Source organism: Mytilus galloprovincialis, chromosome 11 (assembly GCF_965363235.1).
Source record: "Mytilus galloprovincialis chromosome 11, xbMytGall1.hap1.1, whole genome shotgun sequence".
NCBI classification, from domain to species: Eukaryota; Metazoa; Mollusca; class Bivalvia; order Mytilida; family Mytilidae; genus Mytilus; species Mytilus galloprovincialis.
In genome coordinates this window covers 11,803,032-11,875,120 of record NC_134848.1, presented here as the reverse complement: position 1 = coordinate 11,875,120, position 72,089 = coordinate 11,803,032, and the positions used below count along the sequence as shown (strand labels likewise).

Sequence of the window (72,089 nt, the reverse complement as noted above, 5' to 3'; positions counted from 1 at the left end):
CTGTTTTGTGATGTTCATGACGTCATATGTAACAAGCCTAAAAGTACCAGAATTGTCAAGAAAATATCTGAGCTTATCGCCTTCATAGCTAACCGTGTACAAACCTGTAGTCGGAAGTTTCTGTGGAAATCCATCTTTAAGATGAAGTTTATTAAAAATATTATAAATCATGATACAACTTCATCCTTAAAACAATAATATAATATCAAGATGAATCTCCTTTATCTAGATAAGTTCGGAACATCTTTATCCTCTACCTAAAGGACTTAGTAAACATATTCTTCTAACTTATTATCAAATATCAGTTGATCTTTATCGTCTTCTTGAAAGACTAAGCCGGAATATTCTTCTTAAAGGGTTTATTGAACTGTTTACTGGTCATAAATTTCTTTTTCCTGGTCAGTTTTACAGTACAAAAGAATGTGACTTATTTTCGGGTAATGGTATCTCTTTCATCTTTTAAACGCGATTGTTCAAATTGTTTCAAACGCAGAGAATGAACCCGGAAACTGTAATCGGATCTAAAGGAACAAAATCCTTCAAAATCTATCCTCTCTCAGGATGAGCTGGTACAAATAAGTATGTTAATTTTTAAGTTGAAAGGAAACTGTCATGTTGGTTTAGTTTAAACATATTTAGTTATAGTGGATTGGGAAGCAAGTTTTGCAACTTATATAAATCCCTTTCCACTTTGCGGGTGCGCGTGCTGCCTTGTAGTGTCAGTTGTCTGCTCTTTTTCTAAATCTACAAGGGTGTCTTTAACGTGAAAGAGATATGGCTCTCTCTCTCTCTCTCTCTCTCTTAACACGGTTCAGTCATTTATCGTCCCATTCCAACAAACTTTCGTCGTTTCCTCTAGACCATACTCGCAAATGGTGTCAATGGAGAGCCGAAAATTCAGTCCCTGAAATTTTCATGCCGGAACGGGAATCGAACCAGAAACCTTTGTGTCAGTAGTCCGATGCATTAACCACTACATCACGGCTCTTTTTGTTGGTTTTTGAATTGGATAAAAGGGGGGTACTCAGTGAGGCTGAAACCCAACAATATACTAGAAATTGTCAAACAGAATGCAATTTTACCTCGAATCAACAGTAACTTAATAATTTGCAAAGGTATTTTTAAACACAGTATATCCAATTCAATATCTATACCATATTCGGCTCAGTAAAGGCAATCTGCAAAACTTAAAACCAATTACGTTTTTATGTAATCAGAGTTTTGAAATACCTTTGACTGATCACGATTGAAATCAACATGATTGAATGAATTCAGAATATTTATCTCAATAACTTTCAAAGGCTATTTAAAATTTCGGCGATAAACAAGCTTCAAAACTAAAGCAACGTTCTAAATTGTTCAGAGCCAGAGTTTGAAAATAGACTTATTACTATTCATGACAAAGATCTATGAATTCAATATTTTTCAAAGCTATTTTTAAACATAGCGTATTCAAGTTAGTATACCTTTAGCGATAGACAAACCTCAGAATTAATAACAACGTTCTAAATTGTCCAGAGTTTAAAAATACCGTTCGAGTATTGAAGAAATCTCAACAAAGATGTTGAAGACCCATTTTGCTCTTTGTCGGGTTGTTTTCTCTTTGACACATTCCCCATTTCCCTTTTCAATTTTATGAGAAAAAAATGTATGAATTTAGAACAGTAACCTCACGGGTCATAAGAGTGGTGGGTTGCATTGCGCATAGGGTACCAGTACATACTAGCAGTGTAAGAGTCAGCTTCACGATACGTTTTTATCGATGGGAAATTTTGGGTGGATCGAATAATTTGATATTCAATTAGTGTATGAGGTATCTTGTCTCCTTTTACAATTACATTTAATTCAAAGATAAAACTCAGTTATTAATGTATACACAAAAGATGAAGATATAATTACAAGATTATGATTAACAAGTACGGATTTGTTTCAAATTCCGAGATAAAAGTGACGGACGCGTCTGGTCGGCTTCCATTAGTTATCTCGACTGTGATCATTCTGGGTCGTAAGTGCGTTTAAAACCCCTGAAAGTGTTTTGTCACTTTGATACAGGGGCATGTTTGTGTGTCTCCACCTTTGTTACACTCAAACATCTCTTTAACACAGAAGTTTATGTAGATAATACGACAAAATTTGACAGAATCAATTAACTATGACCATATTCCGAATGGGATTATAAAATTCAAACGATATTATCTAAGAATTAAAATGTGTGCTTTACTGTACATACGTTGGGCCGTTAGTCTTCTCGTTAGACTTGTCACAGTTTACATTGTCATTTCGGGGCCTTTTATATAGCTGACTATGCGGTATGGACTTTGCTCATTGTTAAATTGTTTAATTCAGGTTTCTGGTGGAGAGTTGTCTTCTTGGCAATCATACCACATCTTTTTTTATTTTGTATATGATCCAATTGTATGAAATAGGTACATGAAGTTGCGAACGAGGCTAAATATGCTGTCAACCTAGCCTGGGATTCGTCATTACTCGGCCGATTCCGTACCAAGAAAGAAAGTAGCGGAAGCACCCGAGGTTTGCCAATTGTTTAGCCTGGAAAACATTTGAAGGTCGGAAAGTGATCCCTTGCTAAACAAGTGTATGAATATAAACGTCTAATGATCTTGAGTTATGTCCCTTTACAAATGGAAAAATCATGCTAATTTTTCTTTCACGTTCTCTAACTTAAGTTTGCCTGTCGACCAAATTTTATGAAATTTCTACACATTACTTAGATCAAGTACAAATTCGGATAGCGTCACTTTTACCGTTCTTCACCTAGGTCCCTTTATAACTTTATATGATATGCAAGCAATGGCATCTTAAGTGTCCCATGGACACATTCACAATTTATTTTTGTATAAAATCGTACAAAAAAGAAGTACGGTTCGCTATGTTCGATTTTTCTTCTTCTATTCTATGTAATTACGCTCGTTTTTAGCTCACCTGGCCCGAAGGGCCAAGTGAGCTTTTCTCATCACTTGGCGTCCGTCGTCCGTCGTCGTCCGGCGTTCATCGTCCGTCGTCCGTCGTCTGTAAACTTTTACAAAAATCTTCTCCTCTGAAACTACTGGGCCAAATTAAACCAAACTTGGCCATAATAATCACTGGGGTATCTAGTTTTAAAAATGTGTCCGGTAACTCGGCCAACTAACAAAGATGGCCACCATGGCTAAAAATAGAACATAGGGGTAAAATGCAGTTTTTGGCTTATAACTCAAAAACCAAAGCATTTAGAGCAAATCTGATCGGGTTAAAATTGTTTATCAGGTCAAGATCTATCAGCCCTGAAATTTTCAGATGAATCGGACAACCTGTTGTTAGGTTGCTGCCCCTGAATTGGTAATTTGAAGGAAATTTTGCTGTTTTTGGTTATTACCTTGAATACTATAATAGATTGAGATAAACTGTAAACAGCAATAATGTTCAGCAAAGTAAGACCTAAATATAAGTCAACACGACCAAAATGGTCAATTGACCCCCTAAGGAGTTATTGCCCTTCATAGTCAATTTTTAACAATTTTCATAAAATTTGTAGATTTTCACAAACATTTTCCACTGAAACTGCTGAGCCAAGTTCATTATAGATAGAGATAATTGTAAGCAGCAAGAATGTAAGTAAAGTAAAATCTAAAAACACATCACCATTACCAAAACACAATTTTGTCATGAATCCATCTGTGTCCTTTGTTGACCAAGGTGAGCGACACAGGCTCTTTAGAGCCTCTAGTTTTAAAAACGTGCAGTTTCAGTGATAAATTAATTATGCCGGACAGATTTTAAAAGACATATGCAAGGACTCATGTCAAGTATCAAGCATATGTACTACAGGCGTATAATAACCTTTGTATATATGTAAAAGTAGATAAACCTATTGACCTGTGAAAATAAATTCTGAATCATTATTCCCACATAATCATTACATATAAATTTATTGTATACCCGACAACATTAAACTTGAAAATGAAGTATACTTTAAAAAAATCACACATTTCTTACTCGCCAGTCTACAAAGGAATGCGCATGAAAAGTATAGTTTTCAATCTTTATCCCCAACGGAGATTTGAATACATCTTCATCACCATTCAAAGTGTCGAATTTTTGACAATATAAATTAACAAATTATACATTCGGAAGATAAATCCTGTTCGGACCTGTTCGAAAATAATAGACATGCAAGAAACAATGTTGTGTTTGAAGAGCTGATAGGCCGAGAACACAATAGAGACACCCCGCATGGCTCTTTGTTCGTGTATTTGACACCTGACCCGATGGGAATTTCTTCAAATATCTTTTTATTGTTAAGGGAAGGTGGGAAAATTATATACAATTGGAGATTTAAATTTATAAATTAAGAGACATTCATATAATGATCTTGCAGTTTTCGGTTATACATTATCGTCTGAGATAAAGAATGAAATAGACAAAAAAATGTCACCAAGGACATGCTAAAATTGAACCTCATGCTATCAATGCACGAATGCATGGTCTCAAGATCATACAGACGTTTCTGTGTCCCTTTTCCGACCTTTGCTTTGCATCGCTACTCGAGCAACGAGTACGGATCCAAGGCTAAATGTAATCAGCATATTTTGCAAGAATGCATGCATGGTCTCAAGATCATTCCGACGTTTCTGTGTCCCTTTTTGACCTTTGCTTTGCATCGCTTGTCGAGCAACGAGTAAGGATCCCAGGCTATATGTAAACATCATATTTTACACGAATGCATGGTCTCAAGATCACGCAGACGTATCTTAGTTCCCTTTCTGACCTTTGCTTTGCATCGCTATAGTCGAGCAGTGAGATAGGATCCCATGCTATATATAAACAGCATATTTTGCACGAATGATTCGTCTCACGATCAGACAGACGTTTCTGTGTCCCTTTTCTGACCTTTGCTTTGCATCGCTAGTCGATCAGTGAGATATAGGATCCCAGGCTATATGTTATTAGTATATTTTGCACAAATACTTGGTCTCAAGATCAGACGGACTTTTTCTGTGTCCCATTTCCGACCTTTTCTTTGCATCGGTAAGTCGAGCAGTGAGATAGGATCCCAGGCTGGGTTAACAGCATATTTTGCCTCGTTCTCAACTACCTATATCAAGCAATTTGATTCGGCTGCATGAATCCCATATTTCGAAACTCATTTTCACATAGCTGTTTTTAATTCTTTAAACCCCCTTATGATTATGTACAATTTTGTGATAAAATCTTGCCTGGAATCATATAATTTTATTCAATGACTATTCGGCTTTGACCTTAGTTTGATGTTTTTCTGGCAAAGGCAAAAACCCAAGTTTATCTCAATCTGCAAACTATAGGAATGTACATATAATGTTAGGGTAAGGGTGGAGATAGGTACCAAATGCAACTGCACGTGTATTAAGTTAAAAGTATCAAAAACCAAACCGTTGTTCCTTTCATAATCATCATTATTATACCTAAATTATATACCCTCTCACAAGAATGTGTATTTTTCACTATTGACCATTCACCATCTTTTCTATACATCAGTATACACAATTATTGTGTCAAAATATTATAAAAAAAAAAAAAAAAAACAAAGTGAAATTCTTTAAATAACGTAAATAGTTGTATACAAAGAAAACTTGAAAGGTTTAAATAACTAGAATTCTATGCTCTTTCTTGTGAAACATTGAGATTTTATCCCAGAGTTGCATTTGAAAACATAAACATGTAGAAAATAATCTGGCTGCTAAGCAAATGGTAAATACAGTTGTGTTTCCCAAATCCCTACCTACTCTTCAATTTAAAAGAGTGCTCGATTTGATACAGTTATGTCAATAAGTTTATAAAAAAAGAAGTGGCTTTATCAGTGTTGTTCTCTATTTCAAGAAACTTTCAATGGTATTTCTAAACGTGGTCTACTGGTATGACGAATTTGAAAGTTAGGAATCGGTTAAATCCTGTTTTACAGTAGGAAATATATTTTTTTTCCTTTTATAGTTTATGTTTGAATGACAAGACATGTGCTCTGTCGGTATATCATGCACGACTGCAACCCATTGACTAAAAAACCTCACCAAAGATACCATGCAGGTGAGGCTAATCATTGTATACGCCTGTCGCGCGTTTCATCTAGCACTCGTCTAGCAAAGACTCATTACTGACGCCGCTTGTGTAAAGTAAAGGTTGAAATCGAAGTCAACAACATTGTAGATAGTGTTTTGAGAACTTGTTTTTGTCTACTCGTGGTCTTTCTATTTCTTTTAGCGTTGTTTTCCGTTGATCTCGCCTAAACATAGGTTCCCTTGAAGTCATTCCATTTCCTACTTGAAGAACGGAGATTTGGTTAAATGGGGGTACACGTCTTTGGTTTTTGAATACGATTTTATGTGTGCTTCATTAAGGTGAAAAGGTAAACTTTAATTTATATTATGAGTAAGGGCGTAAATTTTACACTTTCCCTGAAAATGGAAAACTGTGACCGATTCTTTAAATTATTAAATATTAATTATTTAAATCCAAAATAGCTAAACTTTCCAGGGGCATGATGTATACTAGTTTTCCTCTCCACAAATCTCTCGTTATAATTATAAATAGTTTATCCGGCTGGTTTTTTATTAATTTTTAAAAAATTAAAAATTCACCTGTATTTTTGGTGTACATAGTTACTGCACGGATAAATAATATTATAGGGAGTCTCCCAATTTGCTACAAAAATATCAGTAAATATTACAAAATTATCATTGGATACGGTCACGAAGGTCATAGATGTATACTTGATTCATTTTGACCCGCTACGACGACTTCTGCTTCAGCATTAATTGTTTGATTGGATTATGAAAGATCAATAAAAGGTCATGACCCTTTACGTCACATTCCGCGAAAGTGTAGCACATGGTATCAATGAAAGACACGATCACATCAGGGACTACATCACAGCAAGGTGAGAAAATACTAATTTTCAGCAAGATGTCATTTCATTGCAATAATACAAAAGGCAAGTAAACAATTTTCTTTTATATTCAAATTTATGTTTATTATTTTAAAGAAATTTATTCACGCAAAATATATTCATTGATAAAATTGTCACCATATTGTATCCAGAAACATATCGCATTGGTTCAGTACCCACGTGGCATGTGTGGTTGACAAAGTGTACAATCGAGGAAGGTCAGTGTGTATTGCTTAAGGGCACATGTTCATTTTAATACATTCTTTCCTGGATGATTTCATTAATTTATATTTCTAAAAAATGCTTCCCAAGTACACGTGTGCAATACATTTGCCGGAAACCCTTATGTGTTCATTTGTGTACATAGCCGACGAGATAATTTATTGACGAGAGATTATTATCAATAATTACACATCACACACGTATCTTATGTTGATTAACTGGTGGTAGATGATTACGTAATCATGTCTATTACTGCTAGATAATTAAGTTAGCAATGATTATGTCTGGTCTATCAGAATATATTATATCATGATTATGTAAAACTTCGAAAGTTTCAACATTTCTTCATTACTTTTAACTTATATCTTACAAACTTTGATTAACTTTTTTTTAGAGGGGGGGGGGGTAGGCGCAAGGAAGAAAACATTTATCAAAATGTATTGCTGAATACGAATTAAATCTATCCGATCCTATAGGACATTTAAAGTCTAATGATAGGCAGGTATTTAATGATAGATTCTCGAGACACATACTAAAATTCCTTATTTAGTTTTGTAGGTAATGATTTCGGATAATTTTTCCTAAATTCCTTCAGTTAAAGTCTTCTGGGACAAATGATATTTGATCGTCAAATGGAAAACATTTCTTGTTTTTGATTTGTTCGATTGAATTAAGCAAGGATCTTTTCATGATGGGTAGAGCAAAAATTAATGTTTATGAAGTTGGACAAAACTGGCGTTTTTCGAATGGATAAAGAGTCCATCACTTTATCTTGTCCAGCTGTCCTCTGGTGGACGTAGCTACCTTCACTTGGTGACCATTCAAATATTTCAACGAGCAGATGTTTACTCTTGATATATGGAACGCGCACCTGCTCATAAATTAAGAACGTGAATCGACCCTGAGAATTTAACCACTATGAAATCTTATAAGACGGATTTTCTTCAATTTTGCATGATTAAACTTTTTTGCTCAAATTTTCTGTCCTGGGTGATATGGCTACGCTATTATAACTCGAGCATGGGAGTGAAATATTGAAAAAGGGCCTTTATTTGATTTATACTATAGAAAAAACTGTTTGCCTTTCTGATAAACATTGTGTACACCCCATTTATCATGTTACACCAATACATGTGCATTAAGGGGCACACAAAAATAATGGAAAGGCCGGAGATTGATTGATAGTATTCTTAAGCGTCAAATGACAAACATCACAATAATGCTCGCCGGGGCATTACATTTGGAAGAAATACGGAATTTGGAGGAAATACGGAATTTTAAAATTCAAACATAAAAATAGGATTGAATTTATTGAAATCAAATATTTTAATATACATTTTCGCTTTTTTTTTCAGTATTTCTTTTAGACCTGTAAGATCGGTAGATACAAATTTTTGCTTTAAAGTGGTCAAAAATAAAAATGAAAGAGCTTCATTTAAACTAGTTTTAAAACTCTTGGAAGATTTCATACGTCTTACGCTTAATGAACGAAATACAATAAAATTCACTTTGTGCTGGGAGCATTTAACGTAACAGAAATCAAGTTTAATGAAATTTTAACTGTTATAATTAGATCATAAAAATGGCTGTATGTTTCGTTGCCATGGATACAGGATAAACATTCAGTTTTCATTTCCCACAAGGCGGGTTTTCTTTATTATCCGGAAGCATTGAAACATTCTGCAGGGCTTCCTCAATTGTTTAAAATCTCGGGAACAGGTCTCTATTGTTTGGCGAGAACTGATTATCAGACAAGATTAAACCATTTAATCCAGTTTATTGCAAAGAAAACAACGTGAAAGGATTACAAGTTTCTCCGCCTTTATATTTCCCGAGGCCATGTAGATACCCCGCGAACTCAAAGGTGACAGGTAAAGATTTAATTAGAGTAATAATAATAATGATAGTACAGTGATTGTATTGACAAAGGGAAGACATTTACTCCGATTTGAGGATATAAATATTGAAATGTATTTGGATTGTGTATACACACTGCACACCTTCAAACGAAGTAAGTTGGCATTACAAACTTTTTAGTTTTGTTTCCTAATCGTTTATTTCCTTGTATGAAAAACTTTCATTGCATGATTGTTAACTTTTCTCTCTTTCTTAGTTCGTTTTGTCTCCAAAGTTTCGGATTTGCATGCCAACATTTTAAGTATTTATTCTAAAATATTAGGCAATTTTGTTTTAATTCACGTAAACGTATTTAACAGTATACATTCAATTTTATTTGTGACAGTTTTGCATTTTTTAACGTAATTGTTTCCGTATAAGTTTTAAAATTTTGAAAGAATTTCAGTTTAAAAGAAAGCGCAACAAGTTAACTTTTTTATCAGTTTTGTTTAAGAATAATCAGTTTTAAAAAGTTAAATCATTGATTTGAAACGTTTTAATAGTGTCCTACATTTGTATTCGCCGGAAACAAGACCTTTAAATTCTCATTGTGTGAGAAAATTTTGAAGGAGGGTATTTTAACGTTTTCCGGATGTTTGGACGAAAAAGATGAAGAGACATTTAAAGTTTTGTAGTCACCATGAGGGATTACTAAAAATAGATCAACCATAGCACGTGGTGACAGCTTTCAGTGATGGTTTCAAACAGGTAAGTAAAGATGATAAGTAAAAATCTATTTTTAGATTTTGAATGGGGAGGTGTCGTCTGATGAATAGAAAGATGGACGTCTTTATTTGGAGAAAAATGGACATGAACAAGTAGGTAAATTTTTAAGATATGTCGTCTGTTGACCCTGAGAAAAAAACGAGGAAATCAACATATGGGTTTCTTGTTTTTTTTTTTTAATGAATGCTGAATAAACATTTTGACAACTATGCGGAAATAACTTTTTTTTTCAGATAAATTGTCCTTGCAAAAAATTATCGCCAATAAACTGTTGGGTAGTAGTACAATTTTTAAGGTTTTGCATTTGAATATTTCATCAAGGTTTGTCAATGATTCTTAAAGTTTAATTTTAAAAATCTTAAACAATTAAAATTATTTATCTATTAACGAAAAATCAAATTGCCCTTGGAAATGTAATTATATTGCACAAGTACATTTATTTGTGTTGGAAATGTAATTATATTGCACAAGTACATTTATTTGTGTAAATGTGTCATATTATAATTTACACTATGACCTCATGTACAATTGCAACGAAATTGGTGAAATGTTTATAAACAAAATATACATTTTATGTGGTTTCGTTAACTTTTTTTCACCTTTAAACTTTTTCCATGTAAGGAAAATTAAACTGAAAATCAACAATTACATTCACTTAAAATCATTGGCGCATTAATAACAAATAAAAATGCAAATCCACGTGTATGTCTTTCCTGAAATGACACAGATGTTCGTTTCACGTAAATCAATATGCAAATCATTAATTGATCTTGTTTGACATGCATGAATTGCTATGGTTGGCGGCGGGGGTGGAGTATTCTAACCAGTTGTACAAGGTAAATAGTGTGTAAAATATTTGTAAAATGTGTAAATTTAAAAGGGTTGATGTTTTGTCGTTAGGGAGTGTTAACTTTTTTGTTTCTTTTATTTGTAATAGATTTAATAAATGCATTTGCATTTCGTCATTTTTATTTACCAGCGGAACTAGGATATGCATACTTTTAATTAATCCTAGAATACAACGGATGACTTAGCACTTGCTCTCTCTCTCTCTATATATATATAGATCTAAGAGATATAATACAGAGGGAGGTATGACGAATGGTCGAGTGGGTATAAAAACATGATTTGTCTGTGAGAGTGAAAACACGTGAAAGAAAGAGCTAATATTTACCGGGGAAAGGAACGACCATATGATGTTGGTTTAAAGAGAGCCACATGCAGTCGGAAATCACGATCACGCTTCCTTATCACTTGTTCGTCACAGTTGATAATTGTATACTGGACGGAGAACTGATAAGGGCTTGTGGTCAAGCTACCAACATATGAACTACAGGAATACAGAACTGAAGAAGACGAAAAAAATGACGGGCTTGTGGTCAAGATGGCAACAAAAAAACGTCACGAGAGAACTGACGTATATTTTTTTTTAAATTTTATTGTTTTTGATGTATTTGTATATTTGTAAGTTATTAAACCATTCATATATAGGTATGCCGAACTGTTCTATCCAAATACGGGTTTGTGGTCAAGATGGTAACATATGACCGACACAAGTCCAGAACTTAAATAGGAAGAAAAGATGACTTAGGGTCCAGATGTCATATATAAGAACACCACATAAGTGTCCAAAGGAGGGTATAATAATCTAGGCTTGTGGTCAAGATAGCATAAAACTCATAACGCAAGAGTCCTGATGATGGTTACCGGATAACGGCTTGTGGACAAGAAATATAGCAACACAAAGATAGAGTCCAGATGACGGAGAAAGGACAAATGACTGCGGTCAAGATAGCAACAAAAAAGACAGTGAAGAATATAGACCAGCTGATAGATCATAGTCGTCTTTACAGGACATTCGTCACAACTCGACCGATTCCGTACCTTCATCTTACATCGGAGAGTAGCGGATTCACCCGAGGATTGCCGATTGCTTTACAGAAGTAATACCACCATTGATTTACCCTAATAGTGATTGTCTTTGTTTATAATTAGCAAATTTAAGAGAAGGGAGATATTTTATCTTGGTTTCAAAGTAAGTAATACTTGGCATGAGTAAAGTTTTATCCTGTACAGTATAAATTTCACACAAACCTTTCAATGCATATAAGATAATAAACATTACCAGAAGTTAATCATTCATTTTTTTTCGTGTTAACAAGCTTTGGTAATCATGTCACCCGAAGTTTCAAAAACATTTTATGGACACCGCTAATAAAGAAAACTTTCAAGATATATATTCACTAGACTCGGAAGTTTCTCTCTGTATTTAATTAAATGCACAGTTCATTTCCTACAAATGTCAAATTCAAATTTTTTATCCATTTTCGCATATATTCCACCTACATAGATATAGGATTCTGGAATATGTGGTATGAGTGCCATGGAGACAACTCTCCATCCAAGTCACAATTTATAAAAGTAAACCTTAAAAGGTCAAGGTACGGTCTTCAACCCGTAGCCTTGGATTACACCGAACAGCAAGCTATAAAGGGCCCCAACTACTAAACATCAAATTTCTGACATGGCACATTTAAAGTTTTTTATGGTACCAAACCTTCACCCTCATCTGAAACAATAGTGTAATATCACAACATAGAAAGACACTACAAAATATTCCATATATATCCACTTTCAACAACGATGTTTCTCGGGAGCCACTTTACGATGTCAGAATAAAATTTACAGTACGATCAGATGTAAAACAATGCTATCGGAATGTATGATGAAATCTTTACAATTAACAAAAAAACGTTATGAATATTTATATTTGCCCAGGTTACACTGTTTCGCAACTGGCGCAAATACAAATTTTTAATCCTGGTACATCTGTGATGAGTTTATTTACCACCTAACACAGATCAAGTTCAAATTCGGGCGCCGTCACTTTCATCGTTCTTAAGTTGTTAATATAAGAAAGAAGATATGGTATGAATGTCAATGAGACAACTCTTCCCAAGAGACAAAATGATACAGACATTAACAACTATCGGTCACCGTATGACAACAATGAGAAAAGCACATACCGCATTGTCAGCTATAAAAGTCCTGAAATGACAAATGTAAAACAATTTTAAAGAGATAACTACATGTAATAGCCTAATTAATTATTTATGTACAATAATTGAACGAAAAACAAATCTGTTACACATAAACAAACGACAACCACTACATTACAGCCCCCTGACTTGGGGCAGGCACATACATTCAGAAAGTGGCGGGGTTAAACATGTTAGCGGTAGGGATCCTAACCCCCCTAACCTTAATCAGTGGTGTAACAGTACATCATAAGAACGAACTATAAAAATCAGTTGCGGGGAAAAGGCTTTACTCATCAGATGGATACAAATACATATACTACAAATACAAGTGGACGTGGCCGGGTACTTGTATATCCCAACATCAAAAGACACTAGGTACAGACCTGAGAATACTCGCAGTTACTGATAGCTAGTTCAAAGTCACTGACAACTAAAAAAAATCGTGCATCTGTAAGACCTTCTTTTCCATACTCTTGTTTTACTTGGCCTGCCTCAACAAAATATTATGAAACTTCTACACAATTCTTTACTACCAACGTTCTTGCGTTAATTTAAACGGAAACATTGGCGAGTTTGCCGTATCTGCACTCTTGACAATCAATTTTCTAAAACTTACACTCTTTGCATACTACCACCGAATACTGATCAAGTTCAATTACACATGTTTGATTTAGTACATCGGCTCTTGAATATTTACAAGGGGTGTATCTGTGTCCCATGGGAATGTCTCCATTATTTATTTTGTCATCCGTTTATCCACGGCAGTGACTGGTCTATTTTTCAAGGAGTACTAGAACACACCCGCGACATCACTGGTCTGTGAGTGAATCAAAGTACTAAATATATAAAAAGAAAATGTGGTATGATTGCAAATGAGACAAAAGTCATCGTTATATAAATGATGTATAATGAAAGACTATACATATTTTGATTCCATGAACATATAAAAAGAAGATGTGGTATGATTGCCAATGAGACAACTATCCACAAGAGACCAAAATGACACAAACATTAACAACAATAGGTCACCGTACGGCCTTCAGCAATGAACAAAGCGCATACCGCAAAGTCGGCTATAGAAGGCCTTGATTTTAAGTATTCGTTATTTTATATAGATATCACTGAAATTGTACTACTAGGTTCCATTCTATAAAGGAAAAGCTGTGATTTAATGTTGGGGTTATTGCTCAAAAGGTGTTTTCAAAAAGGTTGGGTGGAATGGGGGTGGGGGTCCAATCTTTTTAAAGGATTCAGAATTTTGATTTTATTTTTTTTTCAAATTTCTAATTTTTGAAATTTCAGGGATGATTCCAGGTGTTTTCAAATGGGTCCCTTGACTACATCAAATTGGGAATTTTTACCACAATTGGGAATTTTTTATGCATACAATCAAAAACGAAATAATATCATTTTCCTGGCCTATAAAAACGGAAAATGTATTTTAAGTTTCACCTGTACACTGATTGAAGAAGTTATTGGATTCAGACCAGGGAAGTTGCAAACAAAAAATTCTCTGAAACCGATATTATCAAGATGCTTGATTTCTTGATTGACAACATATTTGTAACGTTCGGAGGACGTGTTTTTTCAACAGACTGTCGGCATCCCAATGGGAACAAACTGTGCCCCTCTACTTGCCGACTTGTTTCTTTATTATTATGAGGCTGACTTCATGCAGGAACTTCTTAGGAAAACAGATAAGAAGTTAGCAATATCCTTTAACTCTACTTTCCGCTATATAGATGACGTTCTTTCACTAAACAATTCAAAATTTGGTGACTATGTGGAACGCATCTATCCCATCGAATTGGAGATAAAGGATACTACAGATACAGTTAAGTCGGCTTCATATCTTGACTTACATCTAGAAATTGACAATGAGGGTCGGTTGAAAACAATACTTTACGACAAAAGACATGATTTCAGCTTTCCAATTGTGAACTTTCCATTTCTAAGTAGCAACATTCCAGCAGCACCTGCATACGGGGTATATATCTCCCAATTGATACGATATTCCCGTGCTTGCATTTCCTATCATGATTTTCTTGATAGAGGGTTACTGCTCACAAGGAAGATATAAAACCAAGAGTTCCAAATGGTGAAGTTGAAATCATCCCTTCGTAAATTTTACGGACGCCATCACGAGTTGGTTGACCGTTATGGAATAACCGTTTCACAAATGATATCGGATATGTTCCTTACGTCGTAACTACAATCCCCTTCCTTTTCATGAATGTGACCTACCGAATTAGACTATTTACCGGATTTGTAATCACATAAGCAACTAGACGGGTGCCACATGTGGAGCAGGATCTGCTTACCCTTCCGGAGCACCTGAGATCACCCCTGGTTTTTGGTGGGGTTCGTGTTTATTCTTTAGTTTTCTATGTTGTGTCATTTTTGCTATTGTTTTTCTGTTTGTCTTTTTTCATTTTTAGCCATAGCGTTGTCAGTTTGTTTTAGATTTATGAGTTTGACTGTCCCTTTGGTATCTTTCGTCCCTCTTGTAATACATGAATACCATTATGCACTATCATCTTAACTTTGGTAAACAAGGCATATATACCAGCTAACATAAACCTATGGCAAGCAGTTTAGCTATTTATTCGAATTTCAAATTATCTCAAATTATTTCATAATATATGAGATATCTTATATAACATATAAGATTTTTATAAGATATCTAATTTGATATATGAGATATCTTATATATTTAATAAGATATCTTATAAAGTTTAAAAACTATAAGATATCTTATTAAATATATAATATATCTTATATACTTATAAGATATCTTATATACTTTATAAGATTTCTTCTAAAGTTTATAAGATATCTCATTAAGTATATGAAATATCTTATCAAAATTTTTTATACAAGATATCTTATATAGTTTATTGGATATCATCTTAAGAAAATTATATAAGATATATTATATGAATTATCTTATAATTTCTATACGATGTCTCTAATAATATATCTAATATGATATATAAGATATCTTATATAATCTTTTTTATAAGATATCTTATATAAATATATATCTTATATAATAAAGAAGATATCTAATATCGCTAATAATAAGATATCTTATATAGTATATAAGATATCTTATAATATACTTTATATAAGATATCTTATATATAGTTCATAATATATATCATATAGTTTATAAGATATATGATAAAGAAAACTATATGAGATATCTTATAAACTATAAAAGATATCTCATAAACTTTATAACATATCTCATGAACTATGTAAGATATCTTATAAACTTTATAAGATATCTTACAAACTATATAAGATATCTTACAAACTATATAAGATATCTAATGAACTATTATATAAGATATCTTGTAAAGTTTATGAGATATCTTGAAGTTAGATTGAATAGCAAAATGGCATGCCGTATTAACCACTGAAAAAAACCGCTGGGGCTCATTTCATGAATGGTCTATCATCAACATTATTTTCAAAAACGCGCAAACTTTTGTCTTTTGAGGAAATAGAGCAAAATATAAAATAATTTCTTTTACAAAACAAGTTTTAATCAGGTTACATAACCGGCTCTGCTGGGCGATCTGCTTTTATAAGATCGGCACCCATTAAAATTTATTCATCAATGTTGTATCAAAATTTGAATTTGTTCTTTGCCGAGGTCTGCTTTGACACCAATTTTGACAAAAAGCATTTTTGCAATGCTGTGCGCTCCACTTTTGCGAATTCAAATACTCCCATAACATTTTATTCAATTGAATCCGGCTGCTAAAATTGTTTACCTCAAGTTCAATGTTGACATAATTAAATTGTTGTAAATAAAATGCGATCATAGTCAGCATTCTTATCTGGATTTTACTACGTTTTGACGACAAACTATGACAAATTATAGTTGCCGTAATCGGTGACTGAAACTTTTCCGGAAATACCGATTTTTATTTTATTTTCCTGAATTGGGAATTTATATTCACAAACATTTTTTGGGGCCGCTGGCAGATTTAAGGGCCGCTAAGCGGCCCTAAACTATATAGTGGAATCATCCCTGGAAATGTTTCAAGAAGAAATCATTAAGTGCACATTATTGCGCAATAGATATGAAGATGATCTTTGACCACATTTATTTTTTGTCAGAAACGTATGTTATGTCAAAATTTGATCACGATCCTAATTCGGACAGTAACAAGCTTGCATATTGTGTCTATATTTGCCCCAATTATTCAGGGTTCACCTCTGGTCGTATCAGGCTGCGCTCAGCGAAGCATTTTATTAAATTAGATTTTACTGACTTTTGAACAAGATTTGCAGCTAAAAATGCAAAAATGATAGTACTTTCAGAATATTAAAGTTTTCTTCCTTATTCTCAAAACGATAATAAATGTGTCCGCATAGAATGACACTTCATACCCGTGGATGTTTTAACTTGTGTATATAAAAAAAATTCTTAAAGAAAATTTATTCATCTTAGGGCTAGGGTTAAGTATAAACAAGAATGTGTCCACAGTACACGGATGCCCCACTCGCACTATCATTTTCTATGTATAGTGGACCGTGAAATTCTCTAATTTGGCATTAAAATTAGAATGATCTTATCAAAGGGAACATGTATACTAAGTTTCAAGTTGATTGGACTTCTACTTCATCAAAAACTACCTTGACCAAAAACTTTAACCTGAAGCGGGACAGACGGACGAACGACGGACGAACGGACGCACAGATCAGAAAACATAATGCCCCTCTACTATCGTAGGTGGGCATAAAAAAGATGTGGTATAATTGCCAATGAGACAACTCTCAACCAGAATCCAAATGACATAGGAGTTGCAGGCTTTTACTGGTGTTCACTAGATAAACACACGATTGAAGTATTCTTACTATCCACCCGATGAAAGCAAAACATTTTCTTATATTGTTCTTATGTTTAAGTAAACCTTGACAATCTTTAGTATGTTATATTTCCTATTTTGCAAATTCGGAATTTCAAAATTTATCTATAACATCTAGGAAATATAACATAAATATGCTTTAAATCTGGCAATTGCTTATACATTTTGTACTTGCTTGGTTTAAGGGTACCATATGTGACGCTGACTCGGGACAGACACAAATATAATGTGGAGGGTTTCAACATGTTTGTGGGCGCCATACACTTACCTTAACATGGGGCAGTGGTGTAGTAACACAACACAAAAAAACCTATAGGACTCAACTCATCAGATCGATATTGGTTTATATGATCGGTTATGCGAATTTTGTTTCCTTCGTGGTCGTTTGACTGTAATAACTCAAGGAACTCATTATACCCCATTTTCACGGTCCACTCAACATAGAAAATGATAGTTCGGACGGGGCGGGACCAATGGACGGACGAACGGACGAACAAACGGACGGACGTACGGACCAGAAAAAACAGAAAACATAATGCCCATAAATGGGGCATACTAAAAAAAAATACCTCAATCAATGACTTCATTTAGCAAAATAAAAATTTATACACTTTTCTAGAGTTTGCAGTTTAGCATTGAAATGTGCATGAATACTAGTTGTTTTTTAATATGCAAACGTTTTAAAAAATTATATAACCATGCTATACACGCAATAATCATGCAAAAACAACCATGTTGTAAATGTAACAATACTGTTACTGCAACCAGACCAAAAACAACCATGCTGTAAATGTAACAATACTGTTACTGCAACCAGACCAAATACAACCACGCTTTAAATGTTACAATACTGTTACTGCAACCAGATCAAATACAACCACGCTGTAAATGTTACAATACTGTTACTGCAACCAGACCAAATACAACCACGCTGTAAATGTTACAATACTGTTACTGCAACCAGACCAAATACAACCACGCTGTAAATGTTACAATACTGTTACTGCAACCAGACCAAATACAACCACGCTGTAAATGTTACAATACTGTTACTGCAACCAGACCAAATACAACTACGCTGTAAATGTTACAATACTGTTACTGCAACCAGACCAAATACAACTACGCTGTAAACGTAACTATGCTATACAGAAGCAACAATGATGCAAATGCAACCACGCAGTAAATACTAAAGTATATATAAACCTCGTATTATCTGTAGATGGCATAGCCCTCCAGGTTTTCATATCCAATTTGGTTCCCTGTCCAATTAATACTAGTTCACAATATTCCAAAAAAATAGTGTATGTTTTACCATATGATTGATACTTGCTTAAGGTCCAGTGGCAAATATTTCTTGCAAATTCAGGACGAGAACAACTTTTAAACAATTCATAAGATAGGCATAATTTGTGCAAGATAAGTTTACCATGATGTAAGGCATGATTTGAACTGCCACTTGAAACAGGGATGTAATTGTAACTAGTAATTGTAACAAAGGGAACAACTCAATTGATTTGTTCAAGATTTTTTTTTAAACTTGCGGTATTTATTTTGTGGGAGGGATCGGTTAGGTTCGGTCGTTGCTTCGTTTAAGCACGATCTAGTGGCTGAAGGATTGTAATGCTGTATGGGTGCAATTTGTTTTATAAAATTATTTATTATAAAATTATTATCTCTGACAATCATTGAACTGAGTTCATTTAGCAAAAGAAAAACTATGTATTTTCAGATTTTGCAAAATTACAATAGAAAGGTAATACCATTTTTTATTACTGAAAGTGCGATCATGCTGGAAATGCAATCACGTTGTAAATGCAATCACGTTGTAAATGCAATCACGTTGTAAATGCAATCACGTTGTAAATGCAACCATTCTGTAAATGCAACTATGTTGTAAACTTAAACGTTATAACATGAGTATGCTATACATAACAACACGATGTAGTTGCAACCACGCTGTAAATGCAACCCTGCTGCAAATACAATAACTACAGTGGCGGATCCAGGGGGATGGGTTCCGGGGGCTTTTTTTGGACGATCAGTGCATTTGAATTGGGACATGTAGTTGGACCCCCTCCCCCCTTGTTCTCTCTAAATAAAATAGGGCCTATGATGTCTACAGAGAAACAGAGGTTCATTTATGTGTAATACCACAAAATAATAGTATGTCACATCTGGTTGCATACGAAAAAGGGTCGACAAATTATCTATAATAATAAAATTACGAGGTCCAATTTGTCAGCCGCCATCACGTAAAAACGACGAATCACAGAATTCAACTTTATATATAACTAATATAGTACAAAGGTGTAGATTAAAAATTACACCACTCCAGGCCCTTTTGTTTTCCACGTAATTAATATTGCCAATAATTAAGAAGTTTCGGGTCGAGTCCGCTACCGATACCAATAGTATAATAATTCACCTGTTACCTATTACCTTATCTGTACGTTCCGCATTTGACAGGCGCACCACCAAACGTTGTATTCAGGACTAATATGCTATATACACGGGTCACAACCACAGGATTGACACTACTAAATTGTAAAATTGTTACCTATTGTAGTATTTTAATCAGTAAGACTTTCTAAGATAACAATACGAATACTAAAAATCTGGACTAAAAATAAGGCGTATAGGTACAGTTTTCAATTTGTTAGTGGGCATGACGTAAAACAGCAAAGCAAAGAATTCAACTTTATTTATAACTTATATAGGACAATGCTGTTGATTAAAGAATACTCCATTCCAGGACCTTTTGTTTTCCAAATAATTAATATTACCAATAACTGATAAGTTCCAGTTCAACGGGTTCAAACAGAAAGACTTGAAAGCAGAGAAAAACTGTGTATCTTATAATCGACATGACTTTATCAGATGACAATACTAATTCTAAAATAAGGCTTGCGCATAGTTATATACTTTAATTCAGTCACGGACCCGTGATATCACGATTTGACAGTTGTAGGTAATCCATCCTAATTTCATCGCAAAGCAATGTTATGTAAGGTTTTGTCTATATTACTAGACAGGATAAAGCTTTACTCAAGCCAAGTATTTCTTTATTTGAAATAAAGATAAATTCTGCACAATTTTGTGCAAATTTAACAAAGACTAATAGGGGGAAATCAATGGTGGTATTACACCTATAATATATTCACAATATATCAAACTCTAAATCGAAAAGAGCTTAGAAATGGGGGGGGGGGGGTCTAGAAAGGTGTGCATGAATCAAATAGAGACTATCAAACATCTCTCTTCAATTCAACACATAATTTCCGCAAGTACAACAAGCCTTCAGATACTGATTTTGGTTGCATGTAACTCGAATACTACAGACTCCCCCCCCCCCCCATCTACCTGCTGATTGGTCGGACAGCTATCAAACATGACACCAATCAGTATCTATGATTCTTAAAATGTTTTTTTTAGTGTGATAGGATATTGGGTCATCTTTCTCAATAAGAAGATAAAGATTACTGAAGGTTGCACTGTTTCTCAAAACACGCCTCTTTTGGGGAGATCTTGAATATTCATAGAAAAATAATTTTGTTTACATACTGGTTCCCAGTTATTCTCTCTGTGTCCAATCTCACAGAGACATAACTTGGGAATGTTACCAGTAAATTTACATGTGCATATTGTTTACATTGAAATCTGTGGTAACCCTTCATTCGATGTAGGGGTAGTTAAGAAAATAAGTATTAGTTTAAACTCTGAGAAGTTCAGGGCATATAAACGTTGAAAATATGCCGCACAGCCCTATATTTTGACCTTTGAAAAAATTGTTGTGCATATTAACTTTGAATTCTAGGATGATATTTTTTTCAAAACTTCATTGTAAAAGTGGTACAGTTTTAGCCGTAAAAGGAGTTCCTATGGGAAATTACATTGTCAATATTTACAGAAATGCAACCTATAGGGGACTGTGACAGAGAGGTCTTTTTTTACCAAATAAATGATGATGATCAGGAAAAGATCTGCAAATTAGTCAATTGGCATCTGTTTTGATGTCAGGGTTATCTTTCTTGTATCTCATCTTCTCTTGTGAAATGCCAATCTCAAATGTAAATTCTCCTTTGAATAAGAATAACAGAAATTGTCAATACAAAGGAAAGTTATCATATTTTTAGCATATGCGAATGTTTTACTCACGATCCACACTGCCCTCTATCAGTCAGTGTCCTACTCTGCATGAAGCAATAGATGGTGACTGGATTAGTCGGGTTAACTCGCCACGAGCGCATGAGTACACCCCTGTATTTTAATGTGTGTGAAATGCTTAAAGTGGTCACTCCTATGTGTTCAAGAATGTTTAACATTGATAGTTTATAAATAACGGAACTTGAAATCAAGAAAAAATACAGCCAGTGACGGTACTTTTGAAATGTATAATCAATTGAAAATTTGGCGGGGAATGGTTCTCTCTAGATGAAAAGTGCCGACAAACTATTTTTACAAAGAGTTGTGTCCCTTGCTTATAAAAATTAAGGGATCTCATGCATACATTCCTTGTCAGATATTTAATAAAAAAAAAAAAAAATAAGTATTATTTTTTTAGTTAGGGAGCTACCATTTGATATTTAAGGGGTGGGAGGCTTATGATGAAAAATTTTCTCCTACGATTTTTTTAGTTTTAAAATCTGTCCTGCCTTTTTATTTTGTCACTCTATCCCGTCCTGCATAATCCTGTCTTTTTTTTTACTCCTGTCCTGCCTTTTTTTTTTAAATTTCATCCTCCCCCCCCCCCCCCCCACCCACTTTATGCTTAAAACGCAAGTAATAGCCCCCTTATTGACCTTGGATAGATGGATAGATCATTAGATATGTAAAAAAGCCGGAATTTCTTCCTTTATACATGTATACAATGTTTGTTTTTCCCATGAAAGAAAAATACTATCTTTTTAACCTGTAATTTTACACACAGTTGTTAAAAAAAGCCTCCGAAAGGGATATGTCTGATAACACCCTGGTTTTAAGTGGGGTTCCGACTTTTTATGTGTCTCAAATTTATTTCTCTGTGTTGTGTTTTGAATACGTATACGTTTTTTCGTCGATTATGGTTTTGGTCATTGTCTGTTTTAAAATGACTTTTTGTTTTTGATATCCTCTTCTCGTTGTTTTTCGGACCCGAGATCATGTGGCAATACTCTTACTAATATTCCCAAATTGCAATCTGTAATGAACAAACGTTGAAAAATGTGGCTTTCCAAATATTTCTATGCAAAAAGTATGTGCTAAGGAAGATAATCCAATGTCTACAAAATGAAATTAAATATTTGTAAATGTTGTTCTAATGTAAATATGTTCACACTTTTATTGATTGTTAAAAAATGTTGTACTAAGGCAGCAACCATTTGATTTTCTTGGGGGGGGGGCTATGGTTTTTTTTTCTGGACAAATTTTTTTTTTCGCGACAAGTCGAAAACAATTTTTTTCTTTCAATTTTAGCATTACATATATAATGGCAGCTGAGGGTGAAACAAACAATTTTTTTTTTCTCAGAATCAAAAACAAATTATTTTTTTCTCCAAAAACTGGAAACAAACTTTTTTTTCCAAAAAAAACCATAGCCCCCCCCCCAGAAAATCAAATGGTTGCTGCCTAACATACCCCTTGTGGGGCTTTATTGAAATAAAATGTCTTATGTCTTATGTCATATGTAAATGAACTCAACTTCGAAAGAATATAGGGCAAACAAATTGTCTCACTTTTATACATTGCAAAATAATAAGTTATCAATAAAATAGTTTTCCATACAATACAGCTAATCAGTAATTTCAAAGACATTCAGCATAGAGTCCATCCAACTTACGGTGATCGGTTCTAGACCTGTAAATACGACACCGGGCTAATTTCCATCTATAGCCATGATAGCTTCGCACCGTGTAGCGATAAGTGAACTCAACATAACAGGGGTCAAGTTGAACTTTCTCAGGTTAATATTCAGTTTCTTGTCTTCACCAAGTCCACAGAAATTCGTAACTGTAGTTGTGAATTAAAATCGTAATAACGAATTGTATTATTGGCTATTTCGAATTATATTCGTGAGAACAAATTTTTAGAATAAGTTATCATTTGTTTTTGGGTATTTGGTGATTTCGGATTAAAGTTTATTCTCACATGGTGTCATGTCAATGCCAGTATCATCGGACATATCCTAAGGTTTGTCTTAAGACATTTTTTAGGTTAGTACTAGCCCTAGGATGTGTCTGAAGGACCAACTTAACACATTCACTTTTCTTTTATTGATAAAACTACGTAGATAATTTACTGTAAATTAAGGTACATAAACTAGTTTTGTCCTTACGTCCACTCGATTTCATGACATGTATTTAATCAGTTTATTAAGAAAAGAAGTCCACATAATAATTTTTATTAAACCGAAACTCAGATGTTTTCCACATTTCAATTACTTGTTGTACCATTCGGTCAGGCTTATATTGATAGTCGTTTTATGCTTTCATAAAGGACAGCACAAAATGTGTTAAATGAGCGTACTAATATGACATCGTCACATATGCTTTTGTACAGCTGCGATAGATGCCTATTTCAGATTTTTTTTAAAGCAATCTTAGTTCTTAGTACTTTACAAAATGACCCCGGAATCTCTTACAGCTAATTTCCTAATGTGTGTAGAGTAAAACTTTGGTTGGCCTGTTTGCTTTGTTTTTATTAACGTTTATCCATTGGGAAAGCTTTGCAATCATCAGATTGACATCTTGAAACAATATATATAGTCGTAGTTTAACCTATACATTACATGAAATTTGATTGGAAGTTATTCAAACTACCATATATTGTAAAATATACACAAAAAAAAAATAATCAAGCTAACCAAAGTTTTGCTCTACATGTAATAGGAAATTAGCTCTAATGAAATTAAATATGTTCATCAGGTTAGTTCTGGAAACAATCAGAAAAAAAAAATAAACTAAAAAAGGGGACAGGACCGAATAGAGTACAAAATAAAAAGGCAGGACAAAACTACAAACAAATCAGAAGACAGGACAACATATTTCATCCTAACCCCCCTAAAAATCAAATGGTAGCTCCCTTAGTAAGGAGGAACCACATGGATAAAACCAGACGATTTCTAATATCTGGAAAAATATTCCCAAACAAGTGGAGCGAACCTGCTTAAGGAGAAGACGGTGGATAATATCTACACAAAGATAAATTCTTCAAATGCTGACAGACGGCCATATTTTTTTTTCTATTTCTACTTAGGGCAACGTAACTTGAATAACTATGCTGAAACCATCATAAGACACCTATCTATCCTTGGACCATCCCAACATGTATCCTTATCTTAGGACATATCTTATCTTATATTAGGAAGCATTCGTTATCGTGAATTAGGACAAAGACGTGTCAAAACACCATGCCAAGACTCGTCCTAGCGCTAGGACAATCTAATTGACAGGGTTTTCTAATATTTTCAACCCACACCTTTAAAAAAAGAAAATTAAGATAAAAAATAAAAAAAATCCTATTATTAAAACAACGTAAACAGGGGCGTACTAGATCAAAATTATGTGTACTCAATCCCGTAAGGGAGACAAAAATATTCTTTTCATGAGTAAAATTTCAACTTTTCAAAATAATTGAAATCAATTTTGAAAAAAAAAAGTAATTAGAGAAAAACAAACTTCTAATGTGTAGTGGGGAGATCTTATTTAGATATTAGGTACAATTTAAATATATAGTGCCACCACTATACATTTTAACTGTTACCTAATCAGTCTCACTCCACTATACATGTACTAGTACATAAGAAAATCTAAAACACTTAGCCAAAATCGTGCAAATTCAGCGACGGACCCAGTCTTTTTAAAAAGGGGTGTATCCCAACCCAGGAAAATAAAGAGGAAAAGGGGGGTGGGGTCCAACTATATGTAGTGTACCAATTCAAATGCATTGATCGTAGAAAGAAGGTTGATTCACACTCCTTGATCCCGCCTGGATCTGCCACTGAACTTACAGGGGAACTTTTCATCTTAAAGTGACTTGGTACATGCATCTTCAAGTGACTAATTATAGCCATCTTCAAATGAATTCGTACAGACATCTTCAAGTGAATTGCTACAAACAGCCTCCTGTGATTTGGCACAAGAATCTCAAGTGACTATGTTCAGACATGTTCAAGTGCCAGGACCGTAACTAGGGTTCAAATTCACGAGAGGCAGGGGTTTGGGGCCGCCGATTGAGGCCCCCTAGAGAGTGGGGTCGGGGGGAACAGCCCACCGCTGATTTTTTTTCTCTCTGTAAAATGGCCAAAAATGACGCGTTTTCCTTCGATTTCCTTTTTTTAAGAAACATCAGTATTACTTGAACCTGGAAGCAATTTTTATGCAAAAACAAGCTGAGATTGCTGTTCGGGGTGAGCCAAAGCTCCGTCTTGAAGGCTGTACTTTGACCTATAATTATTAACATTAAATATTTTGTGACCGCGGATTTTTTCTCTCAATAAAATCAGTGGCTAAAAATGACCCGTCTTCCCTTCGATTTCCTTACTTTGAGACTCATCAGTAATGCTTGATCCTGGAAGCAATTTTTATACAAACAATTATTATCTGTATTTAAAGATATTTTTGTTAGAAATCAAACTGGTAATTTAGTTTAAAAAACAACAACATATAAAGCAAGATAATAGAACGAAAGCTTTTTTTTTTTATCGAGGACCTTGAATTTCACTGAACATTATTGAAAGCTGAACAGACATGTATATATAACTGCAACCAGGGACTTTCTCTACTAGTATATACTTAGTATAGAAAGTCCCTGGTACAACAAATGGGAGTGTTTAACTACTAAGACCATATGCGGATCCAGGGGGGGGGGGGGGGGCTGGGTTGGTTGATTATATAGGGAATCACTGTAGCATGGCTGGAGCGGCCCCCCTTAGGTCAGTCAGCGGGCCCCCCTTAGGAAAAGTTCTGGATCCGCCACTGAAGACATTGACCATAATGTTTTCGTACGATCGGGAGACGTACTATCTGACTAGACACGTTAAAAAATGATCCAACAGCTGATTCAGCCGGTAACGAATTTCTGATATCATTAAAGATTCACAATACAAAGGGATCTTCCTCTGCTTAATTGAGCCCTTAAATAAATGTGAATAGTTTTATTCAAAATTGTCGAAAGCAAAGTTTCATATGTGTTCTCGTACCTCATAAGAAATACTGAATAACAGACGGACGGACACACGAAAAAAATAAAAGAAAACAAATACTGAAACGGTTCAAAAATCCGGAAAATGACAGATATATCATGTATCATAACACTGTTAAAACTGTAAACTTGTGTTGTTTATAATATAAATTCAAGTTCTTCGTGTAGATATTGTCAAAAGTTCATTGTATTACTTCAAAAAAAAAATAAAAAATTGGTGTAGAAAATTCAGTTGCCTCCCCTGCCTCAAAGGTAGTTACGGCCCTGAGTGCTTGATACAAGTATCTTGAAGTGACTTGAAACAGATAACTTCAAGTGACTTTGTACAAGCATTTTAAAGTGATTTAGCACATGCATCTTCAAAGGACTTGACAAACACATCTCGAAGTAACTTGGTACAGGCATTGTTTGTCTGTTTGTCTTTTTCATGTTTAGCCAAGGCGTTGTCAATTTGTTTTCAATTTATAAGTTTGACTGTCCCTCTGTATCGTTCGTCCCTCTTTTGAAGTGACTTGGTATAGATATCTTCAAGTGACTGGATACATGCCTTTCAGATGACTTGAACCGGCATCTTTAAGTGGATTGACTTTATCAGAATCAGAAGAATGTTTAGGAAAGCTAAGATGATATTTTTTTCTTACTGTGATGAATGAAACACACTGTTAACTGTAAAAAGACTAAGACTAACTTTTTTGTTAATTAATGTTTACCTATTCAGGGTTATATCTGTCTATATATCAGCTTTGATAAGTGTTTGGTATTACTATAAATTTTCACTTCTTCGTACTATGAACAACAAAATATTTTGTTTTGTAAAAAATATTTCCATTTTTCATTTAAACTGCATACTTTAACACAAATTTATTTTTAATTACCTGTGTATATTATAGTATATCATGGTTGCTTTTTGTTCAAGGTTATTTTTAATTCTTTTCATTGTTTAACATCTCACAGCTGAATACTACTGTTCCCTTTACTTATTCACCCCTTATTTTATTAATTTTGCATTTACATTGTAACATAGATCAACTTTATTTGTTAAGTGTATGTTCACTAGTGTTAATATGTCTTTTGATTGAGTTAAGCCATTTCATTGATATTTTAAAGTGTGTCTCTCTATGTTGTAATGTTAAACTATTGTTTCAGATAAGGGTTAAGGTTGGTACCTATTAAAACGTTTAAAAACGCTGCATTTGTTTGCACCTGTCCTAAGTCAGACATCTGAAGTTAAATAGTTGACGTTTGTTTATGTGCTTAATATGTGTTTCTCGTTTTTTTTTTTATAGATTATACCATTTGTTTTCCTGTTTGAATGCTTTTACACTTGTCAATTTTGTGAACCTTTATAGCTTGCTGTTTGGTGTGAACCAAGGTTCTGTGTTGAAGACCGTACTTTTACCTATAACGGTTTACTTTTGCAAATTGTGACTTGGATAGAGAGTTGTCGCATTGGCGCTCATACCATATCTTTTTATATCTAAGACTTTGGTTCATAGTCATCGTCATTAAAGACACAGAATACAATTCTAGATTACAAGCAGACTGTTTAAGAATCAGTAAATAAATTAACGGTCTTATGCAACTTCCTATCACAAACTGAAAACCTCATGTCATCTACTGAAGCACTTTCGAAAAAAGCTTGTACTCTATACAAGTGGTCTAAGCCAATTTACTAGTAAACATATTCGTTATCTTTTATCCTTTGGTTCGTTATATTCTTACATAGAATTGTAAAATTTGGTACTAGTATTTGGTATACGGATGTGTATAGATCGATCTATAACACAATTGCCAAGGCCTGTCAAAATATAGAGGAAAAGGGATTAACATCTTTACAAAACGTTTAGCCAAAGGCACCCGGTGTGAAGCTTAATTAAGATTTGAGGCACTTCTCCATCATTGCATATAATCATTAATGCAAAGGCTGTCTACAGCGGTATCACCATTTTGAATTGTCCTTTAAACACACAATTAAATCAACCAAAGACACCAACTAAAACGATCTTTTTACCAAACATAAAACTCAACCAAACATGACACCATCTGAAATGGTCATTAAAATAATATTAAATCAATCAAATATAACACCATCTGAAATGGTCCTTTTAACAAGCTAATAAATCAACAAACATGACACAATCTGAAATGGTCGTTTTAATTAACAATTAAGTTAACTAAACATGACCCCAACTGAAATGGTAATTTTAACAAGCCATTCAAAACCAATATGACCTCATCTGAAATAACCTTTTAATAAACGATTTACCCAGTCACACATGACACCATCTGACATGGTCTTTTTTAACAAACCATTAAATCATCCAAATATGACCCCATCTGATTTTTTTCCTTTTCACAAACCAATTAATTAACAAACATGACACAATCTGAAATGGTCCTTTAACAAAACATTAAATCAACCAAACTTAACACAGTCTGAGATGGTCTTTCAACAAACAATCAAATCAATCAAACATGACACCATTTGTAATGACACTTTTAATAAATTATTAAATCAACCAAACATGACACCATCTGTAATGGTCCTTTAAACAAACCATTTAATCAACAAAAAATGACACTATCTGATAAGGTCCTTTTTAAAAAACAATAAAATCATCCCAACTTGATACCATCTAAAATAGTCCATTTAACAAGCTTATATACCACCCAAACATAACACCACCTGAAATGGTCTTTTAACAAATAAATAAATCAATCAAACATGACACCATCTGAAATGGTACTTAAAACTAATCATTTAATAAACTAAACATGACCCCATCTGAAATAGTCATTTATCTAACCATTTAATCAACCAACATGACACCATCTGAAATGGTCCTTTTAACAAGCTAATAAATCAACCAAACATGACATCATCTGTAATGGTCAATTTAACAACTAATAAATCCACCAATTATGACACCATCTGAAATGGTCCATCTAAAAATCTATTAAATAAACCAACATAAAACCATCTGAATTGGTCTTTTTAACAAACAAAAATTAAAAAAAGCATGACACCATCTGAAATGAACCTTTTAACTAACCATTTAATAAACAATCATTACACCATCTAAAATGGTCCTTTTTTACAAACCAGTAAATCACCTTAACATGCCACCATATAAAATGGTTCTTTTAACAAACAACTAAATCAACCAAACATGACACAATTTGTAAAGGTCCTTTTAATAAACCATTAAATCAACCAAAAATGACACCATCTATAATGGTCCATTTAACAAACCGATCAATCACCCAAACATGACACCATCTCAAATGGTCCATTTAAAAAAAACTAAATAAAGAAACCAAACATAACACCATCTGAATTGGTCCTTTCAACAAACAAATAACTCAATCAAACATGACACCATCTTGAATGGTACTTTTAACTAACCATTAAATCCACAAAACATAACACCGTCTAAAATGACACTTTTAACAAACAACCAAATCAACCAAACATGAGTGACAACATTTGTAATCGTCCTTTTAATAAACTGTTAAAACAACCAAACTTGACCCCATCTGTAATGGTCGCTTTAAGAAACCATTTAACCAACCAAACATGATACCATCTGACATGGTCCTTTTTAACAAATCATTAAATCATTTACATATGACACAATCAGAAATTGCCCTTTTCACAAAATTGTATAAATCAACCAAACATAAAACCATATAAAATGTTCCTTTTAACAAACTAATAAACCACTTAGATATGACACTATCTGAAATGGTCCATTTAACAAACTGATTAATCACCCAAACATGACACCAACTCCAATGGTCCTTTCAACAAACAAATAAATCAATCAATCCTGACACCATCTGGAATGGTCCATATAATTAACCAATAAAATCAACCAATCATGAAACCATCTGAAATGGTCCTTTAAACAAAACCATTTAATAAACAGACCTGACACCTTCTGAAATGGTCCTTTATAACAAACCATTAAATCAACACTGACAAATAAGCTAAACATAACACCTTCTGAAATGGTCATTTTAACATACAACTTAATCGATCATACATGCCAAAATCTGAAATAGCCTTTAAATTAAATAATGAATCAACCAAAGCAGAAACTACCCGAAATGATTATTTTATCAACCAAATATAACCCTATCTGATATGGTTTTCGTACTTTATGTCGATTGATATCCTGAAACATTTTTGAGTTACTGATAGACGGTTTGGAATTTGCTCATTCTTAAAGGCCTAAAACATGTCATGTGACTCTAAGTTAATCTAAAAATTAATAGATGCAGATACAGAATTCGTTGGAGGGTAGACAGAAAGTGATCGCACAGACTTGTACAAATAGGAGAGTAAAGTTTGTTTTGATAATTTTTTCTACCGCTACAATTTTTTTTTGGCAAAAAATTTGCCACTGCATTTAATGTTTAATCATAAAATTACTGACATTTAATTGGCAGCAGATTCTCCTTTCTAATTGGCCTACAGCTGTGAACAACTTTGTCATTTGGTAACTGGTGGTTAACTGTCTACTCATTTATTCACCTTAATTTGCGAACGCGTCTTTTGGAGAGATGTCTCATTTGCAATCAAATCACATTTTCTTACCACATATATCTACATTGACAAAGATCTTTGTCATGTGGTATCTGATGATTAATTGTCTACTCATTGATTAACCTGTGTTTGCTCTATTGAAGAGTTGTCTCATTGGCAATCATACCAAATTTTCTTACTCTCTATATATACAGTTGAAAACATCTCATGTCATTGCTATCTGGTTTTAAATGGTCTCTTAAGCAATCATAAAACATCTTGATTATTTTACTTTGACAAGGGTAAGGTGCAACTTGGTATAAATTTCCGCTCTCATGACGGGATCATTGTGGGGTTGACTAGCTGACACATGGTTAAGTTGGTTGGCAACTTGAAGATGTGCCAAGTTTGGGTATGGCTTTGGTGGTTCTCATTCAACATATCACAACAGACACATGTTACAATTTAAATGTTAATTATTTCAAAATCTAAAAATACATTTGTTCAATCAATTAAAACAATTGTAGTTATTCACAATATAACCACGTTGTTAGTTTGCAATTCCTACACCTATATCTAAATAAGCATCTTAAGGTGGAACCCAACACCTTGACTAAAATTAATCTGGGTCGTTTAATTTTCATAAAACTTTGACAAAACATTAACTGTGACCCTTAAAAAAATACAAAAATTTCAAAAAAATTGAACCAATCACTTTCTCGGAAAAAATTGGTTGGATATATAGCAGTTTGACAAACACTAATTTTGATCATTGAGAAGCTTAATATTTCCTTAACAATACAACGTGATTTAGACGTTTAGCTGATTAAGCTGAGTTATCTCCCTGTAGTGTTAGGTACCACCTTAAGATTAGCATGATATCTTTTTTATGAAACGTTTTTTTTCTATTTTGTTTTACATGACAATCATGAAATACATAACTGCTCAATCTAAATCATAACTATAATAATGCATTAGCTTCAAATCTACTATTTATTTTACAAAATGAACTCCCTTCTCATTTTATATAGTTTTACTTACAATCATGCAATGGTTGACTGCCCAATCGTATTTAGTCTTTCATTAAAAAAGAAGACTGTTTCTTTATAATCCAAATATTTACAACAAAAAATCATGTTGGTTACTAAAAGCTAATTTAAAAAATTCATTTAAGAATTGAATGCTCTTTTTTGTAAATTTATTGGGGTGTAAAAGCGTTGACCGAAGTACATTTTGTATGAAGCGCGGAAGGTCTTCATACTTAAAATGTGCGCACGGTTAACACTTTTACAAACCTATAAAGTTACAAAAAAAAAAAAGCATTCAATACTTATTATTACATTTTTACCTATTGGATCATGAAAACACGCCTTTTATCAAGTTTTTATTTTATTTACCTGTGCACTTTATTGTGGGACCTCGTGTCATCATGAATGAGAAGTTTTATTGAGTGATACAACTGCTTAAGGAATAACACATGATGTGCAGTTAGCCAATTAGAATAACGTATTGTAATGAAACAGACATCTAATGTAATTATTACACAATACATGTATTATTCTTTAATATACACACCAAATAAAAGTTTTGAAATTAAACAAAAATCTAATTCTGATATGTTTGCAAAAAGTGTAAAAACTGTCATTAAGATTTTTACCTTTTTACGATCATTACACTATAACCTAAATAATAAAAATAATTTCTTGAACTGTTCACATAAAAATAACTATGAATGTATTTAAGCCACTAAAAGTACTCGTATGTCACTTTCCATTTGGTGATATTGAAACTGATAATAAATAAACAGAAAAAAGTTATAAAAAAAGTATACAAAAGTCATATAATTCTAATAAATATACTCATTCTGATACAAATGTTACAAACAAAATATGTTGTATAGCAATATAAACAATATATAATACGTAACAATGCATGACAGTAAGACATAACCAATCAGTATACATTTTCACTGAAAATTTATCTTAACAACCCATTATTTTCAATTCTGTATGTTTTTTGTAATTTTTTTTCTTTTCTCTGATTTTTTTTTGCTATTTATTATGCACTTTCTATCCATTATCCCCTTTTCTGTAAAACCAATCGTTATCCTTACAACTGTACAAAGAATTCAGTTATAAGCTCCAGAGTATGAATAACTCACATGACAACTTTTTAAATTGCTATTTAAGGTTATTTCCCTCTTGTGAAATAGCGAATTCAGAGGAAAAATTTATCAATGAAAAACTTTTTTTTACAAATTTAGCAAACAGGATCATATTGAATGATTTCAGGGTATTTTCAATTGAAGTGTTATTATCTCACTAGGATTGGGTAAAACTTGATAGGGTATTGTAAGGTTCTGAAATAAAAATAAAACCGGTCGTGTTGTTTAGTAAATATATCTATTTGTTGGGTGTTACGCTCCATTATTTATGTACTAACAATTTTTTTTTGTCTTTTTAACAGAGGGGTAAATATCCTTAATACACATGCATATTATTTTGTTATATACAAACTATATAGTGTCAGTCATTGCAAATATATACAAATAACATAAGAAATGTAGAATGTTTTAAATATCAATATAATTATTTCCTCAATTCTAAAATCCAAAATCTAAAACACAAATTATATATTAAATAATATATCGAATTTAATTTCTAATAATGGAACCATTACTTTTTTTTATGAAAGCATAGTCTATAAACTTACTTTACATGAGTATTTTGTACAAAATTTAAAGTTGGAAAAAAAAACTGACAGCAAACAAAAGTAATGATTGTAAAACTACAATATGAAATAACTACTATGACATGCTTTATTTAGTAAATATTTCAACACTAGTAATTATTGCAAAATCTGTTAACTCAGTTAAGATTATCGATATGTACAAAGTAGAGTTGAAAAATATGAATAACCGTTAAAAGCAAAAAAAGAAAATGAAAAATAATCGAAAATAACAATATGACAAAAGACAATTATCCTACGCCGTAAACATTGCTATACCATACAAAAGAAGCACGGTTAAAGTTTAATCACGGCTTTATATTTTCAGTAAAATATGGAAAGTTCATGAAGTAAATCAAACACAAAAGAGATGCGACAGATAAACAAGGAATATTCAAACTTATAAGTTGAAAATAAACTGACATTTAAAATATTTATTTAAAGTCCAGTACAGTTATATTCAATAGTTTCAACAGCTTGTTTTTTTTTTTGACAAATCAAACATATTTTTTTCTGTTCCTGGTGATACAGTCAGAAGATATTATTGTGAAGTAAAGTTATGGTACATGTGTCTAGTAAACACAGAAATATTTTAGACAAATGTAATGGGATAAAAACCAGAATATATCAAACAGCGACAGAAGTAATGTAATGGCTAGCATTAGATATCAAACAGATGTTGATATCACACAGAGACAGACATAATGAGATGAAATGTTATCAAACAGCGACAAAAGTAATGGTATGAATAGCAGTTTAAATCAACAAGAGACAGAACAATTGACACATACAATTTGGAAGAATAGCAGTATTCATCAAACAAACTCCAAAATAAGACCATAATCACAAAGATCAACATTTGCAATTCTTTTCTGACAGTAACCTTATAATATCAGTATGTCCGTTCTGACTTGCTTTGTCCATTGGACTACAGCCATTGTTATCACATAGATCAATGTTAGAATTCCTCTCTAACAACAACTTTACTATATCTGTATGTCCTTCCTTACTTGCTATGTACAGAGGACTACATCTATTTTCATCATATAGATTAATGTTAGGATTCCTCTCTAACAACAACTTAACTATATCAGTATGTCCTTCCTGACTTGCAATGTGCAGAGGACTACCAGGGGCGTAGCTAGGTATTCATTCAACTGTAGGCACAAATCGGCGGGGGTCTGGTCAGAGCCCTGGTAGGGGGTTCAGGGGGGCGAAGCCCCCCCCCCCCCGACGGAAAACGGATTTTAACGTTTTGGCTGCAAAATTTTATGCACAAAAATATTAAATTGTCTGGTTATTTAATCATGATAATTATAATATACATGATGAAAAGTTCGAAGAATTATGAATAATTTACCATAATATTTGAATGGTGAATTAAATAACGCAGTACAATTGGAAAATCAAATATTAAAAACAATTATTTACAATATGTACTGCCCAGCATAGATCCACGTATCCCTTTAATTAAGCAGTACACCCTGTTTGGTATTTTCAAATCTATTCCGTTATGATCGATTTATACGTTTAACTTAATTGATAGTACATATTGACGATCCTTCATTAAAAAAAAATAGGCACGTGCACGTAAACACTGATACAAAAACAATACCCAGGTCCTCCACCATTATATTGTGTTGGTGTTTTGTGGTGTTTTGTGTCCCAACAATTGTAAAGCGCTATGGCACAATCTAGGGGGAGGCTCACGGTAGGAGGCCGGAAACAGCAACGAGAAAGAAAACAAAACTAGAATATCAAGAAACTCGCTATTAATATCATAGCGGCTTGATAAGTATATATGCTAAATTTTGCATGTCCTAGTAACCCTTAACTGACTGTAACAAACAAAAGATTTGCTGACGAAGGCTGACCGTTGTCCGAACTTTTAAGATGTTTTATAAAACTTTACTAGACCTATAACCGGAGGTCAGTTTGGCAACTGCTGAAGTTTTATTGTACAGACACGTTCAATAGTTTATAAAAGTGCTTATTTGACATATTTGAAATGTCCTACGCTTGAAAATGTATAGAACATTTAAACAATAATTTTATGTAAAATAGTTTACAAAGTAGAACTTGCATACATTAACTAATAAACTATATGAAATAAAATAAACTGCATTTTTCTATTACAATATTACTATATAATAACACTATCCTTTTGGCTAGAAAGACATCAACCATAAATCTCTTGATTCTTAAACTTTAACCCTAGCCACACAAATACATACACACATAGTCGATGACTAATGCAAAAGTTCTATTCTGTTCATACTATCGTAACAAAATTCAAGAAATTCGTATTTCTTTATATCCCGCTCTACTGTAAAATCCCTACCTGCTTAGGAATTTGAAGAATTGTGGTTATTACACGTAGATCTAAGAGTACTCAAAACTACTGGAAGCTAGTTGATAGATCGATTTTTAAACATCCAGTGTAAAATATTTATGCAAGTTTAGAACAAAAAAAATAAATTGATTATTTACAATAAACACAACAGGACGAAGGTCTGGAAATTTGAAAATGCCATGCATTGGAAAATGGGGGATTATTGGATAGGAGCAGAAACTTTGCCTTTCAGTAGACCAACTACGAACTCCTCAAAGAGTGGCATTCTTTCTACAACTAGGCATAAGATTAAATGTCCCCATTCTGACCAGACGTGACTACGTATTTATACATGCTGCACAGCCAAAACGGACGACCAACATTGGCAAGTCGGGTGAAGACAAAGTGGAAAGCTAGTTAAAAACTAACAACTAATTAAAAATTCATGTGTCTAAGTTGAGGTTCATTCAAGTTTTTGTTGAAATGATCTGAACAAAAGTTCTAGTTTTTAGTTTCTATATAAGGTACACATGACATTCGATAATTAGAGTTGTGACAACTTCACTGGAGTTCATTTACATATAACGTTGTTTATTATTTTTTTTAAGAAAAAAAATTATTTGTGAAAAAATTATGTGTAGGCACGTGCCTAAAGTGCCTAACGGCAGCTACGCCCCTGACTACAGCCATCATCGTCACAAAGATCGACGTTAGAATTCTTTTCTAACAATAATTTAACTACTTGAGTATGTCCGTTCAGACTGGCAATGTATAGAGGACTACAGCCATCATTGTCACATTGATCAATGTTAGGATCCTTCTCCAACAATAACTTTACTATATCAGTATTTCCGTTTTGACTTGCAATGTACAGAGGGCTCCAGCCATCTTTGTCACATAGATCAATGTTAGGATTCTTCTCTAACAACAACTTTACTATTTCAGTATGTCCTTTCTGACTTGCCATGTACAGAGGACTACAACCATCATTACGACATAGATCGATGTTAGGATTCCTCTCTAACAACAACTTTACTACATCAGTATTTCCTTGTTGACTTGCAATGTACAGAGGACTACAACCATCCTTTTGACATAGATCAATGTTAGGATTCTTCTCTAACAACAACTTTACTACATCAGTATTTCCTTGTTGACTTGCAATGTACAGAGGACTACAACCATCCTTTTGACATAGATCAATGTTAGGATTCCTCTCTAACAACAACTTTACGACATCAGTATTTCCGTTTTGACTTGCAATGTACAGAGGACTACAACCATCATTACGACATAGATCGATGTTAGGATTCCTCTCTAACAACAACTTTACTACATCAGTATTTCCTTGTTGACTTGCAATGTACAGAGGACTACAACCATCCATTTGACATAGATCAATGTTAGGATTCTTCTCTAACAACAACTTTACTACATCAGTATTTCCGTTTTGACTTGCAATGTACAGAGGACTACAACCATCCCTTTGACATAGATCAATGTTAGGATCAGTATTTCCGTTTTGACTTGCAATGTACAGAGGACTACAACCATCATTACGACATAGATCGATGTTAGGATTCCTCTCTAACAACAACTTTACTACATCAGTATTTCCTTGTTGACTTGCAATGTACAGAGGACTACAACCATCCATTTGACATAGATCAATGTTAGGATTCTTCTCTAACAACAACTTTACTACATCAGTATTTCCGTTTTGACTTGCAATGTACAGAGGACTACAACCATCCCTTTGACATAGATCAATGTTAGGATTTCTCTCTAACAACAACTTTACTATTTCAGTATGTCCTTCCTGACTTGCCAAGTACAGAGGACTACGTCCATCATTTTCACATAGATCAATGTTAGGATTCCTCTCTAATAACAACTTAACTATATTAGTATGTCCATTCTGACTCGACACGAACAGAGGACTCCATCCACCATTGTCACATAGATCAATGTTAGGATTCTTCTCTAACAACAACCTAACTACATCCGTATGTCCTTCCTGACTGGCAAATATCAGTCCAGTAACACCATCATCTCTATGTTGATTCACATCCACATCATTATTTAACATCCACTGTACCATATCAGTATGACAATAAGAACAAGTCTGTATCAGCGGAGTAGTGCCTGATCCATGGTGCTCTTTTGATAATACTGTGTCACATTTATTGGCTAATGTGAATTGAAGTGATTTGTCCAGATTTTGTAAGTGCTTTAACAGCTGTTGTCTAAATTCTGAAACTGTCAAATTAGTGTTCATAAATGTAACTCTCACTTTTCCTAATGACCAGTCCTTTATAAACCTTTCTAAATATAGTTCTAAATAATCTTCTGGTATTTGAATAATGAAGTCTATGTTACTGTTCCTGTCATCTGTTGATTTCCCCCATATGAAACGTTCATGTACTAAATCACTATCACCATGGTTTATTAAACATTCAATCATTTCTGACCAAAGTAATGAGCAATAAAGTCAAACAATTTATCATGTACAGTTTTATAAATACCATCCTGTTTATGTACAAATGTACCTTCTAGAGTGAGAAGGGCCTCTTTAAGTTTTGTCTTGGAAGTACCTCTATTTAATCCACAAGCATCACATATAGCTTTGATAAGATGTCGTTGCTCACGTGTTACTGCACTCTGGATCCATTTGTCTTTCAGTTGATTATTAAAGAGAACTAGTAAAGCTAGACTGCATATTTTATAGTTCCCCTCATCTCCATGCCTACTCAAACTGTTTAGTTCAGTTTGATAGACGAAAAATGGTTTTTTGAAAAATTCCTTTACATCTCCATGTTTTTCCCAATGATATAAAGAGCACAAAAGTGGAAAGAATTCACTGTTTTGTGATAGTTTATCAATATTGTCCAAACTTGAATCAATATAAATGCTTGCCATACTATCTTTTTCTTCAGCTGTAAGGCATAACTTATCTGACATTAAATTACATTCACAGGACTTAAAAGGTTCTAATATATTAAACTTATCATCTCTATAAACTTGTAACCTACAAGATACAATAATCTTACAACATTTGTCTGCTATAACTGCGTTTATTACAGGTAACAGTTGTTGCCAGTTTTCAATCTGCTGTTGGTTGGCAGTAAAATTTCCACAAATATCATCTATTATGAAGACTGTCTGTTTACCAGGTTGATAATAATCACCGACATTATCTGGTTTTCTCACTGGTATTATTCTGTACCCTTCCTTTTGTAAAACTAGTGAAAGATTTTCCTACTCCTGATGGTGCAGTTAAAGTCAAACAACTGTTGTCCTGTAAATACGCAAGCACATACTCACTTGCTCTTGTAGTCACAAACATCTTATCCTTTATTTCCCATTCTTTTATTTCTTTTTCTATTTGGTCTGAAACATATTATAAAGTAGTTATTTAGAAATAAAAAAAAATTACAATTTAGATGATTTTTTTTTATCATTTACAACAGGCATTCAGAGGTAGATTGAGTATATCGTGTATTGTGGTTTCCTTTTTTTTCATGGGTATCATTTTTCGTGGATTTCTATTTTTTTCATTTTTATTTCCTGTTTTTTTTTCCCAATCTCTGCATACATATCCTATTGAAAATGTATTTTTCCTTGACCATTTGAATTCGTGGTTCACCTGTATCCACAAAAAAGTAAAAACACAAAAATACTGAAATCCGAGGAAAATTCAATAAGGAAAGTCCCAAATCAAATGGCAAAATCAAAAGGTCAAACACATCAAACGAATGGATAACAACTGTCATATTCCTGACTTCGTACAAAACCCACGATTATTGGTATTACTCGATTTATTTCACTTGATTGGGCGGAGTTTAACCGGTTCGCTCATAATAAACCAGTCCATCTATAGATAGGTGTTAGAGGATAAACTCATCAAAAAAGTGTCCAGTCATTCTTTTGTAAATTCCTTTGATGACACTGATAGGTGATTATAAATCAGTAATGAGTATAACGGCAATCATCCTAATCACACACATCTTCAAATAGACTGTCCTTATACAAATTAAAACGTAAGCTCCGCCCGATCAGTTGAAATGACATTGGTAATATCCAATAAATAATCACGAATTCACAGTAGGTTCCTACACATTTTTAAAATTATCGTGTTATTGTTGAAGACTAGATGATGGCCTGAAGTGTTGTACGGGCTTGACTTAGTGGCCATCACTTTCGATATTCTTATTTTGATAGCATCGTAATTGAAACTACCAAAAAGTCAATGATATCTTCTAATAAGACACGAGGATATTGTATTGTTTAACCATGGAACAGTACTATTTAGAATATAACTAATTGTAGAATCATTTTAAAGAATATTAGATTATATTGTTCATACTAAATTTGTAAAAAACAGACATCAAAATGTTCCATAAAATTGATGTATTTGACAAAAAGGTCAATGGTAAATGTCACAAATTGATTATAACAATGAACAACATCGCCAAAAAGTTATCCAACTTCATTATGTGTTCATACCAAAAGTCAAGTTCCGGGGAACAGTTTTCAGACGAATCTGTCATGTGACTTCCATTAAAACGTGACACAATGTATGCATTGAAATTTCCAACACATGTTGAGCAAACGGGTCAAACCATTTTATTTTATACTGCACAAAATATTCGGGAAATCAAAATATGAAAATGGTCACCTTGGCTCAATCGCACAGTAATCAGGTTTACGTACTTATGGAACACAAAATATTTCTATATTCCCCTACAGAATGACGATTTTGAAAGTGCTGGAAACTTTTAATAGAGCAGGGAAACAGATGAGCCGTCTATCTGGTAAATGAAGTCACACAGGCGTGCGAGGAAATGAATCCAGAAATGACGCAATGTCGTAAGTAAAACAAATAATGAAAACATGTTTGGCCTAACCAATGGTGTATTTTTGGCATACTTCGATGACTACATATAAATATGCACGTCTATGTCCAATGGCACTACGATGTTAGAATTAAATCAAAGACGAATGTGTCCATAGGACATAAATACCCTGCTTGTAAATATACGGCATATTCAGCAATATTTCCAATAAAGGACACAATTCCAATGAAAAGTGGGACCTAACTCGTGAACAGTAAAAATAACATCCCTCAAATTCGGACTTGTTATGCAATTAGTGATAATAACGCGATTAAGCATTGTATATAATCTAAATAACATTTGGGCGAGGCAAAATAAAGTAAAAATGCAGAAACGGCAAATTTAACATGTTTTCATTTATTAAGGAATAGAATACGAGAACGTTGAACGTAACGCATGAGATCTTGATACATCAAAGTTTTACATTTTATGCAATCCAACTTTTTACTGGCCTTTTACATGTTTTATGATACTGCGGAATACCTCTGTTGTTTTTAATTTCTATTCAGTATTCACCCTTTTAAGTCTTTTGTCCTATTTTCCACTGATTTGAATGTTTTCATTCTTGTGGTTCTTTTTGAACAGACTAATTCAAAGTTCGAAATAATGAACCACAAAAAAAAGTGGTCCTTTCTCTAAGACGAGTTAGTGCGTAAATATACAACTGCTAGACTATATCACTGTATGCTACAGTTTTGTTCAGACTCAAAGATGACAGGGTCAATTATATGTAATTTTCAGTAGCTTAGATACGGTATTAACAAGTACTACATGACGGTCTTGAAGTCTGGATTCTGGGTACTGACGTTGTTATCATCTTATTAACGTGTTATAGTCTTCTTTTATTTGTCTTTGTGCATATAACTTTTAATGTTTAGCCTATTTTTTGTAATATCCATCCGACAGGTATTATTCCTTTGTTTGATTTGTTTGAAATTTTGATTTTGCCATTTGACAGACTTTTTGTTTTGAATATTCCTCTTTGAAATCGGTATTTTTGTTATTTAATTTTTTTCAATTAGTGTTTCGGTTCTGTTCGAGCTGCCACTGGTTTGAAAGCAGAATAGTTTACTACAGACGTTTGTTGTCAAGATATAAAGTTGCAAAGCATTTGAACTAACAATATACCTCTAATATTCTTTGGTATAACTTCGTCCTGCTCAGTTTCCATTTTCAATATTTTCTCTTTAAGATCAGAATGTTCTTCTTTTTCTGAAATTTGAACCGAATTTTTTCCTGAGATCTATTACCATGATTTCACTAAGGAAATGCACTAATGAACGTGTATACTTACATTATCATGTAAGACACATACATGCATATTCAAAAACTAGAAGATGCTGCATGATTTGCAATGCGACGAGTCTCTACCGAACAAAGTAGAACAAATGAACTACAAGGCATCTCTAACACCGAGCACACCCTACCTCAAATCAAGTTAAAATTGGCCTCGACATGACAAATGCAAATAATTCAATTAAGAACAATTAAGGGCGGCTGGAGGAGAGAGTGATGTAACAACAAAATACATTTCAAATATCGGTTGATAAAAGTATGGACATAAATAAAACAAAACAACTTAATAAATATGTCCCGCCAAAACATGGGACAGCACCTGTACCTTGAGTTCATGATGTATTATAATTGTGCTCATCAAAGTAGTTGCCGAATAAAACGGAATATTTGAAAGCATTAAAGCAGATTTAAACAAGAATTCATGAATAAGGATTCCGTTAGGTATATGAATATAATGTCATATATACCTGTTAAAAATCCCCAGAAAATCTGGAATGACAATTCAGAATATTTTCAAAATCAAAAGCAAAATTATATTCACTAATCCCAATAACATTTCAAATTTGTAGTAATTTGATCCAAGCAAATAAAGTCGGTGCATAACATTTAAAAATGGTTTGTATTTATCCATTTTATTTGACGGTCAAATTCCCATAGCCTTGGAATGATAAATTGTAAATCTGGTTACAGAAAGTTTGAGCAAATCAATTCAGGCATTTTGATGTTAGTGCAAAATATAAAAAAAATATCTTGATTCATCCGGTTGAAGTCCCGTAGCTCTGTGACTAATTACTATTGTGTTAGATACCCAACATGTGCCTTCTTTTGCCATTTCAAATGTTGTGTTGAAATTACATGAGCATCGGAAAATCAAATGTTAAATTTAGCTATAATACAAGGTCTTCAGAGATGCCATTTACAGTGACACATAATTGTACATCTATTCTACATCGGCTAGAAGATATAGTAGGAGGGTTAAGGTTTCACAAAACATGTTTAACCCGCTGCATTTTTGCACCTGTATCAAGTCAGAAGACTCCGGTCTTTGTATGTCTTGTATTTTGCTTCTTTTTAATTCTAGTTCATTTATATGTTAAGGAGTTGAGTGTGACCTCCATTTTCACAGAACTAGTATATGTAATGGTTTAGGGGCCAGCGGAAGGAAGATTACTGTTGCAGGATTTTTACACTTTGTTGATGACCCATTGGTGGCCTTGGGCTGTTTTCCATTCTTTGGTCGGAGCTACAGAAGTAAAAAATCCTGTCATTCTTCATTTTCAATAGCCAATAATGACAAATCCTGTCATTTTTCCTAATTAATAAGCATTATTATTTCGTTTTTTACGTTGCCCTAGTAAACTCACGGGTGCCACTATTGAAGTAGAATCAGGGCATTTGATAAAGTTAACCTAGATTTTATAGGGATACATGATGCTTAGTCTTTAATTTTAAGTGTGTGTTTTGTGAATGTACCCATAACAATACTTTTTTTCACTATGTCTATGTGAGAAAGCCAGATATTTGTTTTTCTTCACACATTTATGCTACATGTCAATAAGGCTACCTTTTAAATCACAAAGAACCTTCCTAACTTGTTTCTGCAGTCCAACATTCCATGTTATATCTACAGGATCATCATCGTCACCTAGTCTGACCAATATCTGTTCACAAATCAAACAAATGGTTACATTGATAATTAAAAAAAACAAAATTTATTTCTAATTTAAGTATGACAACACGACGGGTGCCAAATGTGGAGCAATATCTGTTTTTAATCTTCTAGAGCATCTTAAATCATTCTATATTGTTGTGGTTATCGTATTGCTCAGTCTTTATATGTGTTGTATTGTATTGAGTAAACTGTCGTTTGTTTTTTCTTCTGTCAATGCCATGGCGTTGTCAGTATTTTCAATTTATATAGTTGATGTTTCCTCAACAAATGTACAAGGCAATGCAATGTTAATTAATATGTTTTTCTATAAACCTTTGTTCATCTTAGGTGATACCAGAATAAAATGATATACAGTGTTTATTTGACATCACAAGTCTTTTTTTTTTATTCCGATCACTTGTACATCTTTTCATTCTCAGTTTTTTAACAATACAAATATTACCTCATAATAAGAAATAGCTGTATTGTTTAAAAGGGGAGAATAGTTATCAAAAGCATGTAGTGAAACCTTTCTGGATGAGCTCTCTTAAAGATATGTCAAAAACAATAAAACATTTTTTTTAAACATTTCACCGACAACCTCTGCTCCATGAAAATTTTAGGCAAAACAAAACTATATTGTGCAGTAAAATAATGCATACATCAGGGTCAACCATTTTTTAATGATATATTAATTAAACCTTGTATAATGGTTATTGTTCAATCGGTTGTTGACAAGCAACAATAAACAATAGAATCAATAGAATATTCTTTGTAGGACTTTTACTGTGTAAACTTAAGAAAATAACTTACTTCTTTAACTCTTTGAACATATTGTTGATATTGATGCGAATTCATTAGTTTCATTTTAAGCATCTTTTTGTACCAAGACTGTAATCTATATAAGTCTGCTGATAGGCTGGTATCATGTCTTTCTAGTTCTATATTTGAAATCTGGACAGCTTTTACCATAGAAACTAATGTTACTATTGTCTGGAACCCTGGTGTGTTTGTAAGTGATGGTAATTTTACTCCTGTAAGTTAAAAAATGAGTGTTTTTTTTGGAGGAATTCCATTTATTAAACTAGTAATGGATATTCCTATTTAAATGTTTTGGATTGATTGTTTGATGGGTGTTAGACATGTTAGACGCCACTTTTTGTTTGTGTTGCTTATTCTTTAGTTTTCCATTTTGTGTCATGTGTACTTTTTGTTTTCAGTTTTTTTAGATTTTGAGTTTGACTGTCCAACTAGTATCTTTCGTTCCTCTTTTAAACATAATTGTGCTATTCCGTGATCACAATCACACTCGGTACAGATGATACTCCAGCGCACGTGAAATAGACGGGGTTTAAACTCACAACCTGGTTATTGGCATGCTAGTGATACAGCAGTTCAACTTGTTAGACCAAAAGGCAACTGAAGCCCAGACATATGTTGATTGTTTATATGAAAGAACTAGAAGTAATACAACTTACAACGACATAATATATTGTGCAGAAATAGTTAACCCTGCTGGTTCACCCGAACTGTTCTGATAATAATAGTTTACTGTTGTATCTTCATTGTCTATAATTTTTAATATACCCATTGGGGGGCTATCCAGGAGATAAAACTATCATGAGACCTATAGACTTAATGATGTTATTCACTTGACTTCTGTTACGTGTAAATTGCCCACTTTGCTTTTCTGACGTCAGACACTCAAATCAATAAATGTGTTCGTAGATAGTAGATGTTTTTGTGTTCTGTTAAATTGTTCCTTTTAAAATTGTTAAACGATGATGACTGATGTACCCATATTTTGACTATTATATTTATTGTGTCTGTTTATTTAACGCATCAATGTAAAAATATCGGAAATTGATGAGACTGTCATTAAAGTGAGAGGGTTAGCGCTATAGAACCAGGTTTAATCCACCATTTTCTACATTTGAAAATGCCTGTACCAAGTCAGGAATATGACAGTTTTTGTCCATTCGTTTTTTATGCGTTTTGTTATTTGATTTTGCCATGTGGTTATGGACTTTCCCAATTGATCTTTCTCTAAGTTAAGTATTTTTGTGATTTTACTTTTCAATAATTAAACTAGTTGACCTAAATTATGCATTTTGTTGTGTATGTACGTCTGTCATATCTGTTTATTGCTTGAGCATCCATCTGGCTGTCTCTATTGAATTGTTCCTCAGTTTGTCATTGCCCTTTACAGCCTATTATACCTGTTATCAGGGGTCGAATTTAAGCTTTTTGTGTACTGGCCAGCCGGACCAGTGGACTGCAAATCAACTGGTCCGGCTCCAAATCTACTGGTCTTGCAAAATTGACATGCAAAATTGAGTGCTGGTATCTATGAGGAGTTTATTTTTTGACAACTTTATCAACTGAAATACATACGGTAGTATCCCCCGTAATTGATGTCGCAGGTAAATTCTTTTGTAAACAAACCGAGATTGCGAAGCAATCAGAGATTTTTATCGGCACATTTCTACTGGTCCGCTGGACCACCAGCTGACACAATCTACTGGTCCGATGCAAATTCTACTGGTCTCTGACCATCGGACCAGCACTAATTTCGACCCCTGGTTATAATGCAGTTGCATTGCTTGAAAAAAAAACCGGAATGGCGACACATAACCTTACATCCACATCTTTTAGTCTCTAGTGAGATATTTTATGTTTATGTTCTGTACATTACTATTTATCATTTGTTAAGAAATTACTAAACCTGTTTGAAGTACATTGAATTCCTCTGGTTTCACCTCGGTAGATTCTAAGTCAGATGCCAGCTTTGCATTCGTAGGATCCTCTTTCAGTGCCTCAAGAAAAAACTGATAATCTTGTTCACTTCTGACATGGTCTATTAGTTTTCTGTTTATTTTGGCCTGTACTCCACTATAGACTATTTATGACTGGTCGTCAGGATCTAACACTCCCTTTGATATTAATGAATCTATGACACATTCTGTATTGGACAAATTCTGAGTAAGATTGTGGTAGTTCTTTTGTATTTTGACTGAATGGAACCCTGTAACTTAATCAAAGAAAAGCAATTTACTGTGTTATCAACTGCAGATTATCTTTTTGGAATATAGTAAGATTGCTTAAAAGAAGTTACACACGTATAAAGGTTTAAAAGTAAAATTTTACCACAAAACTAAGCTTCAAGGAAAATGCAAAACGGTGATTCCATTGTCAAGTCAACAAATAGATCAAACTTATTAAACTTATGTAAATTGACTGTAATATTCTTGACTTGGTATAGATATATCCTTATGCAGAAAATGGTGGATTAAATTCCCTTTATGGCTAGCTTAATCTCTCACTTTCATGTCAGTCATTCAAAATTATAATATATAGATAAAACTGTTCAAAATAGGATACATCTGTTCACATTGTGTTATCTTATTAAAAACAACTAGACACACATGATTCAACAACAACAACAAAATTGCATATACACAAAGCACACAAGCTAAAAAAAAAGACAAGAATACATGATATGATAATAACACAATGACTGGAAATAAAAGTACCGAGCTCTACCAAAAATACATAAGCAAAAAATGGGCCAAACTGTAAAAGTTTATAATTTACAAAGAAAACTAAAAAAAACCACTATATATAGCATGTAGTGTATACATACAATTAACAACGTTAGTACCTATAGTCTATTCGTCAGGAATATCATGTATCAGTTGTGAAGTCGATGCTGCATAATTATCAACAAGGTTGTGCTGGTTTTTTTTTAACTTGTTTAGAACTAGGACTAAAGTGTTTAGCAATCACCATAGTTCGTCATCTTTCTTCTCAGACACTGGTGATGTTTTATAAGGTCTAAGTAGCAGGTACAAGTTCTTGCATACCGAATGACGATTACATGAGAGGAAATCTTTTTTTCTTTCGGAAGTCTTCTTTGTTCAAGGAATATTAATCTTAGGTTATCTCCCATGAAAACTTATAATGAAACAAATCCTATTGCAATTTTACATATATTGTATTTAATATAAAATGGGTTAACTCAAATAATGTTCGGTTCGAATATTCGAAAGAAAAATTATATGACAGCTGAGTTTGGAAATTTGTATATCAATTTAAAATGTCTGCCTATCACCCTTATCATAAAGTACAATTAGATATGTATACAAAATGTTAGACTGATATTCAATATCATTTCAGTGGAATCAAAGTCTTATAGGGTTGTCAGTATGCTCTGTTTTATCACCTTGTACTTTTACGACAAAACTTTGGTTTTCTACAGCAGTTTGTTGATATTTCTGATCAATTTGGTTTTGTAAAACGGTTGAAATTTTGAAAGAATTTTTAATAAATTGCAATAGGTGGAGAGCAATTCTAACAGACAAGTCGCACAGTAACAAAAGAATATCTTTTGCATTGTTTTCTGTACACACACGGGTATATAATAGCTGGTGAGTTAATTTGATCTTGCTCTTAGTAACTGTGAGCATTCTTCTTCTTGTATGAGTTTTTTTGTGTACTTTGTTATCCACAAGCGTCGATTCCTCTCCATCATCCCTTTTGTCACATTGTCACTTAAAATACCTGACACCCAAGTTCATACAAATCATTAATTTGACAACTAAATACTCACATGGTTTAACTTTGGACTGAGAAACAAGTTTATGATGGGAATAAAGTTGACCTTCCATACTTTCTATCAGGTCTTTTGGACAAGTCGTGGATTCCTTAAGAACTTCTAATAACACTTGATAGGAATCTTGTGGTCTTTCAATTAGAAGGTTTAAAATACATTTGTTGCGGTCAGACTGTTTTGGGTGGTGTTCTATTTCTGCTCTGTCTTCTTTGCTTAGGATACATCTGGAAATCAGTAGATCAAGGACCTCACTATCTAGAATGTTGTCTTGTACTATCTGATCATAGAAAAGGTATAGTCTGTGGTGAACTGGAAAAGAAACAAGACAAATGGTAACCACGGTGATCAAGTAAGATAGTTAGAACAGTTTTGTAAATTTAGTTGTCTGATGCAATATCAATATAAATATAAAAGAGTCTGTGAAAAAAACTAAAAAGTTGCTTTCTTGAAAAAAAGAAAATTATTATTAATAATAATGTCTGTTTGGTTGTAGGAATTCGTGACGTTATATACTATACATATTATGAACACCAAAATGAATGTTTATAACATCATAGTACCATAACTTTGAAACAGTTAAACCAACTTAAATGTAATTGAATCTGTGTTTAGTGATCGAAAACATTCGTTTTCGAACTTATTTGACATTACGATTCTCTACATACTATCAAGAAACTGAAAAAAATCGAATGTTAAAACAATCAAATACGATAACTCTAAAAACACCAGAACTTTTCTCCACATAAAATGAAAACAATATGACCAATTTAACTTTCTTTTATGAGTAAATAGTAAATTAATATAATCAACAATGAAAGAAAAATGTGTCCATTTAACAGACGGCAAAGGAACCGTTTTATAAAAGGAAAAAGTCGATAACGACAAACGTAATGCCACACAATCAAAACTTTATTAGTGTTTAGGTGTTACACGCGTTATATACAGGTGTCTTACTTTTTTGTTGCGCAAACGCAAACTGGAGTTTAAGTGCTAAAACGGCAAATTTAGTTTCATAAGTTTCATAACTGTGGTCAATCTAAAATAAGAAAACGGAACCTAATATTGGTTAGTGCAAACAAATAAATGGACAACGGTATTATTGGATGCCTCCATCACCGCGGCGGGATTGACAAAACAGTTCTTTTTTTATCATTTTTGAAGCACAGTCGAGCTTGGCTAATTTAGTTATATTTTTGACAATTTAACTATTATGTATGTTTGTCTTGTTCGCACATCGTTGTCAATATATTCTAATTTTATGCGACTGTCATAAAAATAAGAGGTTTATCTATCAATAAAACCAGGTTTAATTCACATGTTCCAAGTCAGGAATTTGACAGTTAATGTTCATTCGTTTTATGTTTTATGTGTTTGAACATTTATTTTTTAATTTGATTAGGGACTTTCCATTTTGATTTTTTTTTTGGTACAGCACTTTTTGGAATTAAAGTATAATATTGATAATTACATAATTAGTCGATAAGAAACTTAACTATATATAAAACTTCAGCAAATAATTATATTTTATTGACCAGCGAGTTAAACTGATTTAGAATAATCTACTCAATGGTATACTATATATCTGCAACTGCAAATCTTTATAGTTGTCTCATTAAGAAACATGCAACTATCAACCTGAATTCAAAGAATTTAAGTTTATTCATAAAATGTATGGAAAAGAGGTATGGGGTCTTTACACCAAAACTAAACACATTTATTTAAAAACAATTGTTGGCATAACACGGGTTATGTTCTTCTCATATACTTTATGATAGTATGATACTAAACCCCTTACGAGAGGGATTGTACATGATATTCATATAATGAAGACATAATCTTTCAACCAGTTTAATTGAGGTCTGGAGCTGGCATGTCAGTTAACTGCTAGTACTCTGTTGTTATTTATGTATTATTGTCATTTTGTTTATTTTCTTTTTGTTACATCTTCTGACATCGGACTCGGCCTTCTCTTGAACTAAATATTAATGTGCGTATTGTTATGCGTTTACTTTTCTATATTGGCTAGGGGTATATGGGGAGGGTTGATATCTTATTAACATGTTTAACCCATCCGCAATTTTGGGCCTGTCCCAAGTCAGAAGCCTCTGGCCTTTGATAGTCTTGTATGCTTCTTAATTTTAATTTATTGTGTATAATTCGGAGTTTAGTATGACGTCCATTGTCACTGGTATGACTACTATACATATTTGTTAAGGTGTCAGCTGAAAGACACCTCTCGGTGCGGGAGTTTCTCGCTACATTGAAGACCCATTGGTGGCCTTCGGCTGTTGTCTGTTCTATGGTCGGGTTGTTGTCGCTTTGACACATTCCCCATTTCCTTTCTCAATTTTAAGATATCTGGACTCTATAAATCTCCAAATTTTTTGTTTGACGTTATTCTTGTTTTATATATATTTGTTATCCAATTGAATCCAACTGTTATGATTTAGGATTTATAGTTGACCTCACTCAGATTTAGAGCAACTCCATTTCCAAATTTAAGTTACAGAAGAATTATTCTTCGATTATAATCAGTTTTAGTACCATCTTCGACATAGAAAACCTTTAAAGGTACATTTTTAATATGATTTAGGATTTATTGTTGACCTCATTCAGATGTATAGCAACTTCATTTGCAAATTTAATTTACAGAAATAATTATTGTTCAATTATTATCAGATTTATTAAAAAAAAATACTGCTGGTGGACGTTTCGTCCCCGAGGGTATCACCAGCCCAGTAGTTAATACTTCGGTGTTGACATGAATATCAATAATGTGGTCATTTTTTTTATATATAAATTTCCTGTTTACAAAACTTTGATTTTTTTCTAAAACTAAGGAATTTCTTATCCCAGGCATAGATTACCTTAGCCGTAGTTAGCACAACTTTATAGAATTTTGGATCCTCAATGCTCGCCAACTTTGTACTTGTTTGGCGTTATATTTTTTTGATATGAGCGTCACTGATGAGTCTTTTGAAGACGAAACGCGCGTCTGGCGTACTAAATTATAATCCTGGTACTTTTGATAACTAAGACATAGGAAACCTTTTAAGGTATATCTTGTAAAATATGTAAGTAATGTACCTAATAGTTGGCTGAGTAAATCCCATTCCTCTGGTCTGAGTTTAGTTTTCAACTGATCTTTATAATCACGGATAGCTTGAAGAAAACCACCTGTGTACTCTCTGTCTATGTAGTGTTCAATAGCCCTAGGTACAGTATAGAGAATAGTACACGCTGCATGTAACAAGTTGTCTTCTTCTGTTTGTATTCTGTAAATATAAATTATGATATATAACTTTCAATTTTATATTACTGAGACAAAAAGTTCAATGAAATATTTTTATGGAAATTTTCAATATTATTATAATATGAATTAAAAACTATGGATTGATTTGTGTTTGATTTTTCAAATTTCTATGGTTACAAAGTAAACTGTTGACACAGAAATATGTCTCACGTGTATGTCATTTCGATAGTATGATCAACTTGAAATGGCAACACTTCAATCTGCGCCATGCAAACTTTTAAAGGTAAATCAACCGTTACTGATGCGAAATTAATACAAAATGTAGCTGTGAAAATGTGGAATTAAACCAGGTTTAATCCACAATTTCCTACATACGAATATGTCTGTACCAAGTAAGGAATATGATAATTGTTATCCTTTCGTTTGATGTGTGTAAGCTTTTGATGTTGACATTTGATTATGGAATTTTTTTTTTTAATTTTCCTTGATGTTCAGTAATTTTGTGATTTCATTTTTCTCATCTAATACAATTACATACCAAATACTATTAACCTTACATAGAATGTGCCTCTAAAACTAACATAATCACAAAGTTTAACAGTAGTTATTTTCAGTTTTAGACCATAACAGAAGGGGCAGGCCAAGGCAAAATAATCGGCTAAGAAATGTACAGTTTTGAGGCAGATTCATCGGCATATATAACACTGAACTATTATTTGTATTCCCTTGGACTGACCAAATAAGAACTTTACCAACTTGTTGATGCCAGCACTGACTGAAAAAGCATTCATAAGAGACACACGATAACTTTAATGCGACAAGACAAATAATGTGTCTCTATTTTGTGTTACTCATGTTCTTTTCACGGAAACGCAAATTTTCACTCGCTCCATTGATTGATTTGTTTTTTCCAGTTGTTTTGTTAAACGTTTTTTTTTTTTATAATTTGTCCATTTATATACTACATGTATGTTATTTCCTCTATCTAACTTTGTCCCAAACAACTTTTTTCCCCTGAAAAATAATGCATTTCCATGAATTCATGGCAGTACGTTGATATTATTTAAGGAAAGCCGATAATACTGTTTTTGTCTATGAAGAAATAACCTCATGGTTATGCTTGTCTAACTCTGATTGTTATACTACAGTAACACAAGACAAGTATGCTGTTCATGTGGCATCAATACAATTATTGACATAAGAACGATATCAAACTTCAAACTTTTGGTGTCAATTTGATGTGCTGATGCAAGCTGCTCTATATCAATACAAAAGCGTGCCTTCTAAAACTTTACTTTCATTTCTAAAATTGAAAATTAAAAATTAAATCCTTCCAACTCCAGATATCATAAAAAAATATGCAAATGGCGTATATAGTTTATTTGTTTACAGAAATTGTAAAGCGCCCCCTGTTCCAAAGTTAAAAGTAAGTTATTTACCTTGACACATACACGATAAAGTGATATCCAGGAAGAACCTTAACGAGGACGTGAGATCGTAGCCATACAGGATGAAAACGTGACATCGTAGCCATAAGAATTTGTGATGTCACAAAAGATAATATACTGATTAACCGTCCAGTTCTTAACCAATATATTAAACCAATTAAATCGCAAAAACTTACGGTTGTGGTGTATTCGGCCGAACATCTGTACTACTCCATTCAAATTCTGTAAGACAAATGAGTTATCTTATATATTACGCTTTTTTCGTTCTGCGAAGTTATTTGTTACTTTTGCAACATATCAAAAAGCAGATATATATGTAAAGAGCAGGTCTAAAATTATCCAGCATCACCAACTAAATAGAAAATTCATGAACAATTATTAAATAGTTCAGATGTTCCATATCTTTCATCAGTAGTGAATCTTATCTTGACATGTGAATGATGTGGTTGTCGAACTGGAATGATAGTCTTAATCGTCATACAAATTATCATGTATCAATACGCTAATATTTTTTCCAATAATGATGTTTGTGAGGAGGGAACAATTCCTTAAAACTTTAAGAGTCCTGTACCGATGCTTGAGTTTTAGGAGATAAGTAATGATAAGAACTAATTTTATGTTTTTTGTTCTTTAATGACCCCGGGGTAAATCTCCATGAGCCAGTCTGTCAACCCTTGACCAACACTCGCTGTGGTCTATGAAAAATGAAGGTAGAGTGTCTGAGATCAGCCGGTCGTGCCTAAATGATCTCAGATGACGATTTACTAAGAGGCCGGGCTTGTAGGTGTAATCGCTTCGATAACAATTAATGTGTTTTTTGTATAGCTGTTCTGTCTCCCCAAAAATATACTGCATACCATATTGACACTGAAGAAGGTACTGTGGATTCTTTTATTTTCGTGGATACCAATTTTCGTGGTTTGAGGAAAACTTGTATATTCGTGGATATTTAATTTCGTGGTTTTGGCAAATTCTGCATTCATTCCTTTAGAAAACTTGTAGTTCGTTGAACATTTAAATTCGTGGTTCCCCTATACCCACGAATTTCACGAAAATTGGTATCCAACGAATATTAATGAATCCACAGTAGAATGAAATTCAAAACAGTGTGGCTGTGGCCATTGATTGACACATTAAATTCATCCATTGACTGGGACAATTTACATGAACGTTTGTCTGTAACGACCACTGTTCACGACGTACCTACGATAGACATTTAACTGTGGGGTCACCAAAGGTTTCTTAACGCCTTTAATTATAAAATAATTCGAAAAATTAATCAGGAATAACCTTTATGCTTTGATTTATACAATTGATATAAATCAAAACATCGTGTTATTTCTGATTAATTTTTCGAATTACTTTATTAAGGTGTTGAGAACCTTTGGTTACCCCATAGTTTAAGTGTCTTTAAAAAGTACATGGTCGTTACATTCAAACGTTCACCTAAATTGTCCCAGTCAATGGATGAATTTAATGTGTCAATCAATGGCCACAGCCACACTGTTTTGAATTTCATTCTATATAGATGAATAAAGTCAATACATGTATTATATGACGAGAGGTAACACACGTAATATATTTGTGTACAATTACCAAAGGAAACAAAAGTCAATATATGAGTTAAAACAAGTACCTGTCTTAGAACTTGACACTGAGTGTAGCTCTGTCTGACTGTTGTGAGACGGATAATTGTCTACCTTATCAACTGACTGTACCACGTTTTCACCAGATTCCGCCATAGATATTTGTCTATGTTATCAGATAGATTGTTTACTGATTAGATAAACTTAATATGTTGTCCTCTGTGTTAGGGTTCTGAAATATATATGTTTTCGATATTCAAATAAAAAGGCAAGATAACAGATACATTTATTCCACATTTTGCAACTATGATGCCATGGACTAAGTATACAAACTATACAGTGGATTCATTTATTTTCGTTGTTACCAATTTTCGTGGTTTGAGGAAAACTTGCATATTCGTGGGTATTTAATTTCGTGGTTTTGACAAAGTATGCATATATTCCTTTAGAACTTTTTCAATTCGTTGAATATTTAAATTCGTGGTTTCCCGGTACCCACGAAAATCCATGAAAATTGGTATCCAACGAATAATAATGAATCCACAGTATTTCATGAACAAATGGACTTTTGGATTTACATTAATGAGACGCCAACACTTATAAAACAAATATTCTAAACACATCTAGATGGCACAACATAGCCTTAAAAATGGAAAGGTTTCTACATAACACATGCAATATGCTAAGTCTTAATTTGTCATTGAAAAAATAATCAATAAATCAGAGACAAACAGAAACAATCAATGTTCTGGGTATACCTTAAGTTCAATCTTAGTGGAAACTTGTCATAGGTACTTATTTTGGTATAATTCTTTTATTTTCTCCTACATAAACATGATAAAAGTGCATCTCGATACTTATATATCTATATACCTAATAAGAGTAACTTTTCTTTTCAGCTTCTTAAATTTGTTGTCTTACCTGTTCAAAAAAGTAAAATCACAAAAATACTGAATCAAATGACAAAACACATAAAAAACGAATGGACAAGAACTGTCATATTCCTAACTTGGTACAGGCATTTTCAAATGTAGAAAATGGTGGATTAAACCTAGTTTTATAGCGCTCAACCTCTCACTTTGATGACAGTCTCATCAAATTCCTTTATATTTACAATGATGCGTGAACTAAACTGACATAATAAATAAAATAGTCAAAATATGGGTACAACAGTCATCATCGTTTATCAATTTTAAAATAAACAATTTAATAAAACACAAAAACATCTATATACAAACACATTCATTGATTTGCGTGTCTGACGTCATAAAATTTAATACGTCACATATTTTTCGTTCAATGTATATACACACAATTATAAAATTTAACATGGGCAATGTTAGCAGACAGGGTTAAAAATCAAATGTCCTTAAAATGTTAAAGCTTTAAAAGTACTACAAGTAGTTCATTATTTTTTTCATTTCGATTTACAAAGCAACCAAATGTATTTATTCAAGGTAGTAGTTGTTCTGCCTATCTTTTCTCTTATGTAAAGATGTAATTAGAATAAATGAAAAAAATATAATTTAAAATTGGCAAATTAAACAAGCGCCCATTGTGTATAGCTAATGTTGCCTCTGTACAATCACATACTCGCGGGATGTTTAAACGGACAAAGCGACATCATATGTACAAAAGAAACACAAAAAGTCACACGTACAAAGCATACCAGCAAAAATGAAAGATAATACAAACAACTTATTGACAGGACAATGAGTCACTTCAATGGAAAACCAAAAACATTTAAACTAACTTCTTTTGTTACTAGGTATAGGAAGATGTGGTGTAAGTGCCAATGAGACAACTTTCCATCCCAATAACAATTACTAAAAGTAAACCGTTATAGGTCAATGTAAGGCCTTCAACACGGAGCCTAGGCTCACACCGCACTACAAGTTATAAAGGGCTTAAAAATTACTAGTGTAAAACCATTCAAACGGGAAAACCAACGTAAAGGACAGGTGCAAAAAAAAAAAAAAAAAAAAAAAAAAAAAACATTTGCAGCGGGATTGAACGTTTTAATGGTACCAAACCTTCCCCCTTTTTCTCAAACAATAGTAACACATCACAGCATATAAAAACACACGATAAATATCAGTTGGAAGGCTTAACTCAATCAAAAAACGTAAATTAACGTATACTTACAACATGCTTATAAAATAGATATCGTGTACATGTAGGATATCATGCCTGTTTGTGATTGAAACCACATAGAAACATACCAATTGTTTTAGGTTCTTAGAAGAAAAAAAATGTTAGAGCTTGTGGGTGCAAAGGAGCAATATCATCGATAAAAGAGTGATATGGTTCAGCAGAAAATTCTTTATGTCCCTACCGTTAAATACTTTATCATGTTATCATTTACGATTAGACAAGAACTCGGTACAACAATATGTGGATGAAAATGTTATGTCCCGCAACATATCATAACCTAATACACCAATAGTGGTTTTAAACTGAAAAATATATCTTTCATAAAAATATCATTTGAGAAATGACTAAACAAGATATTTATTTATTTATTATAGTTTACTTTAATATAACTCGATGATTAAAAGTAAAGTTAAAATAGGCTTCAGTGACATTAAAACTATATACAACAGAACAAAGGACCCAAAAATATTATGAAAATTCACCAAAACATTTTTTTTCTTCATTGGCGGGGTATTACACAGGTGCATCAAACGTAATTATGCTTAACACTGCTGCAAATTATAAAGATTAAGATAAATCGCCTTTCCCTTTGATTTTACAATTCTTTTTTGGTATATAGTACGGAACTTGATACTCGAAAATATTAGAAAACGACACCCGTATCATACATCTCATATCATCTCATATCATACAGGTGTGGACTTTTTAGGTAGGTAAATAATTATTCGCACTTTGAAAAGCGTGACAATTAATGTTTATTATTATCTCCTTTCAGTTAATGCTATTAAGATTTTTTTGAAAATTTCCAATTCCCCTTTTATAGATAGTATACTTTTGTTTATGTTGATACCTGTTACAGGCTGTTTTATGAAAAGTCAAATTATGAAACAATGTCGGCTTATCATGGTTCAAATTTAAACATAAATAATAAGCGGCTGTTATATTGATAAGCATGAAAAGATTGGAAAAACACTTTTATAACTAGTATCCATTTTTGACAAATTTAAAACATGCAAAACAATTTTGTTTTTATCTTCTTGTAAAACATGAATCTGAATGTAGGGATTATTATTATTCTTGATAGACAGAAAAAGATTTATATTCTTTAGTATAAAGCAAATTTGGAAGAATGTTCACATTTGCATCCTTATTGACCAGGTGACCAACAAATGAAGAAAGCTAAAATGATTTTTACCATGCATGACATACATAATGAGTTTGATAATCATACTACAGGTGTTTTTTGTGAACATTAAACATTTGTCCTCAACAGTCATGGCAGTAGTACAAAATGTAAAGTTGTTGTTTTTCAATGTTTTAGCCAAGTTTGAGTTTTCTTCTTAAATGTATTTGATATTGTAGCTTTCAACCAAACTTGAAGGTGTACTCTGTGCATAGGTGAAATTTAGGGCTGCTATGGAAACCTTCAAGGTCCTGTGTCAATCCAGACCATAATGGAAATAAGAAAGTGGCCGAAGTGGTAAGAGCACAATTGAGTAGGAATTTATTCAGCTGAAAAGGCATTTTTATTCCTGTTGGAGCAGGTACATAACATTCATGTTACATTGCTTGATAAGTTTAACTGTTTATAAATCAGACCATTTATGAATGGTTGACTGCAAACATGGGTGATACATGCACATTTGAAGTATAAGCATGATATGAGGTTGGATAAATTTGGTCTTTTTAATGTCTTTGCACTTTGCCTAAACTGGAATACATGCTTTATTCTTATTTTACTGCACTTTTGATAAATATGATAACGATTTGGTTAACATGGTTAATGAGGTTTGAAGTTCAGTAGCAAATATGACATGTATATCAGAACAAGAACATGTTTACAATTAATAATGTTTGTTTTTTACTAGACTGACAAGCATGACATTCTGAATTTCTGGATTTTTAACATCCTGAGAGTCTTGGAAGCCCTAAACTCAGTAGACCAATCCTGTTCGACAACAAGATAAATATAAGGAGGTGTGGTATGACTAACATTCAGACAACTATCAACAAGAGTTCAAATGACTCAAAGATAAGCAGTTTAAAGGTCACATAACAGAGTCATTTTATTTAATTTGGTTAAATACATGTTCAAGTTTTCCCATTTGATTTCATTAACAATTTTAATATCATGCTGAAAAAGGATGTTTCAGGGGCTCTTAGAAGTTAGTATTGTGTACAATATAACGCAGATGTTTAGCATTACTGTTACAAAAAGTTTCCCAAGGAAAAGTCAATTATAATTTAAAAAACTGCAGTGTTTATTATATATGTACAACAGTTGTCTACAACAATTGTCTATATCATATCATAGATACATTGTACCAGGATTAAAAGACTCATCAGTGTCAAATAAAAATCTATGTTTATAAGAAACAACAAAACTATACCTATCTATATTTATTTTTAACTCTAATGTGATAGTATCATTAATGTATAATATGTAATTTAGTCGTAAACATATCTACAGGAAACTTATATTTTAACACCGGACATGTTTACGTATATAGCGATAAAAAGTAAAATCACAAAAATACTGAACTTAGAGGAAGATCAATTGGGAAAGTCCATAATCACATGGCAAATTCAAATAACAAAACGCATCAAAAACGAATGGACAGGAACTGTCATATTCCTGACTAGGTACAGGCATTTTCAAATGTAGAAAATGGTGGATTAAACCTGGTTCTATAGCGCTAACCCTCTCACTTTAATGACAGTCTCATCAATTTCCGATATTTTTACATTGATGCGTTAAATAAACAGACACAATAAATAAAATAGTCAAAATATGGGTACATAAGGTTGTTTTAAACATTTAGTTTGAAGGTTAAAGCTCTAACTATCATTTATAAACAGTTTATAATGTCAATCTTCTTTCTATTTAATAGTGAATGCCGTACATTATCGCATGAATAATTAAAGCTTATATTATATTAAAGATTAGCAGGATTCACCAGAATATTATTTTAAATATGTTATTGATTGTTTTACTGTTTCTAGTTGTTTGCTTGAATTTGTTAGTCAATGGTGTTGTATGCCTGTGATGGTAAACACTATGTTTCCATAATTACGTTAAATTGATTAAATAAAACAATTCAGACAAAACTGACAAAAGTAATGATTTTTTAACGGTCCAGTATCTTAAGATAAAAACAGAAGTTTTGACACAATGAGTAAAACATATTGTGAGCAAATGATAAAGTGTAGTAACTTTACACCATATATTCTAAATGTATTACATGTAGGTACATATCATACAATATATTTACAGTTACCAAATTTAAAATGCCATCTCAAATATTTTCATTTAAAGAACACATGTGGCCAAGTCATTGATAAACAAAAATTAGAAAAGTGTTTAAGCTTAGTATGTATCAGATACATAGAGTTCTAGTCCCATCTAAATATACATTGTCTGTGTCGAAATAATAACGATGTGTTTACTTGATTTGGGTTAGAGAAACTTTAGTAGGTGGTCTGTCGATCATAAAACAGTTTCTAGGAGCTGTATGTTTGCCTGTCATTTGGTTACCATTCCGGAGCATCTGGGATCACCCCTAGTTTTTGGTGGGGTTCGTGTTGTTTATTCTTTAGTTTTCTATGTTGTGTCATGTGTACTATTGTTTGTCGGTTTGTCTTTTTCATTTTTAGCGATGGCATTGTCAGTTTATTTTCGATTTATGAGTTGAAAAAATCCAGAAAGTTGAAGGTGCTTCGATGTACATTGACATTATTCATTACACAATGAATCAAAATATGATGTATTAATAAAGTAAATGCAAAATTTGTCGTTTTTATTTCAACTAACAAAATGAATTAAAGTTTAGTAGAATTGCATAATAGAATATATATATAGGTCATCAAATATATTTTCTAACAAACAAAATTGATTTTCCTGTTTGAATGGTTTTACACTAGAAGCTTGCAGTTCGGTGTTAGCTAAAGCTCCGTGTTGAAGACCGTACTTTGCCATATAATGGTTTTCTTTGATAAATTGAGTCTTGTATATGGAGTTGTCTCATTGGCAGTCACACCACATTTTTTGTATATCTATGAATAGAACTATCGTCATTATACATGTTTTACCTGAAGGTTAAATGAAACAGTTTGATTTAAAAGTGTTGTATTTGGTTAAGAATATATAAAAAGAAGATGTGGTGTGATTGCAAAATTGACAACTCTCGACAAGAGATCAAATGACGCAGAAATTAACAACTATAGGTCACCGTACGGCCTTCGAAAATGAACAAAGATAATACCGGAAAGTCAGCAGAAAAAGGCCCCTAAATGACAAACCAGTATTCGAACAATTAGATTGATATCAAATTTGAAACAGAGAGAACGCAAACTCACTAATAACATAATGGGTTAGAGGACATTTTATAAATAGTGATATCTTCATCGAATGTTTGAGAATTATCATTCTACTATATGGTTGATATTGAGAATTTCAGCTACAAAACAACCACATGAACAAAATCACATCTAGCAAACACATGCAGTCACGAACGATATCTACACAACATCTCTCGGTTGACACTACACTTTTTGATAACAAAAACCATCAAAGGTCTATCAATTCGTCAATCCATTTTAGTATCACTCCATTTAGAAGAAAAGTCTAAAATTATGATGAAATTCATCATTTTTAAATAACCTTAATATTGTTTTCTGATCTGCATACCATTTGGCCAATAAGACACATTGAAGTCGATACATTTATTTATATCAGTTTTGTTACAGTTTCGGTCAAAATGTTACACGTACATCTTTCGAAGTATTTGACATCTGAGATATAATTGCTACATGATTTTTTTTTTCAAATGGTCATTTTAAATCTATTATAGTCTTAGCTTTAATCATCACTTTAAATTTGTTCAGAATATCAAACTTTTGTTTCGAAATACGTTTTGAATTATTTTTATTTTTATACTTTATATTTAAATTGATTATAATAGATAGTTTACAATACGAACCGATGCTCGGACAGACAGACGAACAAACATAAAATTGAGAATGGAAATGGGGAATGTGTCAAAGAGACAACAACCCAACCAAATAAAAAACAACAGCAGAGGGTCACCAACAGCATTTATATGTTCCCTGTCGTATATTGGTGCTTAGGGGGACAACAAGACATTGTGCATCAAGTATTATAAAAAAAAAAATTTCAATGGAGGGAAAATTGTGTGCTCCAGTCATTTTACAATATAGACTGTCTTAATGTTATACACCTTCATGCCAAATATCATAAGTTAGTGTCAAAAGATAAATAAATTTTCATGATAAAATACACGGATTTTTGTTAAAAAATATGTGAAAATTACCCATTTTTATTCCGTTGCCATGTTCAGAGGCGGATTTAGGGGGGGCAGGTGGCCCGCTCCCCTTTTTGGTAAAAAATGATTGCTTATATAGGGAATCATTGGAGCGTGACTGGAGCGGGCCCCCTCTTAGGTCAGTCAGCGGGCCCCCACTAATGAAAATTTCTGGATCCGCCACTGAATTGTTAACGGTGTAAGAGACCCTAGCTAAAAAATCATTAAATTTGTAGTACACATGTAAACCTTTTTAAAGATATTTAAAATATTTAAAAAATCAATGTTCTTAAACAGATGCCATGTCCTTTTGTTACTTCTTTACCAAGTATCCAAAATATCCTCAAATTTTTTTTTTTTTAGACCGGTCAGCTCCAAATTTACCTTTACGCAAGCATTAACATGTTGTCAAATTTCGAAGGACGGATGATGTGTGTTAAGAAAAACAATTCAAATACCAGTTAAACATAACCTTGTCAAGCATACTCAGAGTAACATAATTGTGATATTATTGTACAAACTTGAGCCGTTTTAAGAAGATGGCGCTATAAAATCTAACAATAGCGTGAAATAAACTTTTAAAATTAAAATTTTTTTCTACTGACTATCCTAACATGTGTGCAAAATGTTACTTCATTTGGTTGACATGTCATCTGGACCCACTTATACGCATTTTGAATGGTTCTATAAAAGTCTGGTTGTTAATGGTATCCTCAATATGGTTATTTCACTGTAAGACTAAGAAAGTTGTTTGTAGGTTCATTGTCTTCAACAAGTAAATCATACAGTGTTTGTGTATTAAACCTATCATACATTAAAACGTATGATCTTTGTGGAACATACTAAACAAATAAAGGTGTATAACATTTAATCATTTCACGTGCAGTCATATTTGGTAACAGGAAGAAGCAATTATTAGGCCATTTCTTGGCCATCAGATAACATTAACGTCATTGAGGCGGAAGTATCGTGAATATATATGCAAACACTATAAGATCAAACTTCGATGTTGGAAAGCGTAAAAAGACTTACGTATTTGTCAAAATTCATTTGCCTATTCTTCAGTAATTTATTAAATATGAAAACAATGATATTAGTCCCTACCTTTTCTTGTTTCACAATCCATTTATTCACATTATGAAGTCATCCGCCATTTTGTGACAGACCTTTCGTCAGGAAATACTTGTATTTTGTCAACGGAAATATGTTAGTACATAATGAGAAATTCGATGTATACAAAAAGTTTAAATAATAATGTCTGTATCTGTTTAATGTATAAATATTGTTTGTTAAAACACTGAAAATGAGTTTTCGTTAAATATATTACACATTAAGAAGTTAACCGAAACATTTAAACATTCAACATATTAGTTCATAGTTATATGTTTTTAAGAATATGGAAGTCATGGACAATAATTTTATCGAAAATATATTGTGCAGAGGGGGGATACTTAAAAAAAACAAAGTTTCGTGCTGGGGTATGAGCAACTTGAAAACAAAACTTTGTTCAGATGAAGGAACATGTAAATATCAAGTAATATATAGGTAATCAATGAATTTCCCCTGTAATAAAGAACTTACTTTACTGCTTGATTGATAACGATTTAGACACACAATTAGTGTCACGGTTTGAATGTTAAGGAAACTAGCTTCTGAAATCAGCTATTTTGAATGTTACGGATATCGATCTTTCAAGGCATATATCATGCATTTCCTCTTTTTTTTTTACCAAAATGACAAAGTTTTCATCCTAAAGAGACATTGTCCATCTTGTTTCCACCAAAATATTACCCTATTAGCTCAACACTATGTCTATTTGCGACGTTTCCCTTTTTTTTGAATTTTTCCACATATTCTCTAAAATTCATGTGACTGTATAAAACATACCAATAATCAAAAATAGTCGAATCACCTTCAAACTTCTTTTTTTGAAATATTCTATCAATTATATCTCATATGAGCTCAATATGGCATGTGCATGACTATTTTTATTGAATGCAACATTCAAATGAACTTTGATAGTGTCTTTTCGATAAGTAAATGTATAAAATGCCTGATAGGGTAAGGATTAACGACACATGGTAGGTACATCTGCTTGTAGACTATCATTACCTAAAAGGTATGCGCGTTTTGTCTATATTAAACTCATCAGTGACGCTCAGCCTGATCCATAATCTTGCCAGCGAAATGACGATTTGAGTCGCCAAGGAATTTTGAAAATAGCTAAACTCGCCGGCTGACTGACTTAATGGTGAAGTGAAACCGCTATCAAAATCGGTAAAAAGGGAGATAACTTGCTTTTTACAAGTTTCACAGGTAATCAAAGACGGTGACCGACAAGGAAAATCGAAATTTTCCAAACGACTCGGCACTAATACTGTCGACGTTTAAATGAAATAAATACGACGGTGACTTTGAACATCAATGGACGTAACATGCAAACCTACTGAAACAGAAACAGAGCGTCCGTTTGAGTCATCATTTAACGAAGACATTCTATTGAGGATGTTGTGTAATCATTCAGCTGATTTGTTTTCTTTATATTTATCCCGATACGATCAATTTTACTATAAAACAACTTCCATTAAACGGGAATGGCATTTCACTTCTTCACAAAATTGACCACTTCTACAAATTAGGACATCTTAATTTTAATGACTAGACTGTGACCCTTATAAGTAATAATCTATCCTAAGATAATCACACGACAACTATGTACATGCATACATTCTTATTTTAAGTGACATTCGTTATCGTTAACACCATCCTAAAAAAAGTATAACATGATACCATAGGAAAGCAAATAGATGATCGCAAGTTACATATCACAAGTTTTATTAATTATAACAAATTTAAATGAACTGACACAGTCAGTGGTTAATCTACTAGCTGACAAAGAAACGCCATAATATTATCAGAAATTATCTTTCGTTGGTCTGGATAGTCTAATTTGCATTTTCAAAAACAACTTATATCTCAAAAAATAGTTAACTCAAATAATTACAGCACCCCGATAGGAAGCGTAATATAACGACTGGATTATTTGGGTTATGTAATAGTTCATGCTATACAGTATACACTAAGTAGATACTTATGTTGAGTGGCAGACCCAGGGGGTGTCCATGGGTTTGGAACTCCCCTTGTGTTGGACAACTAAATATTTCAAATGAGAACATATAGTTTGAACCCCCTTTTATTAATGGCTTGCATGAGTTGGAACCCACTTTAAATATATGGATCCGCACCTGATTTTGATGGACTGTGCAGAGGTAACAGAATGTATTCAACACGAGGCATCGGATAAAGCGTTTCAACTTTGAGGTAACTTGGGAACGCTTGTATTGTTTAAAATACCATGATCTGAACAGACAAACTGATTCGAATTTTGAATCTACTAGGTCACAAGATGACACGCCAATCTTTATCTCTGTATTCTCATTTGCTATAGTTTGATAGATCTCTTCACATCTAGTAAAAACTTTAATTTCCTAATGGTGAAAGTTGAAATAATTTCTTCGTTATTGTTACGGACGCAATCACGGGGTTGACCGTTATAAAATATCCATTTCAAAGTTGATATCGGACAAAAAGGATCATTATGTCGCAACTACAATCCCGTTCCCTTTTCACTAATGTGACTTACCGAATTAGACTACCTACCAGGTTTGTTATGACACGAGCAGCAGGACGGGTTCCACATGTGGAGCAGGATCTGCTTTCCATTCTGGAGCACCTGAGATCAACCACTGTTTTTGGTGGGGTTCGTGTTGCTTTGTCTTTATTTATGTATGTTGTGTCTTGTGTACTATCATTTGTCTGTTTGTCTGTTTCTTTTTAAGTCATGGTGTTGTAAGTTTATTTTCTTGTTATGCGTTTGAATGTCTCTCTAATATCTTTCGCACCTCTTTTACATACAATTGTGAAATTTGGTATATGGTATATTGACGTTTACAGATCATAATATATATAATAAAATTGCGAAAACGTTACAAGAAATGAGTAAAACTGATTAACATCTTTACAAGACTTGTTGCCAAAAGTCACACGGTGTGAACCCGATTTTAGATTTGAAACACCTCTCTGTCATTGCCGATTGAGCAAGATTTTAACGTAATATTGTAACTAAAAAGTATGTACAGAGATAGTTCGGATGAATGATGAATTATGTCTTCTAATTTGACATGTACATTTGTTTGTATGTACTGGTAGATTCCTCTGTTGTTTGGAGCACTCCTCGAGAGCTGCCATGTATTTACACGAAATATTGTTCAAACACACCTAGTCCAAACATGACACCATCTGAAATGGTTCATTTAACAAACTAATAAACCACCAAAACACGAAACCGTCCGATTTAATCAATATAACAATTTTTTTACCGCCAAATATTTTATTTATTGGGTAAAATATGTAAAAAAGACCCATCCATTCTTTCACTGTATTTAGTAAAAACAAAACCTGAAATTTAAATGACAGCAGGTTCTCCATTTTAATTGGCTTTTGGGTGTAAATCTACAAATTTGTTATGTTTATTGACATTTACTAGCTAGCATCTCTTTTTCCCATTGTCAATCATACCCTTACTTCTCACTTTTTATATCTACATTTGTTAACATCTATGTCATTTGTTAACATCTATGTCACTTGTTACAATGTAACATCTATGTCATTTGTTAACATCTATGTCATTTGTTAACATCAATGTCATTTGTATCTGGTGGTTAATTGTCTCTTTAGCAATCATACAACGTCTTTGAATTTTGATTTGACAAGGGTGAAGTACACATTGGTATGCAGTCAAATCTTCATCAATGTGTTCGCTATGGAACTGACTAGATGACCCATGGTAGAGTTGATTGGGCAATAGAAGGTGGGTTTAGTTTGGGCAGTCGTTAATCACAACAAACACATGTTACATTTTAAATCTTAATTATTTCAAGATCAAAATATCTACATTTTTTTTTAATTAATGAAAACAATTGTAGTTATTTACAATATAACCATGTTGTTAGTTTGCGATTCATATACCTATATGTAAATCAGCATCTTAATATTATCATGATATTTTTTTATAAAACGTTTTTTTTCTATATTGCTTTACATGACAATCATGAAATACATAACTGCTCAATCTAAATCATAACCATAATAATGCATTAGCTTCAAATCTACTATTATTTTATAAAATGAACTCCCTTCACTTTTTGATAGTTATACTTGACAATCATGAAATTGATGACTGCCCAATCGTAATTAGTACGTCATTAAAAAAGTAGACTGTTTCTTTATAATCCAAATATTTACAACAAAAATGCATGTTGGTTACTAAAAGCTAATTTAAACAATGCATTACATAATACAAAGTCATGTATTATTCTTTAATATACAAACCAAATAAAAGTTTTGAAATTAAACAAAAATCTAATTCTGACATGTTTGCAAAAAGTGTAAAAACTGTCATTAAGATTTTTATCTTTTTACGATCATTACACTAAATAATAAAAATAATTTCTTGAACTGTTCACATAAATATAACTATGAATGTATTTAAGGTGGTACCTAACACTGAAGGGAGATAACTCTGTAAAGTCAGCTAAACGTTTTAATTACGTTATGTTGTAAATGGAATATTAAGCTTCTCAATGATCAAAATTGGTGTTTGTCAAACTGCTATATAACCAGTGTAATTTTTCTGGCAAAACGGTTGCTTCAAAAATTTCTAAATTTTTATATTTTTATTTAAGGCTCAAAGTAAATACTTTGACAAAATTTTATGAAAATTAAACGAGTCAAATTAATTTTAGTGAAAGTGTTGGGTACCACCTTAAGCCACTAAAAGTACTCGTATGTCACTTTCCATTTGGTGATATTGAATATGATAATAAATAAACAGAAAAAAGTTATAAAAAAAAGTATACAAAAATCATTTGATTCTAATAAATATACTCATTCTGATACAAATTTTACAAACAAAATATGTTGTATAGCATAGTATAAACAATATATAATACGTAACAATGCATGACAGTAAGACATTACCAATCAGTATACATTTTCACTGAAAATTTATCTTAACAACCCATTATTTTCAATTCTGTATGTTTTTGGTAATTTTTTTTCTTTTCTCTGAATTTTTATTGCTATTTATTATGCACTTTCTATCCATTATCCCCTTTTCTGTAAAACCAGTCGTTATCCTTACAACTGTACAAAGAATTCAGTTATAAGCTCCAGAGTATGAATAACTCGCATGACAACTCTTTAAATTGCTATTTAATGTTATTTCCCTCTTGTGAAATAGCAAATTCAGAGGAAAAAATTATCAATGAAAAACCCTTTTTTTACAAATTTAGCAAACAGGATCTTATTGAATGATTTCAGGGTATTTTCCATTGACATGTCATTATATCACTAGAATTGGGTAAAACTTGATAGGGTATTGTAAGGTTCTGAAATAAAAATAAAACCGGTCGTGTTATTTAGTAAATATATCTATTTGTAGGGTGTTAAGCTCCATTATTTATGTACTAACAATTTATAACTTTTAAAAAAAGTTTGTCTTTTTAACAGAGGGGTAAATATCCTTAATATACATGCATAATAATTTGTTATATACAAACTATATAGTGTCAGTCATTGCAAATATATACAAATAACATAAGTAATGTAGAATGTTTTAAATATCATTATAATTATTTCCTCAATTCTAAAATCCAAAATCTAAAACACAAATTAAATATTAAATAATATATCGAATTTAATTTCTAATAATGGAACCATTACTTTTTTTTTTAAGAAAGCATGGTCTATAAACTTACTCTACATGACTATTTTGTACAAAATTTAAAGTTGGAAAATAGGAAAAAAACCTGACAGCAAACAAAAGTAATGATTGTAAAACTACAATATGAAATAACTACTATGACATGCTTTATTTAGTAAATATTTCAACACTAGTAATTATTGCAAAATCTGTTAACTCAATCGATATGTACAAAGTAGAGTTGAAAAATAGGAATAACCGTTAAAAGCAAAAAAAGGAAATGAAAATTAATCGAAAATAACAATATGACAAAAGACAATTATCCTACGCCGTAAACATTGCTATACCATACAAAAGAAGCACTGTTAAAGTTTAATCACGGCTTTATATTTTCAGTAAAATAAGGAAAGTTCATGAAGTAAATCAAACACAAAAGAGATGCGACAGATATCCAAGGAATTTTCAAACTTATAAGTTGAAAATAAACTGACATTTAAAATATTTATTTAAAGTCCAGTACAGTTATATTCAAAAGTTTCAACAGCTTGGTTTTTTTTTTTTGGCAAATCAAACATATTTTTTACTGTTCCTTGTGATACAGTCAGGAGATATTATTGTGAAGTAAAGTTATGGTACATGTGTCTAGTAACCACAGAAATATTTTAAACAAATGTAATGGGATAAAAACCAGAATATATCAAACAGAGACAGAAGTAATGTAATGGATAGCATTAGATATCAAACAGATGTTAATATCACACAGAGACAGACATAATGCGATGGAATGATATCAAACAGAGACAGAAGCAATGTGATGGATAGCATTAGATATCAAACAGATGTTGATATCACACAGAGACAGACATAATGAGATGAAATGATATCAAACAGCGACATAAGTAATGGTATGAATAGCATTAGATATCAAACAGATGTTGATATCACACATAGACAGACATAATGAGATGAAATGATATCAAACAGCGACAGAAGTAATGGTATGAATAGCATTAGATATCAAAAAGATGTTGATATCACACAGAGACAGACATAATGAGATTAAATGATATCAAACAGCGACATAAGTAATGGTATGAATAGCATTAGATATCAAACAGATGTTGATATCACACAGAGACAGACATAATGAGATGAAATGATATCAAACAGCGACATAAGTAATGGTATGAATAGCAGTTAAAATCAACAAGAGACAGAACAATTGACACATACAATTTGGAAGAATAGCAGTATTCATCAAACAAACTCCAAAATAAGACCATAATCACAAAGATCAACATTTGGAATTCTTTTCTGACAGTAACCGTATTATATCAGTATGTCCGTTCTGACTTGCTTTGTCCATTGGACTACAGCCATTGTTATCACATAGATCAATGTTAGGATTCCTCTCTAACAACAACTTTACTATATCTGTATGTCCTTCCTGACTTGCCATGTACAGAGGACTACATCTATTTTCATCATATAGATTAATGTTAGGATTCCTCTCTAACAACAACTTAACTATATCAGTATGTCCTTCCTGACTTGCAATGTGCAGAGGACTACAGCCATCATCGTCACAAAGATCGACGTTAGAATTCTTTTCTAACAATAATTTAACTACTTGAGTATGTCCGTTCAGACTGGCAATGTATAGAGGACTACAGCCATCATTGTCACATTGATCAATGTTAGGATCCTTCTCCAACAATAACTTTACTATATCAGTATTTCCGTTTTGACTTGCAATGTACAGAGGGCTCCAGCCATCTTTGTCACATAGATCAATGTTAGGATTCTTCTCTAACAACAACTTTACTATTTCAGTGTGTCCGATCACACTTGCAATTAACACAGGACTACTACCATCTGTGTTACAAAGATCAATGTTAGGATTCCTCTCTAACAATAACTTTACTATTCCAGTATGTCCGTTTTGACTTGCAATGTAAAGAGGACTACAGCCATTTTTGTTACAGAGATCAATGTTAGGATTCCTCTCTAATAACAACTTTACTATTTCAGTATGCCCTTCCTGACTTGCCATGTACGGTGGACTACAGCCATTTTTGTTACAAATATCAATGTTAGGATTCCTCTCAGGGCCGTAACTAGGGTTCGAATTCAGGGGAGGCATGGTTTTTTTTCTCCCAGTAAAATTACTAAAAATTACCCGTTTTCCTTCGATTTACTTACTTTAAGAAACATCAGTATTGATTGTACCTGGAAGCAATTTTCATGCAAAAACAAACTGAGATTACTGTTCGGGGTGAGCCAATGCTCCGTTTTGAAGGCAGTACTTTGACCTATAATTATTATCATTAAATACATTGTGACCGCGGATTTTGTTCTCAATATGGCTAAAAATCACCCGTTTTCCTTCGATTTCCTTACTTTAAGAAACATCAGTATTGCTGGATCCTTGAAGCAATTTTTATACAAACAATTATTATCTGTATTTAAAGGTATTTTTGTTAGAAATCAAACTGGTAAGTTAAAAAAACATATAAAGCAAGATCATAGAAAGCAAGATATTGTTTTTGTCGAGGACCTTGAATTTCAATATTGTTGAAAGCTGAACAGACATGTATATAACTACAACCAGGGACTTTCTAAACTAGTATATACTTAGTTTAGAAACTCTCTGCTT

The 72,089-nt window shown here is 32.7% G+C and overlaps 2 protein-coding genes across 2 annotated transcripts; both read right to left on the bottom strand.

The window, feature by feature from the left end:
- Positions 1 to 39,436: 39,436 nt before the first annotated feature.
- Positions 39,437 to 47,323, bottom strand: LOC143050992 (uncharacterized). The gene is made up of 5 exons (XM_076224070.1): positions 47,022 to 47,323; positions 45,110 to 45,330; positions 44,210 to 44,306; positions 42,478 to 42,561; positions 39,437 to 39,844 (listed from the first exon to the last, which is right to left on the bottom strand). The coding sequence occupies exons 2-5, from the start codon at positions 45,266 to 45,268 to the stop codon at positions 39,648 to 39,650; spliced, it is 537 nt and encodes a 178-aa protein (XP_076080185.1). The 5' UTR covers positions 45,269 to 45,330; positions 47,022 to 47,323; the 3' UTR covers positions 39,437 to 39,647.
- A 641-nt stretch (positions 47,324 to 47,964) lies between these two features.
- LOC143052032 (uncharacterized) lies at positions 47,965 to 63,862 on the bottom strand. Its single transcript, XM_076225007.1, has 6 exons — positions 63,775 to 63,862; positions 55,246 to 55,427; positions 53,786 to 53,831; positions 51,996 to 52,183; positions 48,906 to 49,217; positions 47,965 to 48,005 (listed from the first exon to the last, which is right to left on the bottom strand). The coding sequence occupies exons 2-6, from the start codon at positions 55,349 to 55,351 to the stop codon at positions 47,965 to 47,967; spliced, it is 693 nt and encodes a 230-aa protein (XP_076081122.1). The 5' UTR covers positions 55,352 to 55,427; positions 63,775 to 63,862.
- Positions 63,863 to 72,089: the final 8,227 nt, after the last annotated feature.

What these genes read in the sequence shown, in the direction of transcription:
- LOC143050992 (XM_076224070.1), bottom strand. Translation starts at nt 45,268, where the DNA reads ATGGTAAAAGCTGTCCAGATTTCAAATATAGAACTAGAAAGACATGAT. An exon ending in GGTTCTTTGTGATTTAAAAG is followed by an intron (nt 42,562 to 44,209) that starts GTAGCCTTATTG and finishes TTCAAATTTCAG; the next exon opens with AAAAAGAAGAACATTCTGAT. An exon ending in TATACCAAAGAATATTAGAG is followed by an intron (nt 39,845 to 42,477) that starts GTATATTGTTAG and finishes AATATGTTTCAG; the next exon opens with ACCAAATAGAAAAAGAAATA.
- LOC143052032 (XM_076225007.1), bottom strand. Translation starts at nt 55,351, where the DNA reads ATGGCGGAATCTGGTGAAAACGTGGTACAGTCAGTTGATAAGGTAGAC. An exon ending in AGTGTCAAGTTCTAAGACAG is followed by an intron (nt 53,832 to 55,245) that starts GTACTTGTTTTA and finishes TTTGTCTTACAG; the next exon opens with AATTTGAATGGAGTAGTACA. An exon ending in TCAGTCCAAAGTTAAACCAT is followed by an intron (nt 48,006 to 48,905) that starts GTGAGTATTTAG and finishes ATAATTATGCAG; the next exon opens with CATCGACTTCACAACTGATA.